Source organism: Anabrus simplex, chromosome 7 (assembly GCF_040414725.1).
Source record: "Anabrus simplex isolate iqAnaSimp1 chromosome 7, ASM4041472v1, whole genome shotgun sequence".
NCBI lineage: Eukaryota > Metazoa > Arthropoda > Insecta > Orthoptera > Tettigoniidae > Anabrus > Anabrus simplex.
In genome coordinates this window covers 57,116,803-57,188,891 of record NC_090271.1, presented here as the reverse complement: position 1 = coordinate 57,188,891, position 72,089 = coordinate 57,116,803, and the positions used below count along the sequence as shown (strand labels likewise).

General features: G+C 42.8%; 7 non-coding genes across 7 annotated transcripts; all 7 read right to left on the bottom strand.

Moving 5' to 3' along the window:
- Positions 1–8,112: 8,112 nt before the first annotated feature.
- TRNAK-UUU (transfer RNA lysine (anticodon UUU)) lies at positions 8,113–8,185 on the bottom strand. The gene has a single exon. It is a non-coding gene; the product is annotated as a tRNA-Lys (tRNA).
- Positions 8,186–39,573: 31,388 nt separating this feature from the next.
- On the bottom strand, positions 39,574–39,646 carry TRNAK-UUU (transfer RNA lysine (anticodon UUU)). The gene has a single exon. It is a non-coding gene; the product is annotated as a tRNA-Lys (tRNA).
- Positions 39,647–44,887: 5,241 nt separating this feature from the next.
- TRNAK-UUU (transfer RNA lysine (anticodon UUU)) lies at positions 44,888–44,960 on the bottom strand. Its single transcript has one exon. It is a non-coding gene; the product is annotated as a tRNA-Lys (tRNA).
- Positions 44,961–52,406: 7,446 nt separating this feature from the next.
- Positions 52,407–52,479, bottom strand: TRNAK-UUU (transfer RNA lysine (anticodon UUU)). Its single transcript has one exon. It is a non-coding gene; the product is annotated as a tRNA-Lys (tRNA).
- A 4,592-nt stretch (positions 52,480–57,071) lies between these two features.
- Positions 57,072–57,144, bottom strand: TRNAK-UUU (transfer RNA lysine (anticodon UUU)). Its single transcript has one exon. It is a non-coding gene; the product is annotated as a tRNA-Lys (tRNA).
- A 5,853-nt stretch (positions 57,145–62,997) lies between these two features.
- On the bottom strand, positions 62,998–63,070 carry TRNAK-UUU (transfer RNA lysine (anticodon UUU)). Its single transcript has one exon. It is a non-coding gene; the product is annotated as a tRNA-Lys (tRNA).
- A 4,650-nt stretch (positions 63,071–67,720) lies between these two features.
- Positions 67,721–67,793, bottom strand: TRNAK-UUU (transfer RNA lysine (anticodon UUU)). The gene has a single exon. It is a non-coding gene; the product is annotated as a tRNA-Lys (tRNA).
- Between the last annotated feature and the right edge of the window lie 4,296 nt (positions 67,794–72,089).

Below are 72,089 nucleotides of genomic sequence, written 5' to 3'. Positions count from 1 at the left end.
AACTGTATCACGCATATGTGGATTTGGCCCCGTTTCACGGCCGGATACCCTTTGCGACGCCACCCCTATATGGAGGGATGTAATCACTATTGCGTGTTTCTGTGGTGGTTGGTAGTGTAGTGCTGTGCTGTATGAAGAGGAACGTGTTGGGACAAACACAAACACTCAGTCCCTGGACCAGAAGAATTATCAGAAGCAATTAAAACCCCAACCCGGACGGGAATCGAACTCGGGACCCTCTGAACCGAAGGCCTCAACGCTGACCATTCAGCCAATGAGTCGGACAAGGAAAATAGATAAATAAATAAATAAATAATAATAATAATAATAATAATAATAATAATAATAATAATAATAATAATAATAATAATAATAATAATAATAATAATAATAATAATAATAATAATAATAATAATAATAATAATAATAATAATAATAATAATAGAAACACTTCTTAGTAGTATTAACACGCACTCGATAGACCAGCGATTTAATCGTAGTAGCTTAAAAATTCAGAATTATGCGATCAAATTACATATTCTGCTTCTATTTCTAAAACTGCATTTTTCCACACCTGAATAGCACATTTGGACTTACGACCGGATACCCTTCAAAACGCCAACCCTATAAAGAGTTTTTTTTTGCTAGTGGCTTTACGTCGCACCGACACAGAAAGGTCTTATGGCGATGATGGGATAGGAAAGGGCTAGGAGTGGGAAGGAAGCGGCCGTGGCATTAATTACGGTACAGCCCCAGCATTTGCCTAGTCTGAAAATAGGAAACTAAGGAAAACCATCTTCAGGCCTGGCGACAGTGGGATTCGAACCCACTATCTCCCGGATGCAAGATCACAGCTGCGCGCCCCTAACCGCACGGCCAACTCGCCCGGTCCTGTAAAGAGGAATGTAATCACTATTACGTGTTTCTGTGGTGATTAGTAGTGTAGTGTATTATCTGAATATGACCGAGCTCGATAGCTGCAGTCGCTTAAATGTGCCCAGTATCCAGTATTCGGGAGATAGTGGGTTCGAATCCCACTGTTGGCAGTCCTGAAGATGGTTTTCCGTGGTTTCCCATTTTCATGCCAGGCAAATGCTGGGACTGTACCTTAATTACGGCCACGGCCTCTTCCTTCCAAAACGTAGCGCTTTCCTATCCTATCGTCGCCATAAGACCTGGCTGTGTCGGTGCGCCGTAAAGCAACTTGTAAGTTAAGACGTATCTAAATATGAGAGGAGAGTGTTGGAACAAACACAAATACCCAGTCGCCGAGCCAGGAGAATTAATCAGACTCGATTAAAATCCCTGATATGACCGGGAATCGAACCCGACACCTTCTGAACCGAAGGTCGAGGAGTCGGACAAATCGCATACTATTATATGGTCGTTGAACCTACGAAGAACGCTATGTGAAATAATGTCTTCTTCTTCTTTATCGGTTTACCCTCCAAGGTCGGTTTTTCCCTCGGACTCAGCGAGGGATCCCACCTCTACCGCCTCAAGGGCAGTGTGCTGGAGCTTCAGACTCTGAGTCGGGGGATACAACTGGGGAGGATAGCCAGTACCTCGCCCAGGCGGCCTCACCTGCTATGCTGAACACGGGCCTTGCGGGAGGATGGGAAGATTGGAAGGGATAGACAAGGAATAGGGAAGGAAGCGGCCGTGGCCTTTAATTAGGTACCATCCCAGCATTTGCCTGGATGAGAAGTGGGGAAACCATGGAAAACCATTTCCGTGATGGTTGAGGTGGGAATCGAACTTCCCTCTACTCAGTTGACCTCCCGAGGCTGAGTGGACCCAGTTCCATTCCTCGTACCTCTTTTCAAATTTCGTGGCAGAGCCGGGAATCGAATCCGAGCCACCGGGGGTTGCAGCTAATCACACTAACCACGACACTACGGAGGCGGACTATGTGAAATATTTCAGTTTACAATTTTGGTTGGTAAGGTTCTGTCACCTTTGGCTGAATGGTCAGCGTACTAGCCTTCGGTTCAGAGGGTCCCGGGTTCAATTCCCGGCCGGGTCGGGGATTTTAACATTCATTGGTTAATTCCAATGGCCCGGGGGCTGGGTGTTTGTGCTGTTCCCAACATCCCTGCAACTCACACGCCACACATAACACTGTCCTCCACCACAGTAACACGCAGTTACCCTACACATGGCAGATGCCGCCCACCCTCATCGGAGGGTCTGCCTTACAAGGGGACACCGGGCGAGTTGGCCGTGCGCGTAGAGGGGCGCGGCTGTGAGCTTGCATCCGGGAGATAGTAGGTTCGAATCCCACTATCGGCAGCCCTGAAAATGGTTTTCCGTGGTTTCCCATTTTCACACCAGGCAAATGCTGGGGCTGTACCTTAATTAAGGCCACGGCCGCTTCCTTCCAACTCCTAGGCCTTTCCTATCCGATCGTCGCCATAAGACCTATCTGTGTCGGTGCAACGTAAAAGCCTCTAGCCTTACAAGGGCTGCACCCGGCTAAATATAGCCACACGAAATTAAATTACCTAAGGTTCAATACTGTGCGAGTGAAAACCAAACCCAATGGTGCAACTGACCCAAAGAAAGAAGCGCATTGTAACCGTACAACAGGGTTACAGATTCCATTCAGTGTTTAATATTATTATTATTATTATTATTATTATTATTATTATTATTATTATTATTATTAAACCGATTCATTAGATTTTATATTCTGTTCTTCATCATTTAGACTGTAATAATTAGGTATCACGCAGATTATTGTATTTAATCATAGGTTAAGTGAATTTTGTTTGTAATTATTCTATATATTAATTAGTGAGATTTGTTGGTTTCAAATAGTCATGCTGTGGCTTGTAACTCTGGCCAGATGAGCTGGCATACTATTTTGCAATCGAGGCTATGTTTAACTGAGAATGTATTGAGCAAGTAGGTTTCCCGTGACACATGCAAGGTAGTCATCCGTAGTCCGCGTGGGCACGCTTATACGACACATGATTGATGACATCAGTGCGTGGGCACGTGATTTCGACCAAGTGTCTGTATTCGCCAGCTACTGTATGTTGAGGTGGAAGGGATGACCAGAGAGTAGGGAGGTGAGTGGTCATCACGAGGTTATAAAAGTCGATGCAACGGTGGTGAGAGCTATCAGAAGAATCAGATCAAATCAAATGGAAATAAGTGAAGGAAGTGTGATGGTCAGTGGTCTTAGAGTGGTGGTCAGAGCTAAGAGTTGTGTTTGAAGAGGTCTTGGAATCATCGAGGAGGTCTACAAGTGCTGGTTGTATCCGAGTAGAGACTGGTAATATGCTGATAGTGAAACATCGTTACTTGTGAGAATGGACTTTACAAGGTGTTTCAATAATATTTTCCAATTTCTTACGATCTATTGAGTGGACGTAACTACATTGGAGCTTACTACACGCGTACATGGAATGAAGGTCAACTCCAGGTTACATAAGAATATAACAGCAGACGGCTTCCGACTTCAGCTTATAGTTTTTTCCAGGAATTTCAAGTTCAACAGCGGTGTGTGCTGGCATCAGGTAATTAAAGCATCAGACATGTTATGCATTAATAACGTGAAGAAGAATGTAATCAACGGCGATATCACATTTCACTTTAAGTTCATGCCAATATCTCTCTTTGTTTAGATTAAATTTTCTTTTTATATGTAACAGCAAATCTCACAATATATTTTTTTTGTTAAATTAAAATACGGCAATGCTTGTTCATTGTGACGTAAATTATAGTCATAAACTCAGTTTTATTTTAATTATAATAAGTGATTCTATTTCCAAGTACAATCCTCAATTGTGGAAATGCAACCGTAATCTAACATTGTCCTGATCCATATCCCTGTATATTGCTAGATGTGTGAGTTTATCACCTCACATCTTGAGATAATTGAGATATGAGGCATGCTCTACCGATTTTGTTTATTTTTTTAAAGCAACTGGCACTCAAACAAATGTTATTTATATTGTGTGAAAGAGATGAAGGTATAAAAGTAGTGGTAGGAGTAGCAACAGCATCTATTGATAGTTTGTAAAGAGGCGGATGCAAACATAGTAAAATATCTTGGATGAGAATATAAAGAAGTATTAAATAAGGAATGGATTGCACCGGAAGAACTGCAAATCTTTTTTTATATACAGAGTGGCCCACTTAAACCTTTCACCGCAGATATATCTGGAACAACAAGATATATTAAAAAATGACTTTCACAGGCATGAAGGCAGGGAAGGGGCTCAGTAAAGTAAATACTATGGGCCAGTCTAAAACGTAGGAAAATAGTATTTACAACATCAACTTACGTTTTTTTAAATGGACACCCTGTATTATTTCGTGCGCAATAGTTAACATGAAAAATCACATAAGTAATGGCGTTTGTTTCATCGCAGTAGGTCAATTACATCCCGAGATATTGCAACATGGAGTTGACACTTGAGATAAACGAAACGCGCAGCAGTTGCACATCCCGAGATTCCAGCACGAATCTCTTGATAGCAGTGCAAATAGCATTAAGTATAGCGCCTGTCGCATTGTAGTACGGCAATTATACCGCGAGTAAGAGGACCGTGAGATTCGTGCTGGTATCTCGGGATGTGCAACTGCTGCGCGTTTCGTTCATCTCAAGCGTCAACTTCACGTTGCAATATCTCGCGATGTAATTGACCTGTTGCGATGAAACAAACGCCATTACTTATGTGATTTTTCATATTAACTATTGCGCACGAAATAATACAGGTTGTCCATTTAAAAAACGTAAGTTGATGTTGAAAATACTATTCTCCTACGTTTTAGACTGGCTCATAGTATTTACTTTAATTACCCCTTCCCTGCCTTCATGCCCGTGAAAGTCATTTTTCAATATCTCTTGTTGTTCCAGATATATCTGCGGTGAAAGGTTTAAGTGGGCCACCCTGTATATATTTCAAAAAGTATGTGGCAAAAGGAAATAATAAAAATAAAACAAGCATTATATAATTACTAGTATGTTTCAATACACATATATTTACAAATTGCTTTACGTCGCACCGACGTACATTGGTCTTATGGCGACGATGTTATAGGAAAGGGCTAGCAGTGGGAAGGAAGCGGCCGTGGCCTTAACTGGGGTTCGAACCCACTATCTCCTGATTTCAAGCTCACACGGCCAATTCCTCGGTAATATTAAATGTAGGAATATTTCTTGTACTGTAACGTTGACTGTAATGTTGTTATTCATTTTTCCTTAATTGTTAAATTACATATGAAATGAATTAGATCACTAATTTCTTCTTCTTCTTCTTCTTTATTTGTTTACTCTCCAGGATCGGTTTTTCCCTCGGACTCAGCGAGGGATCCCACCTCTACCGCCTCAAGGGCAATGTTCTGGAGCTTCATACTCTGGGTCGTGGGATACAACTGGGGATGATGACCAGTACCTCGCCCAGGCAGCCTCACCTGTTATGCTGAACAGGGGCCTTGTGGGGGGATGGGAAGTTTGGAAGGGATGGACAAGGAAGAGGGAAGGAAGCGGCCGTGGCCTTAAGTTAGGTACCATCCCGGCATTTGCCTGGAGGAGAAGTGGGAAACCACGGAAAACCACTTCTAGGATTGCTGAGAAGGGAATCGAACCCCCCTCTACTCAGTTGACCTCCCGAGGCTCAGTGGACGCCGTTCCACCCCCCGTATCACTTTTCAAATTTCGTGACATAGCCGGGGATCGAACCCGGGCCTTCGGACAGCTAATCACACTAACCACTACACTACAGAGGCGGACGTCAAAGAATATACGGTATATTAAAACCAAAATATGTTCTATATCCATCTTTTCAACACCTTATCTATTCAGATTCAATTTTTCCTCGTATTTCGCTGTATGTCCCCCTCTGTGGGGTAGTGGTTAGCATGATTAGCTGCCACCCCCGGAGGTCCGGGTTCGATTCCCGGCTCTGCCACGAAATTTGAAAAGTTGTACGAGGGCTGGAACGGGGTCCACTCAGCCTCGGGAGGTCAACTGAGTAGAGGTGGGTTCGATTTCCACCTCAGCCATCCTGGAAGTGTTTTTCCGTGGTTTCCCACTTCTCCTCCAAGGCAAATTCCGGGATGGTACCTAACTTAAGGCCACGGCCGCTTCCTTCCCTCTTCCTTGTCTCTCCCTTTCAATCACCCCGTCCCCCACGAAGGCCGTTGTTCAGTATAGCAGGTGAGGCCGCCTGGGAGAGGTACTGGTCATCCTCCCCAGTTGTATCCCCAGACCTAGAGTCCGAAGCTCCAGGACACTGCCCTTGAGGCGGTAGAGGTGGGGTCCCTCGCCGAGTCCCAGGGAAAAGCCAACCCTGGAGGGTAAGCAGATTAAGAAGAAGAAGAAAAAAAGAAGAGTTTATTCAACACAATGATGCAGGTATTTAGTATCATAAAATTTAAGATTTCTCCGACCATTTAAATTAAATCTCATAAATTATATTCTGCTTCCATAATATGATTTACTTGTATATCTTGTATATCCTATTCTTTGGCATTGCTATCTTCAGATATGTTCTCAATTTCCCTTAATGTGTCTTTCTGTAGTTCAATCTTTTCATGCACTGTCTTCAATAATCTAATTGTTTTCAACAGAAAGAACAAACGACAAAACCATGACAGTAGTAACTCTATATTTTTAGAAGTTAATGTTTTCCTTGGATCATCTGTTTTCTTTCATCTCAGAATGTTTAACTAATTAACACGTTCGTTTTCACTAAGACGGCAGCCATCCTGCCGGACAAGCTTACTGTAACAAAATGAAACGTTTAACTCCTGGCACGTTTCTTTTCTACACAATACCACCGGCATCATGATATTTAAAATGCTGTTACCGTTCCTTCGGTTACAATAATTGAAGTTAAGAGGGTTCCTCCTATTCAATACAAAGATATATATTAACGTGAATGAATCACATATCGTTCACATGAGGTACTAGTTTCGGCACCAAACTATGTGCCATCATCAGCCAACAAGTCAAATTGGGCAAACACAATATAACCTTAAAACAACTTTATACACACTATAACACTTGCACAGATGAATATGAAATAAAATGTGGTACATGATGATGTTGCATTTCAGTTTAAAATCCCTTAAAAGATAATGACTCCGTTGTTGTATGTCCATGGCGGTTTGTCCAGCTTGTATATGTCTTTAGTTTTTCAAACCTGTTAAAATATGCTGCGGAGTTTAATGTCATATGAAGTTGACACTATGTGTGTTCTATAGTTTGGTGCCGAAACTAGTACCTCATGTGAACGATATGTGATTCATTCACGTTAATAAATATCCTTGTATTGAATAGGTGGAACCCTCTTAACTTCAATTCTTGTAATCCCACTTCAATACGGATCATGAAATTTCTAAATATTAACGTTCCTTCGGTGCCAGTCCTAGCGCTAGAGCCAAAGCACATTGCTGATGCATCATGGATACAGTCTCCACATCGCGCTTCAACCCTCGCAAAACTGCGATAAAACGAATGTAGTGGTAGAAATTACACACGTACTACACTAGTGAGGTCCACCTCTGTGCTGTAGTGGTTAGTGTGATTAGCTGCCACCCCCGGAGGACCGGGTTCGATTTCCACTAAATTTGAAGAAATACTACAAGGACTGGAGTCCGCCTCTGTGGTGTAGTGGTTAGCGTGATTAGCTGCCACCCCCGGAGGCCCGGGTTCGATTCCCGGCTCTGCCACGAAATTTGAAAAGTGGTATGGGGGCTGGAACGGGGTCCACTCAGCCTCGGGAGGTCAACTGAGTAGAGGTGGGTTCGATTCCCACCTCAGCCATCCTGGAAGTGGTTTTCCGTGGTTTCCCACTTCTCCTCCAGGCAAATGCCTGGATGGTACCTAACTTAGGGCCACTGCCTCTTCCTTGCCTACGATTTACAATCCTCCCATCCTCTACAGGGGCTTCAGCATAGCTGGTGAGACCACCTGGGCGAGGTACTGGTTCACGTTTCCGGTTGTATCCCCAACCACATGTCTCACGCTCCATCTGCCCTTGATGCAGTAGAGATGAGATCTCTCGCTGAGTCCGAGGGAAGAACCAGCGGGTTAAGGAAAGAGAAATAAGGAAAACTCAATACTTCTATCCACTGGTTGAAAAAAAGAGAGGTCGCCCGGACAGGGACTCGAACCCTGGACCCTTAGGTTAAAAGCCTAATGCTCTACCGACTGAGCTATCCGGGCTCTTCGTACGCATGTTGAGGGAATAGTACAGATGACCTAATTTTCAGAGCCTACATTCCCTACGTCTTAAAAAGAACACCGTAGCATTTTACTGTATGTCGGCATGTTGGGTGGCGTGCTCGAAGGCGCTGTAATGTTCAGGTTCACTTTAGGTCGTCATGCCAGCTCGTCGCCGTTACTACAAGCAGAGATTCTATTCATCCATCTCCTTAACGGAGAACGAGTACGCGCACCTCGGTTAGAATGGACCCCTCCTGCCATTTTTGACAACTTACAATATTATTGAACAAAGATTTAAGTTAATTGATCCCTTCTTTTCAGATTCCAAGGTAAACTTGATGTGCGGATCTATGTCATGAGCGGATAATAGATGCAAAGATTTAAGTGTTAATAAAAACTATAAATAGTTGTACGGTAACTGTTAGATCTTCTTCTTCTGCTTCGTTATCTGTTTACCCTCCAGGGTCGGTTTTTCCCTCCGACTCAGCGAGGGATCCCACCTTTACCACCTCAAGGACAGTGTCCTGGAGCTTCAGACTCTGGGTCGGGGATACAACTGGGGAGGATGACCAGTACCTCTCCCAGAGGGCCTCATCTGCTATGCTAAACAGGGGCCTTGCGGGGGAATGGAAAGATTGGAAGGGATAGACAAGGAAGAGGGAAGGAACCGGCCGTCGCCTTAAGTTATGTACCATCCCGGCATTTGCCTGGAGGAGAAGTGGAAAACCACGGAAAACCACTCCCAGGATGGCTGAGGTGAGAATCGAACCCAGCTCTACTCATTTGACCTCCCGAGGCTGAGTGGACCCCGTTCCAGCCCTCGTACCACTTTTCAAATTTCGTAGCAGAGCCGGGAATCGAACCCGGGCCTCCGGGGGGTGGCAGGTAATCACACTAACCACTACATCACAGAGGCGGACAACTGTTAGATAAAGAATAAAACATTTTAATCGAGTTTGTTTAGAAACATGAATCTCCGTGGCTCACAGCGGCAGCGCGAGGCCTCCCACGAGTGGGTTCCGTGAATCGAATCCCGGTCACTCTATGTGAGGTTTTTGCTCGGCAAAGCGGATGGAGGACAGGATTTTTCCGCGTATTCCTGTTTTCCCTGTCATCTTTCATTCCACCCTACACTCTCCAATAATATTTTATTTCATCTGTCAGTCATTAAGCATTGCCCCAGACGAGTGCGACAGGCTTTGGCAGCCGGCACAATTCCTATCCTCGCCGCTAGATGGGGGCTTCATTCATTCCGTTCTGACCCGCTCGAATGACTGGAAACAGGCTATGGATTTTCTTGTTCGAAAATATGTCCGCCTCTGTGGTGTCGGGTGATTAGCTGCCATCCCCGGAGGCCTAGTTTCGAAATTGAAAAGTGGTACGAACACTGGAACGGGGTCCGCTCAGCTTCGGGAGGTCAACTTAGTAGAACTGGTTCGTTTCCCATCTCGTCCATCCGTTTCCCACTTCCCCGGATACTCAGGATATTGACACACGAACCATTCCAATTCCCTCACCCCTCCCACCCCCATTCACTATCAATAATCAACTCACGTCTTTACTCAGCCTCACACCACAACCTCAAGTCAAGAAACCTCTCTCAAACAGCAAAGAAAGCCAAAACATACCCGAAACTCAAACCAAGTTCCTCCTCCAACACCACGTCTCAAAACCAAAACTCAACCTCGACCTCCACATCCTTCATTACCAATACTCTGTTACAACTGTCTCAAGCTGAACCACCATGCCGCCAGGTGTAAAAATGCTACCAGATGCAACCGGTGTGGTGGCCATCACCATCACTCCGAATGCCAGGTACTCCGTGACCAGGCGACCTGCGCGAACTGCCACGGCAATCACGCAGCGTCATTCCCTGGCTGCCCGTATTTTAAGAAGGCAATTAAACAGAAACAGCACAAAACTGCACTACATAAGCCACAGACAACACCTAACATTCAACCTAACGCACCTCAGCCTCTTCTCACCACCCCTGCCCCTCCACCGACCACGCCAAACAATAGTCTCCTCACCCTCATCCTCAGCTTACTCCAATACCATCTTCAGTCCAATTCAGGGCCCCCTCGGTGGATTGAGTAGCCGAGACCCTGAAAAAACCCTAATCAGCAACCCCCGCCCCCCCCTCCCCAGATCCAAACCAAGAGCAAGAACTATCAAGTTTAAAGTCCTCACTTCCTAAACTGAAACACAAACACCTAAGATGAAGACGAGGCGGTGCACATGTTATATGCTGCCAATAACGATGCTTTCACACCATCCGTCAAACTTATTTGTATTTAAATTTTAAAATTTAATTAAATAATGAGACGTTATTTTTTCGCGATGTAGCCACTGCAAACTTTCAAACGCAACCAGGCGTGGTTACCTACTGCATTCCAGTACTACCACATCGCTACACTAAAATCGCTGTGCCAGTCATTTCACAGAATGCCATGCCACCCCCTGGCTACACTTACACAAAAGACACCACCAACACAAAATATCACACATCAAACTGATAAAAACACATTAAACGGTACTAAATACAAAATTGAAACATCAAATTAACTAAAACACACTTACAGATTGACAGAGGAGCGCCAGGAGTGCACCGGTATCGGTACCTCACATACCACCTACCTCTTCGGAGATAGGTGCACATACAGATACCCAGGGTCCATCCGTTCCCCCCCCCCCACTTCTTCTCAATGCAAATGCTGGGATGGTACCAAATTTAGGGTCACGGCCGCTTTTTTCCTTTCAAACCTCCCATCCCCAACAAGGCCACCTGGGCCCAGTACAGGTCCTACTCCCCATTTTTACCGCCAACCAAATGTCTCACGCTCCAGGACAGTGCCATTGAGGCGGTAGAATTGGGATCCCTGGCTGAGTCCGAGGGAAAACCGACCCTGGAGGGTAAACAGATAAAGAAGAAAAGGAAGAATATTCTGCTGGCACTCTACTCGTACATGCCAACTAGCTATCCATGGAGGCATAGAAATAGTCATCTTATTACTTATTACTGAGTATGATATAAAGGATGTAGTAATTTATTTCTGACGAAAGCAGGCTTAGTTATATGGAAATTGTCCGGAGAAAAAGAGATTTTATTTTTACATTTGCCTTTACGCCGCACCGACACAGATAGGTTTCATGGCATGAAAGGGACAGGAAAGGGCAAGGAGTGGGAAGGAAGCTTTTTTTTTTTTTTTTTTTTTTTTTTAGCTATTTGCTTTACGTCGCACCCACATAGATATGTCTTATGGTGACGATGGTATAGGACGGGCCTAAGAATTAGAAGGAAGCGGCCGTGGCCTTAATTAAGGTCTGGTATGAAAATGGGTTGCCTGCTGTCATTTCTGGATGGATACAGTACTTTTGCATCCATCTCTTGGTACAGGCCAGAGTAAAGTGTAGCTTCCACCGAAGTCCCAGTCAACATCCATGGCTGTGACAATATAGAAGTTGCTGGGGTATGGGCAGTGCTGAATAATGACATTCAGTGCATCTGAGTGTTATGAAAGGTGCTGCTCATAGGGTCAGTCGTGCTGCAATAGTACTTTCTGACCCAGTGAGGAAAGCAATGGCAAACTACCTCACTCCTCATATTGCCTAGTACGCCTCATTTTGGTGCTGCCATTGGTTTTTGGGGTTTCCTTATAACCGCATAACCTTTGGTGGTGCTATTTGAGGATCCAACCAGCCTCTGGGCTGATGACCTAACAGACAGACAGACAGACAGACAGACAGACAGACAGACAGACAGACAGACAGACAGACAGACAGACAGACAGACAGACAGATGAAAATGGGACACAACGAAAAACCATCTTCCGGGCTGCCGACAGTGGGGTTTGAACCCACTATCTCCCTAATACTGGATACTGACGGCACTTAACCAACTGCAGCTCTCGAGCTCTGTGAAGAAGAGTTAGAAATAGGTATTGGATGTGAAATATCTGGGTGATTATATTGTTATTTTAGGGCACTGGGACTGAAGTGGGTTTAGTGAATACAGTGGGGATATTTAAAAGAGGAGGGGGTAAAGGTGAAGTGATGGAGAAGCTTGTATTGGAGGAAGTGATTGAATGATTTAGACAGAAATTTATTCTTCCGGGAAGAATGGGTTTTAATGGTTTATTCAACAAGCAGAGCGATTAAGGATGTTTTATCGCTGCAATCTCGGACGTCACTGACAATTGTTAACAGAGAGTGGAATGGTATATGGCTTGTTGTTATTCTTACTGCTCAAGACCGAGCTCCAATGGGGCTGTGAGATGAGGCGAACGGAGCGAGTGGACAATGCTATATTCGTAAGTTAACAATGTGAAATAGTAAGAACGCACGAGATTTGACATCAAGCGACCCATTCTCGAGCTACGGCGTGGCGTCAAATAAATAAATAAATAAATAAATAAATAAATAAATAAATAAATAAATAAATAAATAAATAATCCGCCTCTCTGGTGTAGTGTTTAGCATGATTGTAACGTTCCAGACGTCACAGTGTAATTGTGGTAATTTTATTATGTTTAATTAATTCAAGTATGATATATTTTTACGTCATGATATTTATCTTCGTATGTAATTTTATTATAATTCATGTTTAATCATTTGCTCACTATCATTTCATTACTTTGTAACTACGACTTGTAAATGAGGGCTGAATATCCTAATATTAATTTAGATTCTTGCGACATTCGTTTAAATTTAACTTGCAGTAGATTTTCCTCTATCTTGCCACATCACCGAGGAAGAAGGAAGGACAAATTTAGACATCAAATTCTGGGAAAAACGAGCACGTGTTCAAGCGTTGTAACCACAACTACTGTATTTCGGAGCTGAGTAATTCAAACTAGTCTCCGCCTATATTTTCAAAGGAGCGTCATGTTGCCATGGATACTGAGTGAAAGGGCTAATAGAAGAACAGTTAATATCATGGTTGGGACCCATCAACTTTAATACCTGGAGAAGGGAGAGACGTGTCACCTGACTGGACCACGTGTTTTGACCATTAATTAGGGCCAGTAAAGCTTACTTAAGGGCGTGTTGGAGCTCTTGGTATCATTCTTCTATCATGTATTTCGCTTGAGGTCTGGTCTTATGGTTGATGTACCATAGTGGACTAGTGTGATAGTTTATCACTTCTACATTCATTACTTCGTTACCACGACGTGGTACTTAGGGATTTCTGAATGATGGGTGTATAGCCACTCTCATCAGGAAGTACGTACAGCTCGACTACTAGACCGGTTTGTACCAGTCTAAAACAATAGGTAGCATTAAACTAGCTAGAAATGAAACTACGGTACACATTTTCAGTAAAGTTGGAAGGAATGTTAATTCAGTATCCTCTCCGCATAACCCAAGGGGGTTTTTCAAACAGTGATTCAGGGCTCATCTCCAATATATGGGATAGAGCATAACAGGGAGTGTTAGTATCGAAGCCATCTTCCAATTAGTGGTCGGTGCACTTGGCAGGGCAGGAATGGTACTTGGCGGCAGATGGAAAGACCTCAAAGACGACCGGCAGTTTTCCAGCTACAAGGACGGAGGCGTTCTCAGGACAAGCAGAACAAGACTACATGGTGAGCAAGCGAGTTAAAAATATTGCAAGTTTTCGCGAAGTAGAGTCATTCATTTTTTGTTAAATTCATTTCCTATTTTAAATTCAGTTCTCGTCAAACCGTCGTCATTTTTATTTAGCATAATAAATGTTATTCTCTTGGTTCATTTTAATCAGTCTGCCTTAATTAGCCTTTTGATTTCTAATTCTCCTGCTTTATGATTAGTGCATTATCACCCCATCCATGTGATGAGAGTCCGTCCAAGCTTTATTATAAATTTTTGTTTTTAAGTCATCAACTTAAAGACTGGCGCCCTTAGCTTGCATAGTTGCATTTCTCGTTCAATTATTGTTCTCAAAAAGGGGCAAGTCATATAAATGCCGCTCCAACGTGAGGCGAGAAAATCATTAAGTACGGAGCAGTTAATGACAGTAACGATATCAGAATTAGTAGTTTGGGTAAAATTTGGATATCCACGTTGCATTAGGAGTGTTTGATTGTGGGGAGGGTCATGGCTGATCAGACGAAAGAGGAGAGGATGTTGCGCAGTGGACGGGCGATAAAAGGCAATAACGTATTAAGTTCAGAGGAAGAGTTGTGTAGTCTAGTAGAGGAAATTGAAGATAGAAGTGTAAGTAGTATGGAGAGCGAAGACAAGGAGAAAGAAGTCAGTATGGAGTCAGATGATGGTAAGATGGGGGGTGAAGCGGAGATAAACCCTAACAATAAAAGTACCGGTAATACTAATGATCAGTTAATGGGAATGATGCGAGTAATGTTAGAGGAATTAAAACAAACTAAATATGAACTTAAAGAACAATTGGAGCAAACTAAAGCGGAATTAAGCAGAGAGATGAGGGAAAATAAGGAAGAAGCGAATCGGAGAATGGACGAACACAGTAGGCAGTTAAGCGATCTAGTAGTAAAAAATAAACTGTTTAATAAGCGATTAGATGAACAGAAAAGTGAATGCGAACGGCAAGGGAAAGAAGTAGAAGAAAAGTTTGCGGAGGAGAGAAGTAAATTCCTGGAATTAATGGGGAAGGAAAGCAACTCTACTAGGGAGGAAGTAATGAGACAGGTCACTGGTATTGATAAGAGAGTTGAGACTCAAAAGGGGGAAATACGGGAATTTAAAGACCAGGTCCAGAAAGAGACTGACACAGTAAAGCTTATAATGGAAGATGAGACACGTGCAAGCGTAGAAAGGTTTGCGATAGCTGAAGAGAATAAGATTGAAATTAGGACACTAAAAGAGAAGCAAGTTAATTTGGAGAGCGAAATTGATAGGAGAGACAAAGATATAGAACACAGGATGGAGAAAGCAGAAAATCAGATAAAACAGGTAGCAAAGGATAAACAGGTTTTCACGGGAAGGCAATGTCAAGGAAGTAGCTACATTAGGGAAACTGAACTACCTAAATTTAATGGGAAACAAACGAACCCGCTAGATTTCCTTAAGATGATAGAAAAACGGTTTTGAAAGCGTCTAGAGGAAGGGTCTATGGACTGGGAAGATGTTATAGAAAATATTGACCATGCTTTTGTAGGAGAAACTCGGTCTTGGTTCATGGTATATACGCAAACGATGACGAACCTGAAAGAATTCAGAAATAAGTTTAGAGATAAATTCTGGAATGAAACGGTACAAGCTCGGGAGAGAGAAAGGGTGGTAATTGGGAGGTACAAACAGCATGAAGGAGTGACTATGACCGAATATTTCCTGGCCCATGTCATGATTTGTCAGAACTTAGATGGTATAACCGAGGGGTCTGATGTAGTTAGACTACTGTTGCGACATTTTCCGGACAGGGTGAGAGAAGCGGCCTGCATGCCAAGAGTTGGTACTATTCAGGAGATGGAGAACCTACTAGGCAGTTTTGATGCTTTAGATAACCTTAGGAGTAGAACGGAGAATATTCAGAACTTTAGTCATCACAACGGAATGAGAGATAACGGAAGAACACAGAATCACGAAGCTCGCAATCAGTTCAGACCTCAGCATAACAGTAGGAGAGGAGTACCTGAATATAGAACAGGAAATTCCCAACGGGGACCAGAGCAATGTACTAATGAGTCCAACGTCAATACACAAAGGGAACATTTAAACTAACTAGGGGCTGTAATCTTAGGTCAGAATTCCAGCCTAGTACGAAGGTAGCGAAGTGTCTTGTCATGAAAGTGTAACCATATGACCTAGATGTTAGAGACGATTTGTTGTATGAACCCGAGCAAAATAATGTAGATTCAAGTGATGAAGTAGTCAATCCCGTTGTTAAATTGAAGGTTTGAGGGGTGTGGGTTAAAGTTTTAATTGATTCTGGTAGCCAAATATCATGTATTAGTTCTCAGTGGTATGAGTCATTAGTGAAACAGGGTATTCAGTTGGAGGAAATGCCTGTTAAGTCTACTTTCATCATTACGGCTGTTGGTAAGAGGTCTAAGCAAATTTGTAAACAAGTAGCTGTTCCGATCTGTATTAATAATTTTATAAGCGTTCAGATATGTTTGGTAATTCCGCACTTGATATTTGATCTTATCTTGGGATCTGATTGGTTAACGTTAAAATTGGCTCAGTTAAATTACAATGATGCAGTGCTAAATTTGAGGTGGAATAATGAGGATATCAAGTTCAAGTTTGAGGATGAAATTCAGAGGAAAACGGAAGTTAGTACTGTGCCCGTTCGCATCTCGTAGACCAACAACAAAATGGCGGCGTAGGAAGGTATGGACCATGCGATCTACTAAGGCAATGAACTTCGTATCAATGCAACGTATAGGAGGCTATGTACGTCACGGAAAGGATAGGTTTCGAAGACACTGGAGAACAGTAGAGGCTCATTTGAATTGTTTTAAAAAAATATAGCAGCGGGTGAATTGTTTAACGAGACTCTAAAAAATTACTTTCATGTAGACAAGACGCAGATGCGAGCAGATCTACATATTCCAAGAATAGATTTGCCTACTGAAGAAGAATATTAATTATATATATATTCGCGACAGCATATAATTAAAGTATTCATCGCTGTATGCCAGTAGATGGGCCGAGAAAAAAAATATAAATATATAAATTTTGGTGATATACGACGGATTTGGAATATCAAGTAGCAACGTAACGATCGAAAGAATCGGAATTCACCATTGTGAAATATTTAATAACTACACACGAGAAGAATATAACTACCGTAGCAGTAAAAAAATAATAATTATTTACGGAGAAAACTTTTTACAGAAAGAAAAACTTTAACGATTATTTTAAATAACAGAAAATGCAGAATATCATGACTAATTACTGCGCACAGGGAATTCTTTTCATTGTCAACAGATACATGATGATGACTGTCTGCTAATTCATCAAGATGGACCGAACTGGGGATATGTACCGTCGAATCAGATGACCAGGCGGAGATTATTGGACAGACCAACCAGTGGAGATGATGACGTTGGATGAGCATCGGCCAGCCGAAAGACCGGATGATACGAAGTGGTCTGACGAGCTATGTAACCAGCAGATGACCGCGAATGTCCAGTTCAGACAGAGATCCAGTTCCAATCTGAGGGTCTAGCAGCAAGTGAAGGACGGAGCAACCACCAGACCAGATGTAGCAACTGACGAGCTAAGTCCATACTTTTCTATAGTAGAGTAGTTTCTTGCAATCTGCACCCTCAATCTATTTTGGCATCTGCTGAGAGTTTGGTGATTTATGAAATAATTAAGAACGCGTGTGTAATATAAGTAATGTGTGAAATACTTAAGATTTTAAAATTAGATGGAAGTGATGAATTAGAATGACAACATGACATATACTGGATACTGCACTAGCACATCGACAGTGGAAATAATATCCGATAAGAGAAAGGTATGTTACTTGAGTAGAGCTAGAATCAATGAGTCTAAGTTACTAGTAAAGGTTCGATTAATCTCGTTTTACCTGAGTATAGTTTACGTCACGAATTACCTGCGCAATACGATGATCATTGACAAATTAAGTATTCCTTTCGTCAGAGAAAGAGGGCATATGAATTCATATTACTGTTATTAAAAATAGAGGTTATTGACTGCGTATTTTGCTAAGCAATTCTTGAATATTTAGCATATGGTTTCGGAGTTATGGCTATATGCATGCAGCTAAATGGAAGCCGATAGGATGTTAAAGTATCGACGGTAGTGTATTGAAATGTGATTATATATTGATGAATGGTTTAAGTGAAGAGATTTAGTTATGTTCTATGGGAAGTGTAAGAATTGCTATTTGACGTGTTAATGATTTATTAGTAATATAAGGTGAGTTTCTATGCCATGTTTGAAAATATACGTCAAGAAGAGAATTCCGCGCAGATGACCATTTCAAGGTAAGGTAAACATGAATTATGTAGAATTGTGTATCGTGACAGTGATATTGTGTTTGACTTGGGTGAGTAACAGGTACTGCGTAAGAGAGTGTGTTCTTATATATGATACAATAGACTCATGATTGATTATATATCTAGTATTTCGTGGAGCGGTGATCTTACAGGTTGATATGAAATACCTGCATTCTATACTATCCATACACGTTCAGTAGCACGTATATAAATGAAATATTGAGACAGTGCAGATCATAAGAGTACATTGAGCCACTAATAGATGAGTGTGTAGATTAGAAACTATTCGAAGAGTTAGTTAGATTTTTTTTATTTCTACTCAGATAAATATGATTTTAACTCAGTATATAAAAATGAAGAATATTACAATGGTTAGTTAGGAGCCAGATATCGTAGGCACGAGGGTGGTATTGCTTTAGCTCGTAAGTCGTTACTTGTTCACACTAGAAAGATATTACCTAACGCTCGGAGTTCAAACCTATGAAAGACTTTAACTTATGAATGGAAGGTCGGTGAACACTGCCACAATTTAATACACGCGAAAGTGTATACTTGGGAAACATGTCTCATATGTTGTGAGGATAACTTTAATAATTAACAGAGCAGTATTTACAATATGAAAATTTTATTTGATTCCTTGAATGCTCAATGATCGCAAATATTATTTTAAAAAATGTAATACTTTCGGAACATGGCTACGAAGGTTCACATGTGTATTTATTGGAATTTGAACTTATAAATGAGAGAATGTTAGCATTTTTTTTAAGTTCCACTATTTTATCTTAAATGAGCCAGCGCTGACTCTAACTTATTTTCAAATGATGAGATAACACGGAATTAATACTATCCAGATTTCACTATATCTCGAACATTAATTTTTGTCAATAAATAATCTTATATATTTTCTTTAGTATGTGACTGAGTTATGATTTCTGTTCTGGTAACGTTTAGAGTTAAGTTAGTTGTTAAGTTTTCTAGATGTAAGCAATCGACAAGTTCTTACAAACGAAATGCGAGATGATTTCTAGATATCGGTCGTCATTCTCGTGGATATTGATACTCCCATCACGAGTACCCCAGCGGCCAATTTCTCTTCCGAAACCACGTTAAATAATAACATATAAAATCTCAGATTTTATGGGCGGAAAAAGGATACACTGAGAAGAATTAATGAGCTACCGGGATAATCTTGCACTGACCGTTGCAAGAGCGGGTGCAAGTATTTAAAATGGCTGCCCAACTGTGGGGCAATTGAAGAGAAACACACCGTGGGAAAGTTATTAAAATGACGCCGCAATGTGTGACGATTTGAAGAGAAAGACACCGCGGGATCATTGAATATTGGTTGCCAGAGGTAATTTTTGACATCATAACGTGATTTAAAATGGAGAAAGATGCCGTGGGAACTGTTGGTTGCCAAAGAATAAAATGCCGCAACAGTGGAGCGAGTGAAGAGAAATACACCGTGGGAACGCCAAATAAAGTGAAAAAAGTATTGGAAACGGTCTTCACTTTGAAATAAATTAAATGTCGCATTAATGGTTGGCGCCTGAAGAGAAACACATCGCGGGAGTGTATGAAAATAGTCTGATAATTTATATTACTTAATAGGCAATCATGTGACGAAGCTCGAAATGTAGGTATCTGGTATAGAAAACATGTCACTAATGTATTGAGTAATTTATTAATTATTACCACATGGCTGAACCTGTGAAGATATATTAATAAGGAATTATTGTATTTATTAGATGAATGCTTCTTTTTAATAATAATAATCTAGGGTAAGGTGATTTTAAGTCAATATGAAATGAAACTTAGTTAATTTTAATTATGGTATAGGCTGATGGCCATACATATAAATATGGAATGCAGCATAACGGAATTTTAATTTATTTATTTCGTAACATGTTCCGAAATGTGAACGAAATCATAGATTTGAACTCTTGGTCTGGTTGTTGTTGGTCTATCTGGTGAGATGGTGCCGATCTCCAGGAAGGTCCATCAATATTATTATTTACTGAAGAGAAAACTTCAAACTAGTGCATATAGTGCAAACCTTGAACTATTTTTAAACCTTGTAGACTAAGTTATTGTGGTGTGTGTGATATAATATTTAATATTTTGTGAACTTAGAGGATTGTTAGGCAAATAAGTGATTTTTAACAAAATAGAAAGCTTAATATAAACTTTGAGATATTATAACGAATATATAGAAAACGACATAAAATGGCAACACAGGGTAGAGTTCAGACAAGAAGAGAACAAGAAGAGGAGATGAGAAGAGCTCAAGAGAAACAAGAAGGAGCTCCATTATGGTTTCTCGAATATTTGAAACAACAACAAGAAGAAAGACAGAGAGAAAAGCAGGAGCGTGAAGAAAAAGAGAGGAAACTGGAAGAAGAAAGACAGAAGGAGAAACAGGAGCGTGAAGAGAAAGAGAGGAAGCTGGAAGAAGAGAAAGAAAGAAGACGGATAGAAAAGGAACGAAAACAACAAGAATTGTTTAGAGAATTTCAAAAGGAACAAGAAAAGAAACAAGAAGAATGGCAACAAGAACAACGCGAAGAAAGAAAGAAAGAACATTATGAGTTGATGCAAGAATTGCACAAGAAACAAGAAGAATGGCAACAGAAACAAGAAGAGAAAGAACAGGAACGGGAATCAAGATTCCAGAGATGCATCATTGAGATGAGAGAGGAAAGAAGAGAGGATCAGCTAAAACAGAAAGAATCTTTAGAAGAATTCGTTAGAAAAATAGAAGATGAACACAAAGGGATGATCGATGAGCTACGCAAGAAACAAGAAGAAGCGACTGAAGAAACAGCGAAAACACGGTCGGAAGTATATGAAGTTAGGAACGAAATCCAAAACATGCAGACGAGGTTGACTGAAACCATGGAAAATAAAAACAGAGAGATGCACGAGGAAATAAAATAAATGAAATGGTAACAGAGAGCCAGGAAACGATCCGAAAATTGGAAGAAGAGAAAATAAATGATATAACAGCTGGTATGCAAGGATTAAATCTAAGGCAACAAGACTTAGATGAGAAATATGACCAAGCTGCGAGCAAAGTAGCACAGAAAATTGATGAATTGAAGCAGAAAATAGAAGATAACAAGGTGGAATCGGAACGAAAAATCGAAAAGACGGAAGAAGTGGTGAATCAGATCAGAAGGGAAATACAGGAGATGAAGGTGGAATCACACACGGCGAAATCTATGGCCTCAAGCTCTAGTGATAGGCAGAGAGCAGTAGAGGTACAGATTAATGAGAGAGAGAACACACCTTCAGGGATAAGTGACCCATGTAGAAGAGATATGGAAATATTAAGCAGTAGTAATCAAAGTGAAGGAAGCACGATAATTAATATCATTAAAAATTACGACGACCGCCCAAAACATTTTGACGGTTCGGCTAAGATCTCACCGAAACAATTCCTTAGGGACATAGAGGAATATTTTAGGGAAGGAAAAAATCAGGAGGAAAAGAAATTGAGAATTATCGAAAAACATCTGGACGGGAACCCAAATATCTGGTTCCAGGCTTTCAAGTACACATTCCATAACTATGACGAGTTTAAGGTAGCTTTCCTGAAGAAGTTCTGGGATCCTGAGATCCAGCAACAGCTGAGATTAGAGCTGTACTCAAGGAAATTTTCGACTGCAGGCCAAACTCGCTTTAGTGATTTCTTCTCCCTACAATTTCATCGTTTTCAGGACTTAGATTCTCCACCTAGCGAACTGGAGGCAATTAGAACTATTCAGAGGCAATTACCACTCGAAATACAAAGATTATTAGCAGCCTCTGATATACAAACTGCTATTGACATGGAGAGACGATTAAGACAGATCGACCTAACGTCATCCTGCTTAATAGAGAGGAACCCCAGAAATATAAGACAAATAGAAGCAGTCAATACGCTCAGCTCAGAAATCACTAACCAATGACTAGATAAGGGTCATGAAATTAGGACAGAAGATTGTGTTAGAGCCCAAAACAAAGAACCAAGAAAATGTTATTGTCAGTATAGTGGTCAACAGCACGGAAGATGTGGGCAAATTGGAAATAGAAATAGTTTCCAGTATAGGAGTAACATTCGATATGGGAACAATAGAAGTCGACCATATCAGAGGAACAGAAGGCGATACGATGAGAGGAGAAGACCTGCACAATATAATCAAAATGAAGAGAATAGGCGATATCTTCAAGAGCTAAGAGAAGAGAGACAAAATAGGAGCCGATGGGAGGAAGCCATCAAAAATAAGGATATAAACGGCGACCTCGAAGGCGCAGAAAGTCTCGAACTTCAGAATTATAAACGAAGAAGACAGGAAGAAGGTTGGAAGGAGCATGAAAATCATGGGAACACAGAAATTTCCCAAACATCTGAGCGAAAAAAAACCGCCGATAATGAACTAGTTAAACACGAAATTGTAAATATTAAACCGTTAGTGAATATTGTCAAAATTCGCAGTTGGGTAGTAGCACAAATAGATCATTGGGACATTCAACCTGAAGATTTAATTAAAGAAGATACTTGTCACGAAACTCAACCTAAATTCAAGTTACCAGTAATAGTTGTGAGAGTGTTCAACACCCGATTGTACTGTTTAGTGGACTCTGGAGCTAGCATAAGTGTAATGTCATATACCTTATTCCAAGAGCTAAATCAGAAAATACAGATACCAATCATACCTGTATCTGGTGTAAAAATCCGAGGCATAATTCCAGACAAGTCTGTTGAATGCAAGATACAAGCCTACTTAAGTATAAAGATCGGAAAATATGAATTTGAGCATCCATTCATGGTTATGAAGAAAATAAAATACAACGTCATTTTTGGAATAGACTTCATGATAAGCTCTAGGATGACAATTGATATGGATAAGGGTGAAATTCGATTTCCAGTGGTAGAAAATGATGGAAATAGAACTGTAGAAAGAGTTCAAATTAGTAGCACACTTGAAGAGAACGAATTGTTGAAGATCGAGGGAAAAGAAGTGGATCTATTGGACGAAGAGAGCCAAGAACTAGAAGAAAGAGATCTTAACACAGAATTAGAGCCGGAATTAGTCATGAGAATTGAAGAGATAGTTGCAATCGAAGTGGAAAGCTGCGAAAAACCCGAAATTTGGGAGGCTATCATTCAAGCTGCGGTATCTGCAGAAGAAAAACGAATATTGTACAACATCATAAAGAAATATATTGAAGTTTTTAGTGATAAACCTGGGCAGATTCCTAACTACAAGTACAAACTGATAGTTACTGACTGGACGCCATACAAGGGAAAAATATATGATGTGCCAGAGAAGTATTTCACTGAAGTTAAACAAATCATCGAGGAAATGTTAGCTGATGGATTGATCGTGAAGACTACCACTCCATTTCTGAACCCCATAGTAATTGTAAAGAAAAACAACGGAAAACTGCGTTTGTGCCTCGATGCGCGAGTCCTAAATTCCAGACTGATTCCAGAGTATAGTCAGGCCCCTAAAATTAAGGACATTGTGAAGAGATTTCGAGGTCAGAAATATTTTACGAGTATGGACTGCACAGCTTCATTTCACCATATTGTACTTGAAGAAAAGTCACGGTTATTAACAGGTTTTATGTTTAATAACCAAACATATGCCTATTGTCGGTTGCCTTTCGGATTAAAGGTCAGTTCGGCAGTATTGATAAGGGCACTAGACAGAAGCCTAACGAGTGAAGTAAAGGACTTTGTAAATTGTTATGTTGATGATCTAGTCTTTGCGAGCACTACCTTCGAAGAACACTGTGTCAAATTGGAAAAGCTATTAAGTAATTTACAGAGAACTGGCTTCAAAATAAATTTATCAAAATCTATTTTGCCAAAGCCAAGTACTTTTTGTAGGTCACGTGATCGATGGAGAAGGGATAATACCAAATCCCGTAAAAATAAAGGCAATATGCGATTTCCCAAGGCCGACTAAAGTAAAGCATATAAGGCAATTTCTTGGGTTGACTGGATTCTTCTCAGACCATTGTGAAGGTTACACAGATACGGCTGCACCGTTACAGAACTTGCTAAAGGTCAACAATAAATGGAAGTGGAATGATGAGGCAGAAGAAGCATTCATCAACATGAAAGAGCTGATGAAGAAAAGTATCAAACTGGGATATCCTGATTATCAACAGAGATTCATAATTCAAGCTGATGCATCACACGTTGGTGTAGGAGCATGCCTATATCAAGAAGATAATGAAACCAAAAGACGAACTTATTTGGCATTTACCAGTAGGAAACTTAGAAAACATGAGCAACATTATACTACTACTGAGCTTGAACTACTCGCAATAGTGCACGCATTACAACATTGGAGACGTATAATTTATGGCTACCCAGTAACAATACGGACAGACCACAAGGCGTTGACTTTTGGGTTAAAAGCCGTCATGATCAGCGAAAGGATAACGCGATGGATGCTATTCACGCAACAGTTTGACCTAAAGATTGAACATTGCAGTGGAAAGGAAAACATCTTAGCTGATGCGTTAAGTAGAAACCCACATGAAGGTGAAGAACATGTGCTAGCAATCGAACTGGATACTCAAGACGAACAACTACTAAGAAAGTTAGAGAATCTGAGAGAATTTCAAGAATCTGACCAGAAATTAAAGATCATCATCGATAATTTGGTTAACAGGGAATCAACGCCAGAACTCACAAAGAAATATGAAATCGTAGACGGAATACTATTGAAAGTAGTGGACAAGTTCAGTAACAGCAAAAGAATTGTAATACCGGAAGTGCTACAAAGAGAATTAATCTGGCATACTCATAAGATGACAGGACATGCTGGTATAGACAAGGTTATAGGGACGATAATGGAGAAATTCACGTGGAATGGATTACGAAGATCAGTAAGAAACATAGCAAAAACATGCGATGTGTGTCAGAGAGTAAAGCATAACAATTACACATGCGGACATAAACCGATCCCAATTATACCATCTAGAGCTCAGGAAATTTATGCAATAGATATTTTTGGAAAGTTGCCCACTGCTAGGAAGGGAAAGAAATATATACTAGTGGTTATCGACATATTCTCTAAATATATTTCATTGCAAGCCATACAGAGAGCCAATACTAAACAAGTTTTACACGGCCTCATTAATAAGACATTTCCTGAAATGGGAAAACCTGAGAGGAACCTTACTGATAGAGGAACACAATTTACTTCAGTTATGTTCCGCGAACGAATAAGAAATGAGGGCATCAAGCATACGTTATGCTCAGTTCGTCATCCAGCAGCTAATCCCGTAGAGAGATATATGAAGGAGATCGCTAAATTCGGGAGAATATATTGTAGTCAACAACATTGGAAATGGATAGATATGCTAGATATCATAGCTGAAAGTTTAAACAACATGGTTAATCAATCAATAGCCCAAATTCCTAGCGTAGCCCATAAAAATGTTCACCCACAGAGAACATGGGACAGCATTTTCACTATGCAGCTAGAGAAAAAGCCAGATCCTCAAGAAATAAATCTAAAGATCCAACAGAGACTCAAGGATCAGTCTCAAAAACGGTTAAGAAGACTACGGAATAAGAAGTTCCATCCACATTTCAAACAAGGAGATCTAGTTCTGGTTAAGACTGCACCAATATCAAATGCACCAGCAAAAATATGTGCTAAATTTCTGCCGTTATACAATGGTCCCTGCAGAATCGAACGCGTACTTGGGAATAATGCGTACGAAATAGCAAGTTTAAATGGCAAATATCGTAACGTACATAATGCATGCAATATCAAGTTGTACTTCCAAGAGAATCAGCAAATGTAATAAGAACTTAAGAGATAAGAAAGTCTAAAGCCATTAAATGACCTACCATTGTGAAATGCGCAAAGAGGAAGGAATAATTATCTTTATTACGACCACTAGAATGAAGAAAAAGCAGTTGCCAAATACATGGTTACGGGACATGTAAACAAATTAATGCAACTAGGACGAAATCGATATCAATCTGCTGATATTCGATAATCGAATAGATAATATCGCAATGGCAGAGAATATACGAGATGCAAAGTCACATTTGAGATTCAAGTTAACAATGAGAAAATATATCGTGACCAATATATTTTCTTCATGCCAGGGGGATTAAATGTGCCCGTTCGCATCTCGTAGACCAACAACAAAATGGCGGCGTAGGAAGGTATGGACCATGCGATCTACTAAGGCAATGAACTTCGTATCAATGCAACGTATAGGAGGCTATGTACGTCACGGAAAGGATAGGTTTCGAAGACACTGGAGAACAGTAGAGGCTCATTTGAATTGTTTTAAAAAAATATAGCAGCGGGTGAATTGTTTAACGAGACTCTAAAAAATTACTTTCATGTAGACAAGACGCAGATGCGAGCAGATCTACATATTCCAAGAATAGATTTGCCTACTGAAGAAGAATATTAATTATATATATTCGCGACAGCATATAATTAAAGTATTCATCGCTGTATGCCAGTAGATGAGCCGAGAAAAAAATATAAATATATAAATTTTGGTGATATACGACGGATTTGGAATATCAAGTAGCAACGTAACGATCGAAAGAATCGGAATTCACCATTGTGAAATATTTAATAACTACACACGAGAAGAATATAACTACCGTAGCAGTAAAAAAATAATAATTATTTACGGAGAAAACTTTTTACAGAAAGAAAAACTTTAACGATTATTTTAAATAACAGAAAATGCAGAATATCATGACTAATTACTGCGCACAGGGAATTCTTTTCATTGTCAACAGATACATGATGATGACTGTCTGCTAATTCATCAAGATGGACCGAACTGGGGATATGTACCGTCGAATCAGATGACCAGGCGGAGATTATTGGACAGACCAACCAGTGGAGATGATGACGTTGGATGAGCATCGGCCAGCCGAAAGACCGGATGATACGAAGTGGTCTGACGAGCTATGTAACCAGCAGATGACCGCGAATGTCCAGTTCAGACAGAGATCCAGTTCCAATCTGAGGGTCTAGCAGCAAGTGAAGGACGGAGCAACCACCAGACCAGATGTAGCAACTGACGAGCTAAGTCCATACTTTTCTATAGTAGAGTAGTTTCTTGCAATCTGCACCCTCAATCTATTTTGGCATCTGCTGAGAGTTTGGTGATTTATGAAATAATTAAGAACGCGTGTGTAATATAAGTAATGTGTGAAATACTTAAGATTTTAAAATTAGATGGAAGTGATGAATTAGAATGACAACATGACATATACTGGATACTGCACTAGCACATCGACAGTGGAAATAATATCCGATAAGAGAAAGGTATGTTACTTGAGTAGAGCTAGAATCAATGAGTCTAAGTTACTAGTAAAGGTTCGATTAATCTCGTTTTACCTGAGTATAGTTTACGTCACGAATTACCTGCGCAATACGATGATCATTGACAAATTAAGTATTCCTTTCGTCAGAGAAAGAGGGCATATGAATTCATATTACTGTTATTAAAAATAGAGGTTATTGACTGCGTATTTTGCTAAGCAATTCTTGAATATTTAGCATATGGTTTCGGAGTTATGGCTATATGCATGCGGCTAAATGGAAGCCGATGGGATGTTAAAGTATCGACGGTAGTGTATTGAAATGTGATTATATATTGATGAATGGTTTAAGTGAAGAGATTTAGTTATGTTCTATGGGAAGTGTAAGAATTGCTATTTGACGTGTTAATGATTTATTAGTAATATAAGGTGAGTTTCTATGCCATGTTCGAAAATATACGTCAAGAAGAGAATTCCGCGCAGATGACCATTTCAAGGTAAGGTAAACATGAATTATGTAGAATTGTGTATCGTGACAGTGATATTGTGTTTGACTTGGGTGAATAACAGGTACTGCGTAAGAGAGTGTGTTCTTATATATGATACAATAGACTCATGATTGATTATATATCTAGTATTTCGTGGAGCGGTGATCTTACAGGTTGATATGAAATACCTGCATTCTATACTATCCATACACGTTCAGTAGCACGTATATAAATGAAATATTGAGACAGTGCAGATCATAAGAGTACATTGAGCCACTAATAGATGAGTGTGTAGATTAGAAACTATTCGAAGAGTTAGTTAGATTTTTTTTATTTCTACTCAGATAAATATGATTTTAACTCAGTATATAAAAATGAAGAATATTACAATGGTTAGTTAGGAGCCAGATATCGTAGGCACGAGGGTGGTATTGCTTTAGCTCGTAAGTCGTTACTTGTTCACACTAGAAAGATATTACCTAACGCTCGGAGTTCAAACCTATGAAAGACTTTAACTTATGAATGGAAGGTCGGTGAACACTGCCACAATTTAATACACGCGAAAGTGTATACTTGGGAAACATGTCTCATATGTTGTGAGGATAACTTTAATATTTAACAGAGCAGTATTTACAATATGAAAATTTTATTTGATTCCTTGAATGCTCAATGATCGCAAATATTATTTTAAAAAAGTAATACTTTCGGAACATGGCTACGAAGGTTCACATGTGTATTTATTGGAATTTGAACTTATAAATGAGAGAATGTTAGCATTTTTTTTAAGTTCCACTATTTTATCTTATTTGAGCCAGCGCTGACTCTAACTTATTTTCAAATGATGAGATAACACGGAATTAATACTATCCAGATTTCACTATATCTCGAACATTAATTTTTGTCAATAAATAATCTTATATATTTTCTTTAGTATGTGACTGAGTTATGATTTCTGTTCTGGTAACGTTTAGAGTTAAGTTAGTTGTTAAGTTTTCTAGATGTAAGCAATCGACAAGTTCTTACAAACGAAATGCGAGATGATTTCTAGATATCGGTCGTCATTCTCGTGGATATTGATACTCCCATCACGAGTACCCCAGCGGCCAATTTCTCTTCCGAAACCACGTTAAATAATAACATATAAAATCTCAGATTTTATGGGCGGAAAAAGGATACCCTGAGAAGAATTAATGAGCTACCGGGATAATCTTGCACTGACCGTTGCAAGAGCGGGTGCAGTACAGTGTGGAGATTGAGAGAGGTTTCTAAAGTTAATGAAGAGCCTAGTGAGGGCCTGAAGTTGTGCCAGTTGTGGATTAATGAGGATAAAATATGTGGCTTGAAAGAAGCCGTAGGTAGAAATCAGTTAAATGAAGTCCAGAAGGACAAGTTATTTGAAGTGTTATGTGAACACATGGAGATTTTCTCCGAGAAACCTGGTGTTACCCATCTGTACGAGCATTCTTTTTCTGTGCTGGATAAGAGTCCATTCAGCGGACCGCGGTATCCTATACCACACAAATATGTCATAGCCGTGGAGGATCAGATTCAAGCTATGTTAGCAGACGGTGTGATTGAATTATCAAACAGTCAATACGTTAATCCCTTAATTGTTGAGCCCCAGAATGAACCTCGTAATGCTGAATTTTACGTCCGACTGGCACGAGAGAACCTGATTAAATCTGGAGATAAACGTAAAAGGCAGCAGAAACGTAAGGTACTTGATGACTTTGAGGTAGGTGATCTGGTTTTGGTGAGAGTTCCCATGTTGTCAAACAGTGAGGATAAGGTAACAAAGAAATTTTTTCTTTTATATCAAGGTCCTTATAAAGTACATAGAAAACTAGGACCCTGTGCTTACAAGTTAGCGGATGGCGAGAGCGTAATGAATGGTTCATATAACATTAGTAGTTTACGGAGATACCTGTCGTGTGAGGTGGCTGAACCGGATTGTGAGATATAGGGCAGTAACACGGGGAAGTTGCTACCTGTTATGTCAGACTACGAGCGGAGGGAGTTTAACTTTCAATTGTGGTGTTATTTCCTAGTTGTGTTTGTAAACAAGGGAGGTGTTCGTGTAGCGGTAGATTTACGCTCGTTCATTGACGATAGATCGTCTGTTTTCTGTATGTGAGGCCATGAAATTTTATATCTTACCTGTTTTCTGAGATGTTACCGAAGGCTAATTAAAGCTGACGACGGCAAATAATTAATTTTCCCGTATGTGCATTTCTAACTTGCAACAATTTTACCGTGAGCTTAAATCGCGTGTGTATTCGTGTGAAGTGTATTGCAGCTGCTTCAAGATAAGGTTGAAACATTCGAGAGAGTAATTAAGGTGTAAATTGGTTGTATCATTTGTTTTCCATGGTTTTAATGTAAAACATTGGATGGAAGAGAACGTGTTACTGCTATCTAGCAAAGAATGTCGGAAAGATGGAGAGTAAAAGGAATAATAGACACTCGGGAGAGTTTGTAATCTGAACTGTATATATATTATGTTATGTTCTCAAAGAGAATCTTGTTTTTAAAAAAATGGAAAGTTGCACATGTTGGGCATAATTAAGTATCTAAACCTCAAGATGAACTGAGCAGAGTCATTCAATTTTTTTGTTAAATTCATTTCCTATTTTAAATTCAGTTCTCGTCAAACCGTCGTCATTTTTATTTAGCATAATAAATGTTATTCTCTTGGTTCATTTTAATCAGTCTGCCTTAAGTAGCCTTTTGATTTCTAATTCTCCTGCTTAATGATTAGTGCACTATCACCCCATCCATGTGATGAGAGTCCGTCCAAGCTTTATTATAAATTTTTGTTTTTAAGTCATCAACTTAAAGACTGGCGCCCTTAGCTTGCATAGTGCATTTCTCGTTCAATTATTGTTCTCAAAAAGGGGCAAGTCACATGATTAGCTGCACACCTGGAAGCACGGTAGAAGAGGGCGGGGAAAGACGGACAGAGGTGGTGACGGTAGTGGTAGTGGTAGGCTGAGGAGACCCCGTTACAGCCCTCGTATCACTTTACAAATTCCGTGGCAAGGCCGGGAATCGAGCACTGTACCGTCACTCTTACGTACAGCCATCCCTCTTCTATCATGTCTATCCCTGCCACCTCCCTAACTACCAGTTCTCAACTGCCCCTTGTCAACTCCACGGATACCACCACTGCAGCACCGTCATCATCCCAGCGCAGTGAAGACGTCTCCACTTCCACCAGTCAACGCCTCCACCTTCCGAGCTGCGTCGTTCGTGGGAATGACCCTGCAGTTCCTGAACAAAATCTACTTCATGAGCTGCAACAGACAGGCGTTCCAGCTCGTCGGGCGTTTCGCATCTTTAACGACGACGGCCCGACTTGCATGATTCGCCTCCAACTTTCATCCGCTACTGATATTGACCATCTCATCAGTACTGGCGTCCGATTCCGTCGGCGAACATATCGAGTGGAGCCTTCTCGCTCCTCCCGTCGACCCGACAACCCCCACACTCGTACCCCTTCTTCTCGCTCTTCTACCGCCCTGCCACCCAACCCCCCTCCGCCACCTGTCAACCTAACCGCTTCACCACCCAATGTCCTCTTACCCCCTCTCCAGATCATGGACCTCCTTCGTCTATTTCCCACTTCCGTCACTAATATGACCACCACCCTATATTACCTTCTCTTGCAACATTACCCTACTCCTTACTCATAATTCCTCCCGCAGCCACATACTCTCCCATCTCCCTACATATAATACGTTTATGTAACTCTATGTAGCACTTTTCTGTAATGCGCGCCCGAGATGCCTCGTTTTGGGTGGGGTGTTTGGGGGGACTTTTCCTGGGTGGGGTGCTCTGTGGGCCTCCCCTGGGGTCCGTCTTGTTGTTGCGGTTCTCTCTCTGCGCAGTCAGGTACTCCCTATAATAATTCATCCAATTCCTTGTATGTACAAGATATACATCCTGTACCGGGCGCTACACCTCCACGCCGCTAATTCAAACTTTGCGCCAGTTGAAAATCCTCTGCTGGAGGAAGTCCGAACCTTATCTAATGTATTAATTTTCAAGTTACCCAGAAGATGTCACTACTTGGAAATTTTGAAGTTTCTGAACTGGGTCGTTTTCGACGTATTTTTGTTTTGCTTGTAGTAAGTAGTGTGAACTTTCTCTTCTAGAGGACACTACTGAAGAACTACAATAGTGCACCCTAGTGCAAGGTGAAAGAACTGTTCTTTGGAGAAATTTTTATTTCAAAAGTTTGTTTCTTGTTAAATTTCTTTCTGGTATTGTTTAAGTTGGCTGTATTCCCCTTTCTTTCCCCTTGTTTTGAATTTAGCCAATCCCGAATTTCTTTAATTAAATTACGACCAATAAGGGGTTTCTTCTTCAAATTGGATATGCTGCTTAACCCTAACCAATAAATGATTGTGGGCGGGTGTTTTCTTTCCTGAAACGCCTCGAACTTTCCGCGACAGTATATAAACTGCTGATTTTAGGGTCTCTGCGCCACTTCTCTACCATCTTTCAGTGTGTAAAGTACATAGCAGGGGGCGGGTAGCGCCTCTTTCTTCGGACAGCAGTTCAACAACCAGGTAATGGCCGTATAATAACTTCTTTTCTTGCTAGCTCAGCAGTTTAACTCTCGGGGCGGGTCCGAAGCTTTTTCACCATGTAACCTTTCCCTAAAATGTAAAGACTCTTAGTATCTATTCTCTTTTAAGCTACGTATTGGGATAGAGAGTGCTTAACCCTCTCGAGCTCCCACTCATATTGTTTTGAGGTGAACTTATTTCTCACAACCGATTCTTCCTTAATGTAATGTAAATTGTTCTTTTCTAAAGTCACCTCCGTAGTATGGGATTAGCCCTTGCATTAGCGGCCTAGAGCCAGATTAGGTTTTAAACCAAATGTATTAGGAGTGCAGATCGCCTCCTCTCAAATTGTTATTTTAGAGGTCATGTAATTAACCTTTTTCTCACTTAATAGGCCTCAGTAGGTTGGGTATTTTACCCCTGTGTCTATGTCCTTAGAGGACAACTTGAAGGTCGAGTTAGGTGTGGCCTTTTTGATAGGCTTAAAATTTTGAGAGCGGATCGCTCTTTTGAAATTCGTTTCTGCGTGCCTCTAGGAGGTCTTACTGTGGAATTTGGAGCAAGCGCTCCTGGGCGTGATTGGGGTTTTCTGCCCCTTTGTTAAACCTTATGTACATGTAAGCTTGGGCTAACTGCCCAAGAATTATGAGTTCGGGGCTCGAAGCCCAAAGCCTGTAAATACTGTTGTTGCTCTTTTGTTGCCTTGCTACTCTGTACCTTCCATGCTTGTTATTTCTTGATTTTGAAAAGAGAATATAACCTTGTTAAATTTTACATTAACTTTAATTTCGTAGTTTGAGACCCGTTCACCCCCGCACCTTCTTTCACCTCTACCTACCACAAGAAAAACGGTAACACATCCAATCGGCATTATTTCATAATCACAACTCTTCCTCCTTATCCTTTGGCCCAAGAGCTACTCGTATAGCTGACGGCCCACCCACCCCTCATCGAGGTGTGGGAATGAGATAACTCATTTGATTGGATTGATTGATTGATTGATTGATTGATTGATTGATTGATTGATTGATTGATTGATTGATTGACTGATTGATTGATTGATTGATATATAGAATTAATATAATAAATGGCAAGAGCCCCTTTGCTCCAGAAAAAAGTATCCAGGAGACTATTCTCCAAACATTACACCATTCTAGCCTTCCAAAGGCACCATTCAACATTTACACTAACACTTTTACCTTAATAGAAAGACCATCTATGCTCTATAAAATTTACAGTTAAGAACCTATTTCAAGAAATGTCCAGACGTATCAAAAGCACAACCTACATTTTACAAATTCCAACAGTCTTCACTGTCTTAGATGCTCAAAACACTTACGCTCCTTTAAAATTGAAATGAAATGCTAAAACCCTATTTGGGCTTATGGTCCAAAGGTACAGAGGCTAAGCCTATACTACTGAGGTGATTAGAAGGAGAAGATATTTAACATTACAAAGATTACAAACTGAAGGAGGTTACAGAATCATAGTCACCTCAAAATTAAGATGATAGGGAATAGGAGAGGTCGCTCACTCTCTATTCCCTGATTTGGGTTAAGTTCCTTTGGCTTGTTTAAAATTCACATTAGAATTTTGGAATTTACATTTTAGGAAATTGAAGTTACATTATTAAAAATTAGAAACGTTCCCCTCGAGCTATCTTTCAGAGACTATTACTTAGTTAAACCAGGACTGCTATTACCTTGAGCTGATGGACTTCTCGACGATGAAAGAGGCTCCTCTGCCTCCTTTATAAACACACACTCTGAAGACTGGAACGATCAATAAGACAACCTGGTCCGAAAATGTACCAGCTTTTATACCCGAGGGTAAAGTTCCAGAAAACTCTCGGCTAAATAAACCCCGACACACCCCCAATTTTTATTGGTTAATTAAATAAATACCAGACAATGTCGATTGGCTGAAAAATTAATACACAAAATTTTCTATTGGCCAACATGTTAAGTTGGCGGGAAGAGATAGAAGTGTTGTAAACTTTAACACACCAAAAAGAAAGAATAATCAATTTAGTTTAGGAAACCTTAGAATGTAAATTACTTTGCAATTTAAATAGTCAATCGTCGCACCTGAGGGCATAACATAAGTTTATAGTGGTCAGACAATGTTCATGTTTTGGAATAGCAGGGAATATATACGGTATATTTATACTCGTTGGCTGAATGATCAGCGTCCTGGCCTTCGGTTCAGAGGGTCCCGGGTTCGATTCTCGGCCGGGTCGAGGATTTTAATCGTTTCTGTTTAATTCTTCTGGCTCGGGGACTAGGTGTATATGTCCGTCCTCACACTCTCCTCATCATATTCAGACAACATACCACACTACCAACCACCACACAAACACGCAATAGTGATTACATCCCTCCATATAGGGTTGGTGCCAGGAAGGCCATCCGGCCGTAAAACAGGGCCAAATCCACATGTGCGACACAGTTCACACCTGTGACCCCACAGGTGTGCGAAAAGTGGTAGGAAAAGAAGAAAGAAGATGCGGTATATTTATAAGGCTCAGTGCAAACTGGATCGTGCGTGACGTGTGCTACTGGTCTGCATATGTCATTAGAAATCCTCACTGCCTGCTCGATCTGCATCCAATGGCTGCGCCATCGGCTGCATATCCAGCAGGCTGTGGAAATTCTCAAACAACGTCAAATTCTTCTGACAGTCTTTTAAACACTACGTATCTGACACGCACGTCTGAGAGAACTAGTCGAATACAAATTTCTCGTTGCATGGCAAACAGGAGATAATAGGAGCAGCACAGAAACCTCAAATGCGATGCATTACTTGTGCGCATGCGCCTGGCAGTCTAGGGAACACACCAAATGCACAGAAACAACGCTGTACGAGGAGTGGCATTTACTGTGTATTTATGAAACTTGATCAACGAGCCAACAGCTGAAATTTCGATAAGTTGGCTGTTATTCCGCTGAGCAACGCAGCAAGATTTATCGAATCAACAGCTGTAACAAAGCAATGGCTATCGAACAGATATCTCACAATTCCAGAAACCTGGAATAAAGCTGTCTGAACGAAAGAACAAGTGAGTCGGAAGCGAAGGGAAGAAGAAAGTATTCAGGAATGCGTCAACACCGTGCAATGCACCTCCATCCAGCCCTATCTGTCAAAACGCTTTTTTTATTATTACGGGTATACAACTCCTCCAGGCCCACCTTTATGGTACGCATAGTCCTACCCACTGTCGAGGATAATGATCGTGCGATTGCTATCATCATAGGGTGGCACACTCCAAAGCCCTCACTCCTCAACCCATCCGGTGTGAAAGGTGTCTGGTTTATAATTCCCACCCCACAGCACGCTGTACCGCCGTACAACCAGCATTCGGTCACTGCACCCAATCGAAACCCACCTTCAAAATATCTCAATTCTCACAAAAGTGCCATATCTGCGGAGACACTCATCCCACGTATTCCCGCAAATGTAATGCCCACCCTTGTCCTCCTGTCAACAGATCAGATATTGTTGCTCCCATTCGCTCTATTGGCCACAACCGCTCTCTTCTTCCCAACACCGACATTGGAAGACCTAATCCTTTCATCACTATTTCCCTCCAAAATATCCATTCTTTTAAGCAACCCTTCGTCCTCGAACAACTCCAAGCAGTAGCAAATCAAACATTAAATTTCCACTACCACATCGCTCACTCCGACCTCAAAACTCACTTCACCTACACGCCGCTCGAAACAATGGTTTAGCACTTCCCATCATCCAACACCCCTCACTCCATCCCATGACAATGACTCGACGGGGCACCCTCCCATAATATCCAGTATGACATAGCTGTCATTTAGTGCGATTACCCGCCACGAAATTTGAAAAGTGGTACTAGGGATGGAAAGGGATCCATTCAGCCTCGTGACGTCACTGAGTAGAGAGGGTTTCGATTCCCACCTCAGCCTTCCTCGAAGTTGTTTTCCGTGGTTTCCCACTTCCCCTCCAGGCAAATGTCGGGATAGTACCTAACTTAAGGGCACGGCTGCTTCCGTCCTTCTTCCTTGTCTATTCCTTAAAAATAAGGACATTCAGTCCGCCTCTGTTGTGTAGTGGTTAGTGTGATTAGCTGCCATCCCCGGAGGACCTGGTTCTTTTCCTGGCTCTGCCACGACATTTAAAAAGTGGTACGAGGGCTGGAACGGGGTCCACTCAGCCTCGGGAGGTCAACTGAGTAGAGGTGGGATCGATTCCCATCTCAGCCATCCTCGAAGCGGTTTACCGTGGTTTTCCACTTCTCCTCCAGGCAAATGCCGGGATGGTATTTAAACTTAAGGCGACGGCCCCTTCCTTCCCTCTTACTTGTCAATCTCTTCCACCCCCATCCCCGGCCAAGGCCCCTGTTCAGCATAGCAGGTCAAGCCGCCTGGGCGGGATTCTGGTCTTCCTCCCCAGTTGTATCCCCCGACGCAATCTCTCTCGCTCCAGGACACTGCCCTTGAGGCGGTAGAGGTGGGATCCGTCTCTGAGTCCGAGGGAAAAGCCAACCCTGGAAGGTAAACTGTTTACGAAAGAAAGAAAGAAAGAAAGAAAGAAAGAAAGAAAGAAATAGATATGGGGCTCATAAAACACTGTCTATTTCGTCTCCATCGCATACGTAATTACCGAGAAACCGGAAACAGCCTTCTTTTTTTTAATCGGATAGACACAAGAACATATCCAGTTGGACATTCATCCCCCCATTTTGTACGACAAGAAGCTTTTTATTCTCTTCATTGAATAAATGCCCTGCAGTTAAAATAGACACCCAAACAGGGTTCGAAACCTTTGGTTAAAAGCCTAATGTTCTACCGACTGAACTATCCGGGCTCGCGTGGGTTGATGATAATAAAACAAGAAGAAAAGGAAAACGAACGAATATCATTTCCTTGTAAATTGAGTGAGAATTTGATTTCGTAAGGTTCGTTTCCTTGTCATAGAATCTGGAGGATAATCCTGGCTATAGGAACGAGTATACGAAATGCTTTCCTTATAAAGTAGATCAGTTCCTTCGAACGTCACTTCCGGAGGGCGAGGTTTCGAACCGAAGAGCACTATAATCTGTTACGGAGTTACCCGTGGAACAGCAGAGGTAAAAGAAGGTGTGGGCTGGAATGGGTCTAACTACAAAGCTGAGATATTAAAATTGCATTAAAGGTTATATTTTCGAAAATAGCAAAAATTAACAAGTTTCACATAGAATTTCAGAGTTTAACAAATAACAACAAGTTAACAAATCAGGTACAAGACCAGGAAAAACCAAGATATGGAGATAATTTAACAAACTGGGCTATAAGCCCCACTTTATACAATTCCTGAGCTCTCCTCTAACAACCACATATTAACCAAAGGGAAGAAAACCCCTAATAACATGGAGCACTTGCTCCCACCTAGCAATGTCAGGCCTCCTAGAGGCACATATCCAAATACAAGAAAGAGCTGACCCGCTCTCAATTTTTCCAGCCTATTAAAGGCAATACCAGACTTGTACACTAAATTGTCATCAAGGCACAGCTTACATCAAATGAAACGGGGGTATCTCGTACCCAACATACTGGGCCTCAGAGGATAAAGAACAGATTAAGTAAATGGCCAAAATACCAAGATGAATGGAGGCGTTGCTTGCACTCGTACATGAAACCTTTTAAAACCTAAGAGGCACTAGGCCGATGAAACAGGGGCTATTCCCAAACTATGGAGGTGACTTGTATAAGACGAATTTAAGACATTACCGAAAGGAAGAAAACCTGTTATAAAAAGTAGTCACCTCAAACTAGTATGAAGGGGACGTCGAGAGGGTAAAGCACTCTCTTATCCCCGAATTACAGTTAAAGATATTTGAATTTTTGCAAAAACGATGGGAGATTACATGTTTATTACATAGCAAAGGTTTCGGACCTTCCCCGCGGATTAAACTGCTGAGCAAGCAAGAAATAAAGATGTTAAGTGGCCATTACCTTGTTGAAGACCTGCTGCCGGATGAAAGAGGCGCTTCCCGCCTCCTGCTACACTTCCATACGCTATGCTAGATGTTGTTCGAGTGGCCCAGAGACAAGAAAGTCAGCAGTTTTATACCCTCGTGGAAGAGTCGAGACCTTTCATGAATAATCAAGCCACACCCTTTTTCTTTATTGGTCCGTCTTGAAAATACACTCAAAGTCGAAGAAGAAATACATGATTGGTCAAGAATTAATTACAAAAATTCTGAATTGGCTCAATTCAAAACAGGCGGAAAGAAAAGATTAATATTGCCAACCCACAAATGAAAGAACGAAATTTAGTAAAGAGAAAACTTATGAATACAAAATTTCTTCAAATAAAGTTCTTCCACTTCGCACCAGGGTGCATGGTCATAGTTTTTTAGTAGAGACATCTATAAGAGAATGTCCACACTTCTTGATCAATGGAAAACAAAACAAGTTGACATCCACACAGTATTGACAACTTCGTAATCACAACATTTACTGTAGTGACATCTTCTGAGAAACTAATGAGTAGATCCAGTTTTTAAAGTTCAGAGTTTCTACTGTAGAGGAGTACTTATTGGCGCAATATTTAAACTTGCGCCGGTACATAATCAATAATTATTTTCATTTCCATCATTGATGATTGTATGTTGAGGTGTCCGGAGGCCCGGGTTCGATTCCCGGCTCTGCCACGAAATTTGAAAAGTGGTACGAGGGCTGGAACGGGGTCCACTCAGCCTCGGGAAGTCAACTGAGTAGAGGTGGGTTCGATTCCCACCTCAGCCATCCTGGAAGTGGTTTTCCGTGGTTTCCCACTTCTCCTCCTGCCTATCCCTTTCAATCTTCGCATCCCTCCACCAGGCCCCCGTTCAGCATAGCAGGTGAGGCCGCCTGGGCGAGGTACTGGTCATACTCCCCAGTTGTATCCCCCGACCAAGAGTCTGAAGCTCCAGGACACTGCTCTTGAGACGGTAGAGGTGGGAACCCTCGCTAAGTCCGAGGGAAAAACCGAACCTGGAGGGTAAACAGATGATGATGATGATGATGAATGTTGAGTTACTCCATGAGAACATGCGAACGATCCATTTAATCACATGTCCTGCCAGTAAAATAGCCGCCCGAACAGGGACTCGAACCCTGGACCCTTAGGTTAAAAGCCTAATGCTCTACCGACTGAGCTATCCGGGCTCACACACGCTCGTGGTCAGTTTCCTTTCATGTACCTAAACTGCCCATTAGGTACTGCTTGTGAAGAACTGGCGTCAGTTTGTTGGTTGAATTATTATTTACTGCAAACTTGAGTCGCGCTCCACTATTCTGACCTCATCAAGTCAGTTCGTAGGTTGTAATGTAAGGCACAGCGCAGATCAATGGTTTTTCATTTCTTTTTTTTTTACAAGTTGTTTCACGTCGCCCGCCACATATAGGTCTTATGGCGACGATGGGATAGGAAAGGCCTAGGAATGGGAAAGAAGTGGCTGTGGCCTTAATTAAGGAACAGCCCCAACACATGCGTTCGTTCGTTCGTTCGTTCGTAATCTGTTTACCCTCCAGGGTCGGTTTTTCCCACGGACTCAGCGAGGGATCCCACCTCTACCGCCTCAAGGCCAGTGTCCTGGAGATTCAGACTTTGGGTCTGGCGATACAACTGGGGAGAATGACCAGTAACTCGCCCAGGCGACCTCAGCTGCTATGCTGAACAGGGGCCTAGTGGAGGGATGGGAAGATGGGATGGGACAGGCAAGGAAGAGGGAAAGAAGCGGCAGAGGCTTTAAGTTAGGTACCGTCCCGGCATTTGCCTGGAGGAGATTTGGGAAACCACGGAAAACCACTTCCAGGATGGCTGAGGTGGGAATTGAACCCACCTCTACTCAGTTGACCTCCCGAGGCTGAGTGGACCCCGTTCCAGCCCTCGTACCACTTTTCAAATTTCGTGGCAGAGCCGGGAATCGAACCCGGACCTCCGGGGGTGGCAGCTAATCACGCTAACCACTACACCACAGAGGCGGACCCCAACACATGCCTGGTGTGAAAATGGAAAAGCACGGAAAACCATATTCAGCGCTGCCGACAGTGAAGTTTGAACCTAGTACTACACCCTTCCGGGCCTCGAATGGATGACCCACGCATAAGAATGCCTCCACGTAACGGGGTAAACAGCTACGGATGAGATTGGATTGAAGAGCGGGTCGAATTGCTTAACGAGCTTCGAACCACCCCCCCCCCCCTTCCTACTTTCTGTGCTGGCCCGGCAGCATGAGCACTTGGGGAGTGGTACGTTCGAAAGAAAGAAAAAAAAAGAAAAAAATACTTAAGATGGAGCCTTATGTATATAATATGAAAGTAGGATCTCTTGGTTCAAATGCCTACTGGATACTGCTTAGCACTGCTACAAATGACAAGAATCATAAAATAGGGGTTACGAATACTAATTTATTCAAATATGACATATTAAAGAAATTATACAACTCTATACAATGAACTCTCCGCATATGGGAGGAAAAGAAAATAATGATCACTTTAAAATATGTATCGCCCATAACGGTGTAATTGAGGTTTTGCGATTTCTATCGTTCATCTTTCCTCATTAGTTCATACCGTTCATGACATTTTTATATTATTCTGTCGATCACACCGTGAGATGATCTGATGTCCCTACTCACATATTACTTCCTGTTCTTGGGACGAAAATAACCGTTGCCTACGCTACATAATTACCATATTAAAAGAAACATTTGCATAATACACAGACAAACACACATACCATTTAGCTAAACCCCGGACTTCCTCATCTATCACCAAGACCACACAACGTTGTACAAAGGTTCTGTTTGAACACACAAATATATGCACATTCATTACTAAACATACACAGATATATATACACTTCATGCATAAAGGAGAGCCCTTCCTAGAAGGAAGCAGCATGGTTATCACTGTCTCCGGCCCAAGGCGCAAGCTTGGGGCAGCTCGCTCAAGGGCGCCATCCTGATCCAGGGTCGAACTGGCCGACTCTCGACCGAGAGGTACTGTGGATTCCTGGAAATCCCTAGACTAGCTACAGTCTCATATTACCGGATATTTAGGGGAGATCCCTACTCATTTATTAATTACCTTCTAAATCAGCGTGATATTATCATTGCCGGCAGTGTTTTAGTTGAACCAGTTAAACAACAGTAACTTACGGGGGAGGCCCGTAGCCTCAAACCTTAACTATAATAGCACAGCGGGACCAGCTCTGTCGTGAGGGGCGAGGAGCAGACACTCACAAAAAAAGAAGGGAAGGTCATTCGCTACTCCAGCCATCACTCATTCATTAGCCACGGCAGATTCTTGACCCCTCTCAATTACCATGGCCAGCCGTTGCACATATCCCTGGCCCATTTCATTTGTTTATATCATCTTACCGCTGAGTTCCCAAGAAATACACTTTTATTTTCTCCCTTCTCATTATTACCGCTGAACGCCGACTGTGGGCACGATCACTTCTAACTCATCTCATCGTAAATTCCTCGGGCATTCGGTCCTCTCATTACGTTTCATATCGTGTATCTTCCTTCCTTGGGCATAGGACTCATATGATTCCTCAGTCAACCTTTCCCATACTCCTCGCTCCTCGCACAGGAAATATACCTATATTTAAATCTTTTGACCAAAGATTAGAGACTCCTGCCTCTGTGTCTCACCCCGGCTATAGATTAAAAAAAATACTCCAGACCATTCTGGCCAATTAATAAAACATCAAGGGAGACTTGCACATGGTCCCTCACAACTACCTACATAACACAGCATATACCTCTCCCGGCCGGGATTTCTTCTCTCTTGCTGTACATGCACTGATTATATATGTAAGCTAGGCATGCATTGTCTGACTGACCCATGAGTTTCCCCGGCATATACGATAGCCACGTGGGACAGTAACTAACAACATTTTGACATGGTTTTCCCTGCTCGCCAGCATTATTGTTCCAGCCACCCCTAAGGGGTACTCAAATATTCTCCTAACCTTGTTCACTAAAAATAACCCTCACGATAAGCTAATCATTAAGAAAAAAATGGGCCGTCCGGGAATTCAGCTCCCTTGAATTTACTTCAACATTATAAAGATCAATAAAATTTCCATATTAGGACATGCATTATCTTACAACATTTTGATATTTACAAAAGATAGCTAATCCTATCCCCGGTTACATTATCATGCTTAAGAAATTAGATTTGGACATCACTCATCTGTTTGGTGGCCGTTGTTTTTCCTTCCACGGGAGACTCATGGTGGAGTTTAGTGCTGCATGACCCCGGGGCTGGAGGTGGGCGTGCAGTCCTTCATCCCTGGTCCATACAAGTCCGACATCCTGGGAAACTCGTTCACAGCTGAAATCTTACAGTAATCCAAAATGGGTAACACTTCACCACTCGTCACACGGCCTCTATTTCCAGAGTTTACACCACGAATAAGCAGGTCTTTCAAATCACGGCGGGCGCGTTCACAGCAGGGATCGGGTGGCTCACGAGACTCGAGCACCCTGATTCAGAGTAACACTTTGGCTGATACCAATTTATTAACATCACTGACTCATTTAAGCCGGCACTGTCCCAGCCGACTTCCGCTACTCGTTTGTGAATTATGCTCGCGGATTGACTAGTTTGACACGCGGCACAGAGACAATTCACCTAGGCTCGTTTGGCCTCCCGTTTACACTTCACAAAGGCTTTGTACTTCACGGCCGCGATGGACACAATAACACTCTTAGTAAGCGGTCAATGGGTTCGGACTGCAAAACTGGAGCACTCCGGGACACACTGTCCCTTCTCAACGACCCGCAAAGAACTGTCTTCTGCGATGGCCAGCCCGGCCTATATTATTTTCCCCGCCGGAAGCCTGGGGGCGTAAACGTTCAGGGTTCATTAAGGACAAGAGCTCCTTTCATACCAAGAATTGAAGACATTTAAATAGTGCATTTTGTAGCCCTCTGTCTCTTCTTTCATTTGAGCAAGGCGTGCCGGACCTACGATCGGCAGTTTTTATGCAATTTGCTCCCCGCCTTTGATTAATTCATTAGCGTCCCTTGGGGGGGGGGTGTCCTCTTTTGAGCGCGACTCTTAGCTCGGGTGACGCTGTTGTATTCACATGTGTTTGCAATCTGTTACATCTGGACATTCGGTGACCTCTTTTCTCCCCCTGAATAAATTACTACATATTTTTAGTCTCGGAAACGCAGAAAATTCAGCTCTATTCATTGGTGCGTCTCACATAATTTTCCTATGTCTGGATCAAAATATCATCCCATTTTTACGCGCCAAAATCCGACGTTGGCACCCGTAACACGTGCATAAAAAAACGGAAGTTCCTTATGTTAGTTTGGAACTCTGGGAAGCTAAGCCACACCTCGGGGCGTATCTGACTACTCCAGTATCGCGTCCTCTTCTAGCTCTCTCTGCAAGTTGAGAAGGTCTCTTCGCGGGGGCTTGGCTCCTGCTCTGTCTTCCCTTTGTTTTCCAGGCGCTCTTTCGCAGGTTCCATTCTGGCCGAACGCCGCTCGATCCCCATCGCCCATACTGCTACCAATGACGCGACCTTTAGGAGTGATTTTAATGAAGTAGAAAGGCACCTATAATTCCAACGAGCTGTACAGGACACTGTACGGTTTCAGCACATCCCGATCACTCCGTCATTAGACACCCCTCTCCCAGCCACAAGTTTCTTGCTGGCGTCATCATCATCATCATCATCTGTTTACCCTCCAGGGTCGACTTTTCCCTCGGACACAGCGAGGGATCCCACCTCTACCGCCTGGAGCTTCAGACTCTTTGTCGGGGATAAAACTGGGGAGAATGACGAATACCTCGCCCAGGTGGCCTCACCTGCTATGCTGAACAGGGGCCTTGTGGAGGGATGGGAAGATTGGAAGGGTTAGGCAAGGAAGAGGGAAGGAAGCGGCCGTGGCCTTACGTTAGGTACCATCCCGGCATTCGCCTGGAGGAGAAGCGGGAAACCACCTCTACTCAGTTGACTTCCCGAGGCTGAGTGGACCCCGTTCCAGCCCTCATACCACTTTTCAAATTTCGTGGCAGAGCCGGGAATCGAACCCGGGCCTCCGGGGGTGGCAGCTAATCACGCTAACCACTACACCACAGATCTTGCTGGTGTACAGGAGGATACAAGAGTATCTTCTGTTTCCTTTTTTTTTTTTCTTCAATTTGCTTGGGGCGCAAAACTTTTCTGGGGTCTCGACTTCCTTGTCGTAGAATCTGGAGGCAATTGCTGCCTATAGAAAAGAGCTCACGAAAGACGTGTTCATCAGTTACTTCTAACCGAAGACCGCTGTAATCAATAGCTACTTTCATTTCCATCTGAAGATTGAATGTTGGGATGCTCCATGACAACTTGCGAACGACGCATTTAATCACATGTCCTGCAACTAAAATACCCGCCCGAACAGGGACTCGAACCCTGGACCCTTAGGTTAAAAGCCTAATGCTCTACCGACTGAGCTATCCGGGCTCACAAACGGCTGTGCTCAGCATTTTCTTATATCTGCATAAACTGTGCAGTAGTTGCTGCGTGTGAAGAACTGGCGTCAGTTTGTTCTTTGCATAATTATTTCCTTTTTTTTTTCTTTTTTTTTGCTAGGGGCTTTACGTCGCACCGACACAGATAGGTCTTATGGCGACGATGGGATAGGAAAGGCCTAGGAGTTGGAAGGAAGCGGCCGTGGCCTTAATTAAGGTACAGCCCCAGCATTTGCCTGGTGTGAAAATGGGAAACCACGGAAAACCATCTTCAGGGCTGCCGATAGTGGGGCTCGAACCTACTATCTCCCGGATTATTTCCTTTAAACTTGAGACGAGCTTCACTATTTCCAGCTTATCTAGTCATCTCGTAGGTTGTAATGACCCTTACAGCGTAGTTCAACGTTTGAGGGAAAAGTTGGTTTATGTTCGCCGCGAATAAATATGTCTCGCGTTCTAGGTAAAAGTCCGCCTCAGTGGTGTAGTGGTTAGTGTGATTAGCTGCCACCCCCAGGGTCCCGGGTTCGATTCCCGGCTCTGTAATCCTCGAAGTGGTTTTCCATGGTTTCCTCACTTCTCCGCCAGGCAAATGCCGGAATGGTACGTAAATTAAGGCCACAGCAGCTTCCTTCCCTCTTCCTTGTCCTCCGTTCCCATCTTCCTATACCCCAGCAAGGACCCTGTTCAGCATAGCAGGTGAGGCGTCCTGGGCGAAGTACTGGGGATCCTCCCCAGTTGTATACCCCGACCCAGAGTCTGAATCTGCAGGACATTGCCCTTGAGGCGGTAGAGGTGGGATCCCTCGCTGAGCCCGATGGAAAAACCGACCCTGGAGGGTAAACTGATTAAAGAAGAAGTTAAGTGTTACTGAAAATTTTCCCTGAGACGCAATTTCAGAATTTGACAATGGTGTTTACATACACATAAAAACATAACTTAACATACTTAAAACAAAACAATTATTTCTCCTCAAACATGTATCAGATTAGAATTCTTTGAATTTCTGGTTTCTAATTTCTATAGAAAAATAATATGCTGTTTGTAATCAAATGCATGTGACGTTGCTTCCAATCAACAAATGGCATTATTTATAAGTATCTTTTGTTAGGGCCGCCTCTGTGGTGTAGTGGTTAGCGTGGTCCGGTTCGATTCCCGGCTCTGCCACGAAATTTGAAAAGTGGTATGAGGGCTGGAACGGGGTCCACTCAGCCTCGGGAGGTCAACTGAGTAGAGGTGGGTTCGATTCCCACCTCAGCCATCCTCGAAGTGGTTTTCCGTGGTTTCCCAATTCACCTCCAGGCGAATGCCGGGATGGTACCTAACTTAAGGCCACGGCCGCTTCCTTCCCCCTTCCTTGTCTATCCCTTCCAATCTTCCCCATCCCCCGCAAGGCCCCGATTCACCATCGCAGGTGAGGCCGCCTGGGCGAGGTACTGGTCATACTCCCCAGTTGTATCCCCCGACCAAGAGTCTGAAGCTCCAGGACACTGCCCTTGAGGCGGTAGAGGTGGGATCCCTCGCTGAGTCCAAGGGAAAAGCCAACCCTGGAGGGTAAACAGATGATGAATGAATGAATGAATCTTTTGTTAGATGAACATAATATAAATAATAATAATATTGATAATAATAATAATAATAATAATAATAATAATAATAATAATAATAATAATAATAATAATAATAATAATTTCATGTGGCTATTTCTAGCCGGGTGCAGCCCTTGTAACGCAGACCCTCCGATGAGGGTTGGCGGCATCTGCCATGTGTAGTTAACTGCGTGCTATTGTGGTGGAGGATAGTGTTATATGTGGTGTGTGAGTTGCAAGGATGTTGGCGACAGGAGAAACACCCAGACCCCGAGCTACTGGAATTAACCAATGAAGGTTGCAATCGCCGACCCGATCGGGAATCGAACCAGGAACCCTCTGGACCAAAGGTCAACACGCTGACCATTTAGCCATGGAGCTGCACAGTTGAAGATATTACTATAACTCCAGAAAATTTCATGTCAATCAGACCAGAATTGCTGCACATGGAGCTTTTTGCAGGAAGGAAATCACAGAAAAAGCGAAAGGTGAGAAAAAGGCATCAGAAATTATGACAGTACCTGTGCACTTCAGAACCGTCCTGGTCTGTGCGTGACGCCTTGAGATCTCTTCTTCTTCTTCTCTTCCACTGTTATTTTCTTCCGTTTGCGGACTATTCTTCATTTATTTATTTATTTATTTATTTATTTATTTCTTCACCCTTTGCTCTTTCTTGCACTCTGGATGCAACGTCGGTCGTCCTGCTGCTTGCCAATCGTCAGTGCGGATAATGTTACAGGCTGCCCTTGCCAATCATCAGTGCGGATATTGTTACAGACTGCCCTTGCCAATCGTCAGTGCGGATAATGTTAGAGGCTGCCCTTGCCAATCATCAGTGCGGATAATGTTACAGGCTGCCCTTGCCAATCATCAGTGCGGATAATGTTACAGGCTGCCCTTGCCAATCGTCAGTGCGGATAATGTTACAGGCTGCCCTTGCGAATCAACAGTGCGGATAATGTTACAGACTGTCCTTGCCAATCATCAGTGCGGATAATGTTACAGGCTGCCCTTGCCAATCATCAGTGCGGATAATGTTACAGGCTGCCCTTGCCAATCATCAGTGCGGATAATGTTACCGGCTGCCCTTGCCAATCATCAGTGCGGATAATGTTACAGAGTGTCCTTGCCAATCATCAGTGCGGATAATGTTACAGGCTGCCCTTGCCAATCATCAGTGCGGATAATGTTACAGACTGCCCTTGCCAATCATCAGTGCGGATAATGTTACAGAGTGTCCTTGCCAATCATCAGTGCGGATAATGTTACAGGCTGCCCTTGCCAATCATCAGTGCGGATAATGTTACCGGCTGCCCTTGCCAATCATCAGTGCGGATAATGTTACAGGCTGCCCTTGCCAATCATCAGTAAGGAATATTTTACAGGCTTCCCTTGCCAATCATCAGTGCGGATAATGTTACAGGCTGCCCTTGCAAATTACAGGTATCGGATTCTAGGTGGGATTGCGACATTGTTTGAGCAGCTCAGTAATTTTCGTGGTCCAATTATGATTGCCTGAGATTTTGTGGAGTTTAGTATAAGAGAATTTCGTTGTGCATATATACTGAGTCATCAGAGGTCATTGTTAATATCTTGTCTTGCAGTGTCGATATGTTATTTCCTGTCACGGATGGTATGTCACTGATATAAATACAGAAAAGTAAGGGCCCTAGAATACTGCCCTGCGGGGCACCACTAAGTTTCATTTTCCATTTAGAGGCCTTGTCGTTTACTGTTACACGCTGTTGATGGTTACTCAAATAATAACTAAGAAACTTAAGCGCAGCCAGGTCGAAATTTAGCAGTTCCATTTACTTTATCATAGTCGGAATTTCTATAGTGTCAAAGGTGCTACTGAACTCAAGAATGATAAGTTTAGTGAGCAGTCGTTTGTCTATAGCGTTTCTTCTTACCTTCAAAAGTGCTGTCGCGGTACTGTGACCCTTTCTTAAATCCAGATTTTAAAGGGTCCAAAGGAGCATTTTTTTTAGGTATTCCAGAACTTGCTCATATACTAAACGTTCAAAGGCTTATGAAAGCGCAGGGAGTATGAACACAGGACGAATGTCAGAGAGAGATTGTGGGTCTAAACTCTTAGGTACCAGTATAATATTCAATATTGTCTGTTTTCCAGACAGTAGGGAACATTCCGTTTAGTAAACAGTAGTTCAGTATGTGCGTCAGTATAGGCAGGACAGCACCAATAATGTTATGTATAAAAGTAATAGGATTATCATCTACACGCGTGGCCTTTGATTTAATCGAGTACAAAGCCTTTTTAACCTGATTTTCTGTGACACTGTGAAATGTGAATGGTGGATTGGCTGGAGGGGAGGGCGGTGATTCGGTGCAGTTAATTGGGGGTAGGTTGAATATTTATTCTACTAGAGTAATCGTTCAGTTCGTCAAGTAGAATGTCAGGAGTTGTCTGGCTCTGTTGATGTTTTCCTATTCCCAGAGCTCTAAATTGGTCCCATGCGCGATTGGAATTAAAGTTGTTAGCTACATTCCGGAAATATGCACATTTTTTATTTCTGATTAACTGCTTTGTGCGATTTCTTAAGATGCGGTAAGCTTCGAACTCTGTGTCATCTAAGGTTTGTTTATAATGTCGAAATAACGAGTCACGGTGGGCCATCATTCTTTTGGTTTCAACATCTAGCCATGGAGAAGGGCGAGACACCTTTATTCGACGTGTATGTGCGTGTTTCTTTGCCGCATTAATCGTATAAAATGTTACTTCTTTGTAGCTTATCACATGACCATTATTATATTAAAATTACCGTATTTATATTCTTGCTTGGGGACTTGGTGTTTGTCCCAACATTTTCCTTTTCATATTCAGACAACATACTACACTACCAAGCACCAAAGAAACACACAACAGTGATTACATCCCTCCATATAGGGTTGGCGTCGGGAAGTGCATCCAGCCGTAAAACAGGGCCAAATTCACATGTGCTACACACTTCGCACCCGTGACCCCACAGCTGTAGGAAAAACGGATGAAGAAGAAGAAAAAGAAGAAAAAGAAGAAGATGAAGATGATGATGATGATGATGATGATTACTATTAGCTACCTGAATCCGCACGAATCCACAACTCTTACTTGGATCCAAGGACACTCATTTCCTTTTTAGGTATTCTATACCACCTATACTCTGGAAAATTGGTCACCTATCAAAATAAATGTGCTCCCCCCAAACTGAAATCCTGGCTACGCTACGGATACGTAGTTAAGGTGGATAAGCTGTGGTGTGTCGTCGCTTATGTTCAAATTATTTGTTAAACAAACAATCCATTCATGCTTACCGCGAATAACATCAGTTATTTTTTGCAGGCATACATACCTATCTGGTAGATATATTTATATGGTTGTTGTACATTAATCTTGGATATTAAATATCTATGTCCTCACTCGTGATAAAACTCCCTCTCTCCATTTAGAGGCTAGCTGTTATCATTGAACGCCTGTTAAATTTTAAATACTATTTTCAGAATTTCAGTGGACAGAGAAAGTCATATAACACTACAACACTGAGCAAAGTCAAGCAGTAAACTTATTCAATTATGTAATAATATATAACTTTTTGCTTAATGAATAATGGGAATTTTCTACTTCTTCTTCTCCTTCTTCTTCTTCTTAATCTGTATATCATCCAGGGTCGGTTTTTCCCTCGGACTAAGCGAGGGATCCCACCTCTACCGCCTCAAGGGCAGTGTCCTGGAGTTTCAGACTTTGGGTCGGGGTATGCAACAGGGGGGAGAATGACCAGTACCTCACCCAGGCGGCCTCACCTGCTATGCTGAACAGGGGCCTTGTGGAGGGATGGGGCGATTGGATGGGACAGGCAAGGAAGAGGGAAGGAAACGGCCTTGGCCTTACGTTAGGTACCATCCCGGCATTTGCCTGGAGGAGAAGTGGGAAACCACGGAAAACCACTTCCAGGATGGCTGAGGTGAGAATCGAACCCACCTCTACTCAGTTGACCTCCCGAGGCTGAGTGGACCCCGTTCCAGCCCTCGTACCACTTTTCAAATTTCGTGGCAGAGCCGGGAATCGAACCCGGACCTCCGGTGGTGGCAGCTAATCACGCTAACCACTACACCACAGAGGCGGACAATGGGCATTTTACTTTTTAAAATTGGAAATACTGTCATGTCCGTTTAAGGAATAGTATATCGTAGCTTGTACGCTTAGCCGCCACTGTGGTGTAGTGGTTAGTGTGATTACCTGCCACCCCCGGAGATCCAGCTTCGATTCCCGGCTATGCCACGAAATTTGAAAAGTGGTACGAGGGCTGGAACGGGGTCCATTCTTCCTCGGGAGGTCAACTGAGAAGAGGTGCATTCGATTCCCATCTCAGCTATCCTCGAAGTGTTTTTCCGTGGTTTCCCACTTCTCCTCCAGGTCTTCTCGTCCACTCCAGGCGGGATGGTACCTAACATAAGGCCACGGCCGCTTCCTTCCCTATTCCTTGTCTATCCCTTCCAATCTTCCCATCCAGCCTCAAGGCCTCTCTTCAACATAGCAGGTGAGGACGTCTGAGCAAGGTAATGGCCATCCTCCCCATTTGTATTCCCCTACCCAAATTTTGAAGCTCCAGGACACTGCCCTTGAGGCGATACAGGTGGGATCCCTCGCTGAGTCCGAGGGAACAGCCAACCCTTGAATGTAAATAGATATAGAAGAAGAAGAAATTCAGTGTAAAAATGATTTAATAATTGAGATAAGGGGTCCGACTCTGTGGTGTAGTGGTTAGTGTGATTAGCTGCCACTCCCGGAGGCCCGGGTTCGATTCCCGGCTCTGCCTTAAATTTGAAAAGTGGTTCGAATGCTGGAACGGGGTTCACTCAACTTCGGGAGGTCAACTGAGTAGAGGTGGGTTCGATTCCCACCTCAGCCATCCTGGAAGCGGTTTTCCGTGGTTTCCCACTTCTCCTCCAGGCACATGCCGGGATGGTACCTAACTTAAGGCGACGACTGCTTTCTTCCCTCTTCCTTGTCTATCCCTTTCATCCCCCATACCCCGCCAAGGCTCCTGTTCAGCATAGCAGGTCAAGCCGTCTGGGCGAGGTTCTGGTCATCCTCCCCGGTTGTATCCCCCGACCCAATTTCTCTCGCTCCAGGACACTGCCCTTGAGGCGCTAGAGGTGGGATCCCTCACTGAGTCCGAGTGAAAAACCAACCCTGGAGGGTAAGCAGATTACGAAAGAAAGAAAGAAAGAAAGAAAGAAAGAAAGAAAGAGATAAGGGGCTCATAAAACACTGTCCATTTCGTCTCCATCGCATACGTAATTACCGAGAAACCGGTAACAACCTTCTTTTTTTTTTTTTAATCGCATAGACACAAGAACATATCCAGTTGGACATTCATTCCCCCATTTTGCACCACAAGAAGCTTTTTATTCTCTTCATTGAATAAATGCCCTGCAGTTAAAATAGACGCCCAAACAGGGTTCGAAACCTTAGGTTAAAAGCCTAATGTTCTACCGACTGAACTATCCGGGCTCGCGTGGGTTGATGATAATAAAAGAAGAAGAAAAGAAAAACGAACGAATATCCTTTCCTTGTAAGTTGAGTGTGAATTTGTTTCAATATGTATAATTCCATATTATTAGTAAGTTCGGTGAATGCAAGGCTCGTTACCTATAGGAATGAGTACACGAAGTACTTTCCTTATTAAGTAGATCAGTTCCTTCGAACGTCACTTCCGGAGGGCGAGGTTTCGAACCGAAGAGCACTATAATCAATACTTATTTTTATTTCCGTTCTTGATGATTGAATGTTGAGGTACTCATGAGAACATGTGAACGATCCATTTAATCACACGTGCTGCCAGTAAAATTGCCGCCCGAACAGGGACTCGAACCCTGGACCCTTAGGTTAAAAGCCTAATGCTCTACCGACTGAGCTATCCGGGCTCACACACGCTCGTGGTCAGAGTTTCCTTTCATGTACCTAAACTGTCCATTAGGTACTGCTTGTGAAGAACTGGCGTCAGTTTGTTGGTTGAATTATTATTTACTGCAAACTTGAGACGCGCTGCACTATTCTGACCTCATCAAGACAGTTCGTAGGTTGTCTTCTTCTCCTTCTTAATCTGTTTACCCTCCAGGGTTGGCTTTTCCCTCGAACTCAGCGAGGGATTCCACCTCTACCGCCTCAAGGGCAGTGTCCTGGAGCTTCACTCTTTGGGTCGGGGGATACAACTGGGGGGAATGACCAGTACCTCGCCCAGGCGGCCCCACCTGCTATGCTGAACAGGGGGGCCTTGTAGAGGGATGGGGAGATTGGATGGGGCAGGGAAGGAAGAGGGAAGGAATTGGCCGTGGCCTTAAGTGAGGTACCATCCCGGCATTTGCCTGGAGGAGAAGTGGGGAAACCACGGAAAACCGCTTCCTGGATGGCTGAGGTGGGAATCGAACCCACCTCTACTCAGTTGACCTCCCGAGGCTGAGTGGACCCCGTTCCAGCCCTCGTACCACTTTTTCAAATTTCGTGGCAGAGCCGGGAATCGAACCCGGGCCTCCTGGGGTGGCAGCTAATCACGCTAACCACTACACCACAGAGGCAACTCGTAGGTTGGAATGACCCTTAGAAGGCACAGCGCAGATCAATGTTTTTTTCATTTTTTTTTTTTTTTTACCAGTTGCTTCACGTCGCCCGCCACATACAGGTCTTATGGCGACGATGGGATAGGAAAGGCCTAGGAATGGGAAGGAAGTGGCAGTGGCCTTAATTAAGGTACAGCCCCAACAAATGCCTGGTGTGAAAATGGAAAAGCACGGAAAACCATATTCAGCGCTGCCGACAGTGAAGTTTGAACCTAGTACATCCCGATCAGTCCAAATGAGCGTCCCAGTCATTAGACACCCCTCTCCTCGAAGTTGTGACACTTGCACGCAGATGGAATGTGTTGACACTTCCACGGAAAGCCAAAAAATCCCGGAAATTACTTTTTTTTTTTTTTTTTTTGCTAGGGGCTTTACGTCGCACCGACACAGATAGGTCTTATGGCGACGATGGGATAGGAAAGGCCTAGGAGTTGGAAGGAAGCGGCCGTGGCCTTAATTAAGGTACAGCCCCAGCATTTGCCTGGTGTGAAAATGGGAAACCACGGAAAACCATCTTCAGGGCTGCCGATAGTGGGATTCGAACCGGAAATTACTAAGCATGGCTATTTCAAACAGTGACACTTGCACGGAGGTCCAAGGAGGTTTGGAGAACCAGAAACAGGGGAGGGGAAGGACCACTCGGAAAGCGGAATTCATTGGTAGAGTTGATACTTGTGTGACAACTAGAGAGTTCCGTGTGGAACTGGCGATAATTGCTCTGCAGCTATGGAGTTCACTGAGACCGCCTTTATTGATTTACGACGGACATCAGTATATTGTGGAGTATACCAATGAAGATCAAATGACTTATTGGCGTTGCGTATATTTCAAGAAAAGTAAATATAAAGGAAGAATAACAACGAAAGATAATACAGTTTTAGGCGAGACAAGTCATGTTTGCATTCCGGACGAAGCAGCGAATGAAGTAAAAAAAAAAAAAAAAAATACGTGCAAGGGAAACAGACAGTATGATTTCAACAGTTTACACCGAAGAAGTAGGCCAGCTCTTCAATAGAGGCTATGACCTTGTGACATCGCTGCCATCACATAGAAGTGCCAAACAATCATTACATCGCATCTGACGGAAAAGAATGGGACCTACAAAAGACCCGATCGATTCTGGAGGTGTAATAATACAAGAAAGACACATAGCAATGAACGACGGTGGAAAATTCCTACTTGAAGACGACAACAGGGGGCCTAAAGTCAGGATATTAGTGTTTGCCGGCGAGAAAGGAAAATCTGTTTTATAAAGTTGCTCTTCATTCTTTGTCGACGGGACCTTCAAAAGTTCAAGCAAGCAGTTTGGGCAGTTATTTATCATCCACGCCAATCTTGGAAGAAACCAACACGATACCAGCTGTCTACGCGCTGTTACCAAACAAGAAACCGGAAACTTATGCTTGTTACTTCGAAGCTGTTAAAAACAACGTATTAGGATGGAACCCTGTGAGACGTATTATGGACTTCGAAATCGCCATCGACCAATCCGCTAAAACGCTGTTTCCTCAAGATGAGATTTATGGTTGTAACTATCATTTTAATCTATGTCTATGGAGGAAAGTACAAGATTGTGGCCTTGTTACTGCGTACAGGGAAAATAAAGGAATTAGACTTCATATTCGAATGTGTTCAGCACTAGTGCTCATTTCCCTAGAAATGATTGATGATGGTTGGCTATGTATTCAGGAGAGGTCGCCTGAAAATCAGAATCTACAGGTGTTTTACGACTATGGCGTCGACCAATGGCTGGATAACGAGCATATGCCAAGGAATATGTGGAACTGTTGTGGAAGGCGGCATCGGACCAATAACGTTTCTAAAGGCTGGAACCAAAGAATAAACAGTTTAATTTCGAGAGCGCACCCGAATGTATATTCGCTGATCAAGACTCTTCGAGATGACGCAGAGTACTACGCTCACCAATTTGACATGATAGTTTTGAATATCGATGGGAAGAGAAGAAAGAAATCAGCAGTGAAGATCGATGAGAGTATTTCAAAGGTCTTAAAAATACTTGAAGTTGATGGCAAACTAAGATCATTCCTAGTTTGTGTTGCTTACGCTCAGAAACTGCAGTGAAGCTACCCTGGAATATTACAGAATTTGTAAATCATGTAAATATTATAAATATATAACTATTCTGAATCATACTTAAAGATAAATCGTGACAATGGAATATCACTGCATAACCATGCAAATATCTTGAATCAGCACTTAAAAAAATAAAAAAACTTGACGAACTTGCATAAAGTGAAAAAATATACCTATGAGGAACGCAAAGAGACTACCTCCCCGTGGTGTTCCCTGCAAACGGCGCTAAGTCGGCTAAATGTCTCTTACAATGTATACAATTAACCAGAAAAAGAAACCCTATGGCGCAACAGCCCTTGAAGGGCGTTGGTCTACCAAGTGACCGCTGCTCAGCTCGAAGGCCTGCAGATTACGAGGTGACGTGTGGTCAGCACGACGAATCCTCACGGTAGTTATCCTTGGCTCTATACACCAGCGCCGCTATCTCGCCATCAGATAGCTCCTCAATTCTAATCTAATCACGTCGAACCAGCCTTCAGATTCAGGTAAAAATTCCTGACCTGGCCGGGAATCGGGTAAGAGGCAGGCACGCTACTCCTACACCATGGGGCCGGCTTTTATAAAATTAACAGTTACTTATAAATTGCATCTAAATTCACTACCGTGATTACCAGAGCTAGGATTTTTGATGACATGTCATTTTTCAGTTGGTTCTAAATAGACATTGCTAACTTGTATAGAAATCCTTATCATAGTTCCCACATTGTAGAAATGCTAATTACCGAGCAAGTGGCCGTGCGGTTAGGGTCGCGCAGGTGTGAGCTTGCATTCGGGAGATAGTGGGTTCGAACCCCACTGTCGGCAGCCCTGAAGATGGTTTTCCGTGGTTTCCCATTTTCACACCAGGCAAATGCTGGGGCTGTACCTTAATGAAGGCCACGGCCGCTACCTTCCCAATCTCCCACACTTCCGTCGCTGAAAACCTTCGATGTCTTAGTGCGACGTTAAACAAATAGCAAAAGAATGCTAATTGATTCGGTCATTTCTGCCATTTTGTATTATTAGGTCATTTTATAAAGTTGTAAGTCATTATGCGGTCATTTTATGGAATTTATTGTCCGGCTCCATGGCTAAATGGTTAGCGTGCTGGCCTCTGGTCACAGGGGTCCGGGGTTCGATTCCCGGCAGGGTCGGCAAGTTTAACCATAATGGGTTGTGGGTTCGTTCCGCTAGCACGGGGGCTGGGTGAACGACCCGCAGATCGCCTAGGGAGTCAAATCAAAAAGACCTGCACCTGGCGAGCCGAATACTAGTTTATACTTTTTGAGTCATTTTCTTACATGTTGAAGCATTTACGCGTGTAGTATTGGATGTCCAGGAGGGGCCAGTATTTATGTGTATCTTCGTCAAAGAACCTATCAAATTAGATTAGGGATCCAAAATTTATGTTAGTATGACCATTCTGCTTCTGACTCTTCAGGTAGAGTGAAAGCTCCGTGCAAGTGTCACTCCGTGCAAGTGTTCCAACCCCCCTCTCCTCGCCGCAAGTTTCTTGCTGGCGTACAGTAGGATACAAGAGTATCTTCTGTTTCCAGGCCTTTTTTTTTTTCAAATTGCTTGGGGCGCAAAAACTTCTCCATCTTATCAGATAGTTTTCTGGGGTCTCGACTTCCTTGTCGTTGAATCTGGAGGCAATTGCTGCCTATAGAAATGAGCTCACGAAAGACGTGTTGATCAGTTACTTCTAACCGAAGACCGCTGTAATCAATAGCTATTTTCATTTCCATCTGAAGATTGAATGTTGGGATGCTCCATGACAACTTGCGAACGACGCATTTAATCACATGTCCTGCAACTAAAATAGCCGCCCGAACAGGGACTCGAACCCTGGACCCTTAGGTTAAAAGCCTAATGCTCTACCGACTGAGCTTTCCGGGCTCACGAGCGCCATTTTCTTATATCTGCATAAACTGTGCAGTAGTTGATGCGTGTGAAGAACTGGCGTCAGTTTGTTGGTTGAATAATTATTTCCTGCAACGTTGGTCGTCCTGCTGCTTGATAATCGTCGGTGCAGATAATGTTACAGGCTGCCCTTGCCAATCATCAATGCAGATAATGTAACAGGCTGCCCTTGCCAATCACCAATGCAGATAATGTAACAGGCTGCCCTTGCCAATCATCAATGCAGATAATGTTACAGGCTGCCCTTGCAAATTACAGGTATCGGATGCTATACGGCACAATATCGGAGGAGGTGAGAGGGTTGTCGGCCATGGTCTATACTAGGAACTGTCCTAGCATTAGCCTTAGTGCAGGAGAATGGACGACCGTTTTCAGGATCGCTGACGGTGGGGACCCGCCCCTCCCCGTGACCCGAATATAGAGGCGTAGAGCCGTGGCCACTTGTGGGCTGAGACCCACTCTGCATAGGCCGATCGCCGATCTCACTGATGGTTGAACATGTTTACGTGACAGGTGGACTGAGTGGCTCTCGTGGTGTTTCATCCGTGGACTTTTCTTCTTGTACAACTGGGATAATGAGTGGTGGCTCGGCGATCACCAGTCCTTCCTTCTCTGAGTTCGTTCGAAGGACCCCAAAGTCACGAACAGTGTTATATTTCATCTCTTCACTCCAAAGACTTAGTGTAATGAACCTTCATAACTCACTCTTCCCCCCCCCCCTCCCCGTTAGAGGACACAAGGACTCAACCAAAGTACACAATATCGCTACTCTCCCCCGAAGAGGAACCAGCCTGACGTCACCGAGCCGTGGCCCCACATTCACCGTCTGCCGATCGCACCACCGGACCATCTTCACCCAACTATTTCTACTACTAAATCCCACCCAGGAATTTCATTCTCCTGACCGAATTTTCTCATACACTTCAATATGCGACGGGAAGAGACAGCTGACGTCTAATCGCAAAGGCGCTGACGCTGGGCATTCCGTCCCGCGGGCCCCCAGCACTGTAAGTGGGCGGACTGGCAGGCGATGAGCGCAGGGTATGCTACTTAACCAGAGTGACCTTGTGGCTACGTCACAGGCCGTGAAGGTTGGGCAAAGTTCTCCCGGTCACTCTCGATCACTGCGGCGATTCCCGAGTTTGGAATCAAGGCAGAAAATAATGAAAGATAGAGGGCGGAAATCCAATTTACGTTATAAGGAATAAGTTATGTACGTTCATTGACCGGATACAACAAAGATTTAGGCCTATATCATAAAATATTTTTATAATGTACGTAATGAATTAAAATTTTCACAATTAAATTTTAATAGGTGTTTTAGAAACAGTTCTAATATGATACGAAATTAAGGTGGATAAGCTGTGGCGTGTCGTCGCTTAGGTTCAAATTATCTGATAAACAAACAATCCATTCATGCTTACCGCGAATAACATCAGTTAAGTTATTTTTTGCAGGCATACATACCTATCTGGTAGATATATTTACATGGTTGTTGTACATTAATCTTGGATATTAAATATCTATGTCCTCACTCGTGATAAAACTCCCTTTCTCCATTTAGAATCGACTGTTTACTAGGTGACATAAACACTCGTGACCGTTCTCATGTAACGCACTTCCTAATCGGTTGGTAGAATCTCACACTCCGTAAGTTAAGCTTTACTGAGTCCTGTCTATTTGAAACACTTCAAACTAGTATACTGCTCAAAACTGTAATATGAGCTACATCACGTCATGAATCACTGTACTATGTAACAATATAATACTTCGAACTCTACTCCACGAGTAAGTACACACTCGCACCCCTGGCGTAATCACGGCTCGAACGCTTTGTCAAAAGTAGTTACGCACCACTGGCGTGGTGACCGCCCGAACACTTTGTCAGAAGTACTTGCGAGTCCTTGTCTACGACCTCATATTTATACTTGTATCCCCTCTCTTCCGAGTTCAACGGAGGTCATCTTGGGACGCACAGTCCCGATATCTTCATACGACCCTTTGCGGTTTGGCCCGTGGCTTTAATATATGATCCAATGATGTAATTGCTCTATACCAATTCTCAACTATTATCGTTCGCTGGTAATGGATATATTCGCGAATTTAGCTGCCGTATCCCGGCTCGGGGTTTCGCGCTCTTTTGTGGCTTCCTTTGCCTTCAGCCAATCAACGAATAGCGTCCATGAATTCTCAGAATTACACCATGCAATCTCCCGCAATTATTAACTTTTTATAAGTTTTATTGTATAGTAAGGCTCCTAAATTCCACTTTATTCTGAATCGATACTTCACTTTTTTCTATCAGTTTAATCCACGGAGTTAGCCTCGCTAGTGCTTCTTACAATACGAAGTTGTCGCCTTGCTTTGGTCAAGTGAATTTTTCCATTGGTCCACCTTAACCACGTGACCGGGAAGGCTCATATTTTTTTCTTCCAGTGCCAACCCCGCTTTCAACTCCCGCTAGTTACATGGAGATACCCCTACGTCATTTCTCAGAAATTTGCACTCGGCTCTCTGCGCTGTTGCTACTACCAAGACTGCCCGGGGCTATGAAAACTTTGGCAACAAGTTATCCTCTCTCTTTCCTCGTTGTTACAATTTCTGAGAATCCTAATTCTGTCACTCATTGTGTTTGTTAATCCCAATGGAGACAACAGTCTGTGGTATGGTGAAACCTGCCATCTCGGCCTGGCCTGTTCTTACTGTATGTACAGTAAGATACTATTTATTCTGAAAATGAAATATATATTCCTCAATAATTCATCATAATTACAATTGCATGACGCTTATCACACCCCCACCAGGGTGCAGTACGAGGGCTGGAACGGGGTCCATTCATCCTCGGGAGGTTAACTGAGAAGAGGTGTATTCGATTCCCATCTCAGCCATCCTCGAAGTGGATTTCCGTGGTTTCCCACTTCTACACCAATTGAATGGCGAGATGGTACCTAACATAAGGCCACGGCCGCTTCCTTCCCTATTCCTTGTCTATCCCTTCCAGCCGCAAGGCCTCTCTTCAACATAGCAGGTGAGGACGTCTGAGCGAGGTAATGGCCATCCTCCCCAGTTGTATTCCCCTACCCAAATTCTGAAGCTCCAGGACACTGCTCTTGAGGCAATAGACGTGGGATCCCTCGCTGAGTCCGAGGGAAAAGCCAACCCTGGAATGTAAATAGATATAGAAGAAGAAGAAATTCAGTGTAAAATGGTTTAATAATTGAGATAAGGGGTCCGCCTCTGTGGTGTAGTGGTTAGTGTGATTAGCTGCCACCCCGGAGGCCCGGGTTCGATTCCCGGCTCTGCCACGAAATTTGAAAAGTGGTACGAATGCTCCAACGGGTCCACTCAGCCTCGGGAGGTCAACTGAATAGAGGTGTTTTCGATTCCCACCTCAGCCATCCTGGAAGCGGTTTTCCGTGGTTTCCCACTTCTCCTCCAGGCACATGGTACCTAACTTAAGATGACGGCCGCTTCCTTCCCTCTTCCTTGTCTATCCCTTTCATCCCCCATCCGCCGCCAAGGCCCCTGTTCAGCATAGCAGGTCAAGCCGTCTGGGCGAGGTTCTGGTCATCCTCCCCAGTTGTATCCCCGACCCAATCTCTCTCGCTCCACGACACTGCCCTTGAGGCGCTAGAGGTGGGGTCCTTCGCTGAGTCCGAGTGAAAAACCAACCCTGGAGGGTAAGCTGATTACGAAAGAAAGAAAGAGATAAGGGGCTCATAAAACACTGTCCATTTCGTCTCCATCGCATACGTAATTACCGAGAAACCGGTAACAGCCTTCTTTTTTTTTTAATCGGATAGACACAAGAACATATCGAGTTGGACATTCATCCCCCCATTTTGTACCACAAGAAGCTTTTTATTCTCTTCATTGAATAAATGCCCTGCAGTTAAAATATACGCCGAGACAGGGTTCGAAACCTTAGGTTAAAAGCCTAATGTTCTACCGACTGAGCTATGCGGGCTCGCGGGGGCTGATGATAATAAAAGAAAAAGAAAAAGAAAACACATTCCATTATGTAGTACTCAAGTATTTCAAGTTATATTGTAAACTATAAGTCCTTGTACGTTGAGTGAGAATTTGATTTCAATATCTATAATTCTACATTATTAGTAAGTCTGGTGAATGTAAGGCTCGTTTCCTTGTCATAGAATCTGGAGGATAATCCTGGCTATAGGAATGACTACAGGCCAGAGTAAAGTGTATAGTAATTGCCACGTAAGGAAATACCCCAGAAAGTAAATATCGCCGCCCGATGCTCTTCTTTTCTCTTTTTTGTAATGGCTGATCACTGCTGCCAACCTGCCTGGTTACATATTAAAATCATCAGACATAACCATAACAAACTAACCTCAATGTAAACACCGATAATGAATGTTTTCCTACCCTAGTAAATGATAAAAGATAAGATGAAATAAATCAAGATAATTATGAATATCTCCTCAATGAGGAATTAAGGAAATAGACACACTTTCTCACTTAAATTATCTGTCTTTATTTTGATATACAGTAGGCGTACTATAACCATATTCTTGAAAAGAGGGGCGTGTTAAACGATGCAATTTATTTAATCAGTCTTTGCAGTGTGATTTTCGAAAGTTCCAGACATCCAATGACTTCCCTTTCTTTTGCGCGAATATTTCCTTCTCTCTTCAATACCGGTAACCAGTAAGGAGATAGATTATTGGGCATATTTTCAGCCTGCAGGCTGGTTATATCTTCAAGCTTATCAGGAAACATATAGGAATACTAATGTGCCAAGCTCCGTGAACGGAATTTAGGTCAGCTTTCAAGTTCACTGCGGATTTGAAAATAATAATGTTATAAGTTCTACTGCCAAAATTTCGTCCCGCAAGAGTTATATCATGAACCGGTAGATCTAGACATGAGACTGACGTATTTGAGCACTTTCATCATTTCACACAAACTATGTTATTAAATGCATTATCCGAACATGCCACAATCCTACTTACCTGGTATTAGCCAAATAGATTTACAATCCCACAGAAAAAGAAAATATGCTTTAAATATTCTCGCAAATGTATCACTAGTGACTTTAACGGCGATGCGGTGGCAACACGCACTTCACGCTAGAGCAGTGATTGAACGTTGCCAACGTGCCAGATTAACGGTAAATGTAAGACGTCGTATCGGCAAGTAGGGTCACTAAACTGTATGGTTACCGACACTGTAAAAGACCCAACAGCAAGAAAAGTAACCATAAATCAATATCTTAATATTACAGGGGAGAAAGGGTAAGGTTGCACCCTTAGGGTACGTCCTTACACGGAGAGTACTATAGCTTTCACCGAAGTCCCAGTCTCATCCATGGCTGTGACAATATGGAAGCTGCTGGGGTATGGGTGGTGCTGAGTAATGACATTCAGAGCACGACTAGTTTATCTGAGTGTTATGAAAGGTGTTGCTCATAGGGTCAGTCGTGCTGCAATAGCACTTTCTGACCCAGTGAGGAAAGCAATGGCAAACTATCTCACTCCTCGTCGTGCCTAGTTACGCCTCATTTTGTTGCTGCCATTGGTTTTTACGGTTTCCTTATAACGGCATAACCTTTGATGGTGCTATATGAGGATCCAACCAACCTCTGCGCTGATGACCTAACAGACAGATAGGAATGAGTACACGAATTACTTTCTTTATAAAGTAGATCAGTTCCGTCTAACGTCACTTTCGGAGGCGAGGTTTCGAACCGAAGAGCACTATAATCAATAATTATTTTCATTTCCATTCTTGATGATTGAATGTTGAGGTACTCCATGAAAACATGCGAACGATCCATTTAATCACATTTCCTGCCAGTAAAATAGCCGCCCGAACAGGGACTCGAACCCTGGACCCTTAGGTTAAAAGCCTAATGCTCTACCGACTGAGCTATCCGGGCTCACACAAGCTCGTGGTCAGAGTTTCCTTTCATGTACCTAAACTGTCCATTAGGTACTGCTTGGGAAGCTCTGGCATCAGTTTGTTGGTTGAATTATTATTTACTGGAAACTTGAGACGCGCTCCACTATTCTGACCTCATCAAGTCAGTTCGTAGGTTGTAATGACCCTTAGAAGGCACAGCGCAGATCAAGGTTTTTTCATTAATTTTTTTACAAGTTGCTTTACGTCGCCCGCCACATATAGGTCTTATGGCGACGATGGGATAGGAAAGGCCTAGGAATGGGAAGGAAGTGGCAGTTGCCTTAATTAAAGTACAGCCCCAACGCATGCCTGGTGTAAAAATGGGAAAGCACGGAAAACTATCTTCAGTGCTGCCGACGGTGGAGTTCGAACCCACCATCTCCCGAATACAGGATACTAGCCACACTTAAGCGACTGCTGCTATCGAACTCGATAGTTCAGTGTTTGAGGGAGAAGATGGTTTATATTCGTCGTGAATGAATATTATCAAGGCTCGCGTTCTGGCTTTCGGTGGGAATGTGTGATAATTAGAGCCCGGATTTCCATGCACTATCAAATCTCAAAATATGCATGCATTCATGCACTATCATATGGCAAAACGTGCACAATAAACTGGAAGATATGCACTATCAAAATTCAGTTCCTTTTGAAACATTGTACAAAAACTACAGTAAATTCTCCAAATTGTCTTGATTTAAGCTCATCCGTTTATCTGTCTGCACATTCTTAAGCACAGAAAATGATCTTATTACGTCACAAGAAGTGATAGATGCATACTTCAATGAAGACATTTGGACAAAGTGAGGTCAAGTTGTACATCTTTTGCATTTTCACTACAATACGTCTTTTATAAGCTTGACGAATTCAAAATCAGAATTTGAACGAATTAATTTGTTCAACTTATCTCTAGCTGCCGCAGCTACTTCTCCATGCGATGATTGCAGACACATTCGAATGTCCTCAATAACTGGCAACGATTGCCTGCTGCGATAACAGAGACGTGTGACGAGTGAGAGTTCCGGGTAGGAAATTCCAGGATAACAACGGAAGAGAGTTCAACGCAAAACCAGAGTTTGTAAGCTGCTATCTCAGTAACGCGGGGCCACAGTAGTGCGATACAAGTTTCCTTTTGTTCGTCGAACATAGACGAAAAATGAGCCGTCAATGATTAATGCACAATTTACGGTTCATTTTATTTATTCCTAAGAAATAGAGATCGACGTGGGGCCTTCCGACTTACGTCATTGTTTACTCAAGCTACAGATAAGAAAGTGTTTGGTTAATTGGATTATAGAACCTGTAACGTATGTAGGCTACTAACTTTGGTGTCAAATAGGATGCCAGGAATACATTCTCTCCGTCTCTCAGTAATAGACATACTATAAAGTGGAAAAATTGTCCCAACCCTGCAAACTAACATTCAGAAAAGTCACAATCATGCAAGTTAAAAATATATATGCATCAAAGTCAGAATAAAAGCCATATTATGCAATATTAAAGTCCAAATATTCGCTCTTAAATCCTAAATCATCCAAATATGCATTATGCATGAATTTTCTCCTAAAAAGGCCAAAACATGCAAACATGCAGGGAAAAGGAACGGTTATTTGGAATTGTTAAGCCATAAAACGAATATTTGCGAATTTTGAGAAGTGTACCTAGCGTATTTAAAAACATGTATTTGCATGGAAATCCGGGCTCTAGTGATAATAAATGTAGTACTGGTCCGCCTCTGTGGTGTAGTGGTTAGTGGGATTAGCTGCAAAACCAAGAAGCAAACCGCCTGCCCCACGAAATTTGATAAGTGGTGCGATGGCTGGAACGGGATCCACTCAGCATCGGGATGTTAACTGGATAGAGTTGGGTTCGAGTCCCACCTCCGTGGTTTCGATGGTTTACCCATTTGTTCTCTAGAGAAATGCCGGGATGGTATAGAACTTAAGGCTACGGCCGCTTCCTTCCCTCCTCCTTGCCTATCCCTTCCAATCTTCCCATCCTCCACGAGGTCCCTGTGAGACTGTATGGACGAGGTACTTGTCCTTCTCCTCAGTTGTATCCTTAACCAAACATCACACGCTGCAGGACACCGCACTTGAGGCGGTAAAAGTGTGATCCCTCGTTGAGTCCGGTGGAAGAGACGTTAAACAGACGATGAAACGAAAAAGGAAAAGTCAGTACTCTCGTACCTAGAAGGCCACTGAATTAAGCGGGTGCGTTGTTGTCAGATATGGGAACGGCGAAGCTTCAGACGGTCAAGAGTCGCTCACCTCTGAGCAGGGATTGGCAACGCTGACCGTGCAGTGCTGTCTAGTAGAAGCCGGTCCTCGTATTCTTTACAGTAGTTCTCTTATCTCTATTACACATTCCATTATGCAGCACTCAAGTATTTCAAGTTATATTGTAAACTGTAAGTCCGTCTCTGTGTTATAGTGGTTAGTGTGGTTAGCTGCCACCCCCGGAGGCCCGAGTTCGATTTCCGCCTCTGCCACGAAATTTGAAAAGTGGTACGAGAGCTAGAACGGAGTCCACTCAGCCTTGAGACGTCAGCTGAGTAGAGGTGGGTTTGATTCCCACCTCAGCCATCCTGGAAGTGACTCTCCGTGGTCTTCCACTTCTCCTCCAGGCAAATGCCGGGATGGTACCTAACTTGAGGCCACGGCCGCTTCCTTCAATCTTCCTTGTCTATCCCTTCCAATCTTCCCATCCCTCCACAAAGCCCCTGTTCAGCATAGCAGGTGAAGCCGCCTGGGTGAGGTACTGATCATCCTTCCCAGTTGTATCCAGGACTCAGAATCTGAAGCTCCAGGACACTGCCCTTGAAGCGTAGAGGTGGGATCCTCCACTGAATCTGAGGGAGAAATCGACTCTGGAGGGTAACCAGATAAAGAAGAAGGAAATTTCATTCTTTATAACTTTTGTTATGTAGTACTTTTCGATAGGGCCAACAACACAGGTAGTTAAAAAATATATCTTCGTCACCTTCCCCTAAACTACCGTTTCAACCAGGGTGAATAAAATTACTTCTAGCGCAGATTGTGTCCTGCACCGGCGCGCGCGATCCGAACGACCTCACCTAGCGACATTTATATGGCCACATTCCGGGCCATTTTCCAGAAAAACTAAAAGACCCATGAAAACATGTTTGCGATAAAAAATTTAAGTTAGACGATTTTCTACATTTTCCCCAAAGGCAACAATTTTTGGGCAGAAAATACAAAAATGTGGCCGTTTACTGAAAATTTTAGTGCATGATTTTCTTCTTAATCTGTTTACCTTCCAGGATTGCCTTTTTCCTCGGATTCATCGAGGGATCCCATCTCTACCGACTCACGGGGAGTGTCCTGGAGCGTGAGACATTTGGTCGGGGGATACAACTGGGGAGGATGACCAGTTCCTCGCCCAGGCAGCCTCACCTGCCATGCTGAACAGGGGCCTTGCAAGAAGACGCGAAGATTGGAAGGGATAGACAAGGAAGAAGGCAGAAAGCAGCCGTGGACTTATGTTAGGTACCTTCACGGCATTTGCCTGGAGGAGAAGTGGAAAACCAAGGAAAACCATTTCTACTATGACTGAGGAGGGAATCACACACCTCTCTATTCAGTTGACCTCCCAAGGCTGACTGGACTCCGTCTTAATCATTTCTATTCTCCGAAAGCCGTACAAGTAGTTAGAGGGACGTAAAGCAAACAACATTAATCGTCTTACCACGTTACGAATTTCGTGGCAGAGCCGGGAATCGACTCGGGCCTCCGGGGGTGGCAGCTAATCACACTAACCACTACACCACAGCGGCGGACTATAATTAGGTATTTTAATGACGTGAAATAATGTAATCAACTAATTACCATTGCAAGTCATAATCATGTATTGCATTGTTCCGTTATACTTTGTCCATTTCGAATTCGGGATGTACTAGGTTCAAACTTCACTGTCGGCAGCGCTGAATATGGTTTTCCGTAGTTTCTCATTTTCACAGCAGGCAAATGCTGTGGCTGTAACTTAATTAAAGTCACGTACACTTCCTTTCCACTCCCATCCCTTTCTTATCCCATCGTCGCCATAAATGTATTTGTGTCGGAGCGACGAAAAACATATTGAAAAATATCTAACACAAGTATTGAAACTACATTCGAGCATCTTATCGTTGTGGTGAGATAGGTCCGTAAATACAGTGTCTTAGTAGTCTAGATCAGGTAAAGGAAAGTAGAGTAACGATTGAGGGGAAGAAGGAATTTTTATTTTATTTTACGGCACGCATTCGTTACTTGATCAGTCCAAACGAACGTCCCAGTCATTAGACACCCCTCTCCTCGCCATAAGTTTCTTGCTGGCGTACAGTAGGATACAAGAGTATCTTCTGTTTCCTGGCCTTTTTTTTTAAATTGCTTGGGGAGCAAAACTTCTCCAACTTATCACATAGTTTTCTGGGGTATCGACTTCCTTGTCGTAGAATCTGGAGGCAATTGCTGCCTATAGAAAAGAGCTCACGAAAGACGTGTTGATCAGTTACTTCTAACCGAAGACCGCTGTAATCAATAGCTATTTTCATTTTAAGATTGAATGTTGGGATGCTTCATGACAACTTGCGAACGACGCATTTAATCACATGTCCTGCAACTAAAACAGTCGCCCGAACAGGGACTCGAACCCTGGACCCTTAGGTGAAAAGCCTAATGCTCTACCGACTGAGCTATCCGAGCTCCCGAACTGACGTGCTCAGCATTTTCTTATATCTGCATAAACTGTGCAGTAGTTGCTGCGTGTGAAGAACTGGCGTCAGTTTGTTCTTTGCATAACTATTTCCTGTAAACTTGAGACGAGCTTCACTATTCCCACCTTATCTAGTCATCTCGTAGGTTGTAATGACCCTTACAGCGTAGTTCAACGTTTGAGGGAGAAGTTGGTTTATGTTCGCCGCGAATAAATATGTCTTGCGTTCTAGCTAAAAGTCCGCCTCAGTGGTGTAGTGGTTAGTGTGATTAGCTGCCACCCCCGGGGGCCCGGGTTCGATTCCCGGCTCTGTAATCCTCGAAGTGGTTTTCCATGGTCTCCCCACTTCTCCGCCAGGCAAATGCCGGGATGGTACCTAAATTAAGGCCACGGCAGCTTCCTTCCTTCTTCTTGTCCCCCAGCAAGGACCCTGTTCAGCATAACAGGTGAGGCGGCCTGGGCGAAGTACTAGTGATCCTCCCCATTTGTATACCCCGACCCAGACTCTGAAGCTCCAGGACACTGCCCTTGAGGCGGTAGAGGTGGGATCCCTCGCTGAGCCCGACGGAAAAACCTACCCTGGAGGGGAAACATAAAGAAGAAGAAGAAGAAGAAGAAGAAGAAGAAGTTACGAGTTACTGAAAAAAGTTCCCTGTGACGTAATTTCAGACTTTGTGTTTACATACACATATAAACATAACTTACTTAAAACAAAACAATTATTTCTCCTCAAACATGTATCAGATTATAATTTTTTGAATTTCTGGTTTGCTAATTTCTATAGAAAAATAATATGCTGTTTGTAATCAAATGCATGTGACGTTGCTTCCAATCAACAAATGACATTATTTATAAGTATGTTTTGTTAGGTGAACATAATAATAATAATTTCATGTGGCTATTTCTAGCCGCGTGCACCCCTTGTAACGCAGATCCTCCGATGAGGGTGGGTGGCATCTGCCATATGTAGGTAACTGCGTGTTATTGTGGTGGAGGATAGTGTTATATGTGGTGTGTGAGTTGCAGGCATGTTGGCGAAAGCAGAAACACCCAGCCTCCGAGCTACTGGAATTAACCAATGAAGGTTGAAATCCCCGACCCGACCGGGAGTCGAACCCGGAACCCTCTGGACCAAAGGTCAACACGCTGAACACTTAGCCATGGAGCTGCACAGTTGAAGATATTACTATAACTCCAGAAAATGTCATGTCAATCAGACAAGAACTGCTGCACATGGAGCTTTTTGCAGGAAGGAAAGCACTGAAAAAATGAAGGTGAGAAAAAGGCATCTGATGTTTTGACTGTACCTGTATACTTCAGAACCGTCCTGCTCTGTGCGTGACGCCTTCAGATCTCTTCTTCTTCTCTTCCACTGTTATTTTCTTCCATTTGCGGACTATTCTTTCTTTCTTTCTTTCTTCACCCTTTCCTCTTTTTTGCACTCTGGATGCAACGTTGGTCAGCCTGCTGCTTGCCAATCGTCAGTGCGGGTAATGTTACAGGCTGCCCTCTGACTTGCTGGACAGTTTCAAGTGTTCACACACATCCCATGTTAAAATGCATAAAAGCTTTAACAATGCCTAATTCTACTGTAGTTTATCCCTAGAAATAAACACTTCTTTAGAGCAAAACTGCCATACAACAGTATGGAGGGCCTCGTTTGGGTTCTGAGTCCTAACTTTAGCACAGCGCTGCAATCGCTGATCAGAAGCTAGCCGTTGGTATAAAAGCTGCTTCAGAATTACTTCAGAGGACAATTTGCGGCTCATTATGCTGTGACTTGCTGGCTGCTTTCCTTCAGCTAGCTGCTATTTCGTAGGCTCACCATACCAACAACCAACACTCGAAAACACACCTGAGACGTTAAGCATTCCAGATATTTACATAAAGTAGGCCTAAACAAGTCAGCTATAATGACATCGTAAAAATCAATCCTAGAAATGCTTATAATTTGTTGGTATGAACGGTAAATTTTCAGAAGAGAGGTATCAAAATAGATCGGTTATAACAGTATTTTTAACCATTATAACGTAAGCAGTGGAAGATCGTAAAGCGCTGACATCATACCACTATCATTTGTCAAACCTTGGAGCCAAAATCAAACAGAAACGGCAAACTATGCAATAAAGTGATACCAGTGTGAGATAGGCGTACAAAGAGACACCCACCCGGCAGCCCGTTAAAATATCGGGATAGCTTTTAGAAACAGAGGAACTTGAAATATTCTGCCATTTTCTGATAATAGAAGCATTGGCGTTATATTTAACAATAATTTCGAAAATTGATTTTTGTAAGAAAATCACGACATTTCAGTCATCGGAAGAATGCCGAGCTGCAATTCTTCTTAAAACAATGATCACCACCAACCACTATCTTCCAGTGTTCATTGAACGGAGACAGCTTATCCAATAGTTTTACGTTTAGTAAACACTGCACCTTTCAAATATACGGAAGATTCTTTTTTACATAGGCTTTTGTCATAGGTGGGGGTCATCTAAAAATTTGCACCACGAAATTTGAGATACAAAATGCGTGACGCAATGTTACCTAGCAACAGTGCAGGTTGTGATGTGAAGTATTGATGGATGTCCATGACAGAAAGATATATTATCAAAGAGGGCCGTTATAGTACAGATGGTCGATGTGATCTTGCAGGCTGTGATGTGAAGTACTGATGGATGGCCATGACAGAGAGATATATTATCAAAGAGGGACCTTAGAGTACAGATGGTCGATGTGATCTTGCAGGCTGTGATGTGAAGTATTGCTGGATGGCCATGAATGAGAATCATTTTATCCAAGTGGGGCGTTATAGTACAGATGGTCGATGTCATCTTGAAAGCTGTGATGTGAAGTATTGATGGATGGCCATGAGTGAGAGTCATATTATTAAAGTGGGGCGTTATAGTACAGATGGTCGATGTGATCTTGCAGGCTGTGATGTGAAGTATTGATGGATGGCCATGAGTGAGTCACATATTATCAAAGAGGGGCGTTACAGTACAGATGGTCGATGTGATCTTGCAGGCTGTGATGTGAAGTATTGATGGATGGCCGTGACTGAGAGACATTTAGAAGGCTCTTTTATCAAAGAGGCCTCACCTCATCACACTCTAGAGAACTAATTATTTCATTCATGGTGGTTTCATAGGCCCTCAGTCAGTTTCCCCCTTTCGATGCGCTGAATCCTACACTTGTCGACACCAAATTTCATATAGCTGTCTCTCAAAAACGATTCCTTAGATGCAAATCAATTCATGGTTATCAATTGGAATTTCATTTATTCTTACTTAATCTGTTTACACTCTAGGGTTGCTTTTCCCTCGGACTTAGTGAGATATCTCACCTTTACCACCTCAAGGGCAGTTGGTCGGTGGTATACAACTGGGAAGGAGGACCAGTAACTCGCCCAGGCGGCCTCACCTGCTATGCTGAACGGGTGCCGTGTTGGGGGGAAGGTTAGACTTGAAGCGATAGACAAGGAAGAGGGAAGGAAGCGGGCGTGGCCTTTGGTACCATCCTGGCATTTGCCTGGAAGTTTTTTTTGCTAGTTGCTTTACGTCGCACCGACACAGATAGGTCTTATGGCGACGATGGGACAGAAAAGGGCTAGGAGTGGGAAGGAAGCGGCCGTGGCCTTAATTAAGGTACAGTCCCATCATTTGCCTGGTGTTAAAATGGGAAACCACGGAAAACCATTTTCAGGGCTGCCGACAGTGGGGTTCGAACCTACTATCTCCCGATTATTGGATACTGGCCAAACTTAAGCGACTGCAGCTATCGAGCTCGGTTGCCTGGAAGTGACGTGGGTAACCACGGAAAACCACTTCAAGGATGGCTGAGATGAGAATCGAACCCCCTCTACTCAGTTGACCTCCCGAGGCTGAATGGACCCCATTCCAGCCCTCGTACCCCTTTTCAAATTTCGTGACAGAGCCGGGAATCGAACCCGGGCCTCTGGGGGTTGTAGCTAGTCACGCTAACCACTAGACCACAGTGGCGGACATTTCATTTATCGAAAGATATATTTATGATAATTTGATTTTCCGAAAGGGAAATTTTACACCTTTTTCAGGCGGAGGGGCGATCATTAAGTACACTGTCCAGCTTCTTGGCTAAATGGTCAGCGTACTTATCTTCAGCACTGGGTTCGATTCGGGATTTGGGGTTTAGTTAATAAAATTAGAAATATAGTAGTTTAGGATCTTGGCCGGTAAGGTTCTTTCATCTAAGGTCCAATATTGTGCGAAAATAATGTCAACTAATTCTCACTGTTCATATTATAT